This window comes from Heterodontus francisci, chromosome 15, assembly GCF_036365525.1.
Source record: "Heterodontus francisci isolate sHetFra1 chromosome 15, sHetFra1.hap1, whole genome shotgun sequence".
Lineage (NCBI taxonomy): Eukaryota > Metazoa > Chordata > Chondrichthyes > Heterodontiformes > Heterodontidae > Heterodontus > Heterodontus francisci.
The window spans coordinates 721,360-793,039 of NC_090385.1; the positions used below are offsets into that span (position 1 = coordinate 721,360).

Genomic DNA, 71,680 nt, shown 5'->3' on the forward strand with positions numbered 1-71,680 from the left:
TGGATCCCATGGGCTCTTACATTCTTAACCAATCTCCCATGCGGGACTTTATCAAAAGCCTTACTGAAGTCCATGTAGACTACATCAACTGCTTTACCCTCATCTACGCATCTAGTCACTGCCTTGAAAAATTCAATCAAGTTAGTTAGACACGATCTCCCTCTGACAAAGCCATGCTGACTATCCCTGATTAACCCCTGCCTCTCCAAGTGGAGATTAATCCTGTCCCTCAGAATTTTTTTCCAATAGTTTCCCAATCATTGATGTTAGCCTCACTGGCCCGTAATTACATGGTTTATCCCTACTACCCTTCTTGAATAATGGTATCACATTCGCTGTCCTCCAGTCCTCTGGTATCTCTCCTGTGACCAGAGAGGACTTTAAAATTTGTGTCAGAGCCCCTGCTATCTCCTCCCTTGCCTCACATAACAGCCTGGGATACATCTCATCTGGGCCTGGGGATTTATCCACTTTTAAGCCCACTAAAACAGCTAATACCTCCTCCCTTTCAATGCTAATATGTTCATGTGTATCACAATCCCCCTCCCTGATCTCTACACCTACATCGTCCTTCTCCATAGTGAACACAGATGAAAAGTAATCATTTAAAACCTTGCCTATGTCCTCCGGCTCCACACACAGATTACCACTTTGGTCCCTAATGGGCCCTACTCTTTCCCTTGTTATCCTCTTGCCCTTAATATACTTATAAAACGCCATAGGATTTTCCTTTATCTTGCCCGCCAGTGTTTTTTCATGTCTCCTCTTCGCTCTCCTAATTATTTTTTTTTTTTTTTTAAGTACCCCCCCTGCACTTTCTATACTCCTCTATTGCCTCCACTATTTTCAGCGCTCTGAATCTGCCGTAAGCCACCATTTTTTTCCTGATCCAATCCTCTATATCCCTTGACATCAAGGGTTCCCTAGACTTGTTGGTTCAACCTTTCACCTTAACGGGAACATGTTGGCTTTGAACTCTCACTATTTCCGCTGCCGAACTGCCCTGCCATGACTTACCCTTAATTTTTCCCCTTAAATTACCCAACAATTAGGTGGTTTACACTAGGGACCTTGATTCCCTAAAAAAACACTACCTACTATATTAAAAAAAACTATAGACCTTTCTCTTTACTTTTAGTTACTGACGCAGCTATTTAGAGTTATTCCCTAACAGCAGTTACTCATCAACCAATCACCTTGGAGCTTTCCTGTGATGTCACTGCTCACTTTGTTTGCAAACTCTGGCGCATCTGGACTGCTCTCTGCTCCTCACTCAGTGTTCTTCCCGTGGGCCCACTCCTCTCCCAGAAGGTTTCAGGTCAGTGACCTTTCATCAGAACTGGCAGAGCCAGAAATGTAATAGGTTTTAAGCAATTAAAGCGAGGTTGGGGCAAGAGATAACAAAAGAGGTGTAGATGGGACAAGGTCACAGAGAATAACTGACCAGAAGGTCATGGAGCAAAGGCAAACGTTATGTTAATGGTGCGCTGAAAAACAAAGCGTTAGTACAGAGAGGGTGTGACAGAAAACTGAACAACCTGGCCCCAAGCACAAACATGAAAAAAAACAGTGGGTAAGCACAGTAGAAACATACTAAACTAAAATAAAATAAACACATAGAAAATAAAAAAGAAAAAATAACTAAAAATAAAAAGGGGGCTCGTCATGCTCTGAAATTATTGAACTCAATGTTCAGTCCGGTAGGCTGTAGCATGCCTAATCAGTAAGTGAGATGCTGTTCCTCGAGCTTGCGTTGATGTTCACTGGAACACTGCAGCAATCCCAGGCATGAGAGCAGGGAGCAGTGTTGAAATGGCCAGCAACCGGAAGCTCGGGGTCCTGCTTTCAGTCTGAGCGGAGATGTTCCGCAAAGCGGTCACCCAGTCTGCGTTTGGTCTCCCCAATGTAGAGGAGACCACATTGTGAGCAGCGAATACAGTATACTACATTGAAAGTACAACAAGTAAATCACTACTTCACCTGAAATGAGTGTTTGGGGCCTTGGATAGTGAGGAGAGAGGAGGTGAATGGGCAGGTATTACACCTCCTGCGATTGCAGGGGAAGGTTCCATGGGAAAGGGACGAGGTGTTGTGGGTAATGGAGGAATGGACCAGGGTGTCGCGGAAGGAACGATCCCTTCGGAATGCTGACGGGGAGGGGAGAGGAAGATGCATTTGGTAGTGGCATCACGCTGGAGGTGGCAGAAATGGCGGAGGATGATACTTTGGATGTGGAGGCTGATAGGGTGGAAAGTGAGGACAAGGGGAACCCTGTCATGGTTCTGGGAGGGAGGGGAAGGGGTGAGGGTAGAGGTACGGGAAATGCGCCGGACACGGTTGAGGGCCCTGTCAACCACAGTGGGGGGGAAATCCTAAAGGAAGACATATCGGAAGCGCTGTCATGGAAGGTAGCATCATCAGAGCAGATGCATCAGAGACGGAGAAACTGGGAAAATGGAATGGAGTCCTTACAGGAGGCAGGGTGTGAAAAAGTGTAGTTGAGGTGGCTGTGGGAGTCGGTGGGCTTATAATGAATATTAGTAGACAGCCTATCCCCAGATAGGAGAAGGAGAAATCGAGGAAGGGAAGTGTCAGAGATGGACCATGTAAAGGTGAGAGAAGGGTGGAAATTAGAAGCAAAGTTGATCAAGTTTTCCAGTTCCGAGAGGGAGCAGGGAACAGCACCGATACAGTCATCAATGTACCGGAAAAAGAGTTGGGGGGGGGGGTGCCTGAGTAGGACTGGAACAAGGAATGTTCGACATATCCCACAAATAGACAGGCATAACTAGGACCCATGCGGGTACCCAGAGCAACACCTTTTACGAAGGAAGTGAGTGGAGTTGAAGGAGAAGTTGTGCAATGTGAGAACAAGTTCAGCCAGGCGGAGCAGGGTGGTGGTGGATGGGGACTGGTTGAGCCTCTGTTCAAGGAAGAAGCGGAGAGACCTCAAACCATCCTGGTGGGGGATGGGGAACCGTTTGCCTTTGTTCCATGACCTTCTGGTCAGTTATTCTCTGTGACCTTGTCCTATCAACACTTTCTCCTTTGTTATCTTTTGCCCCACCCCCGCTTTACTTGCTTAAAACCTATTACATTTCTGGCTCTGCCAGTTCTGATGAAGAGTCACTGACCTGAAACGTTAACTCTGCCTCTCTATCCACAGATGCTGCCAGACCTGCTGAGTATTTCCTGCATTTCTTGTATATATTATATATGGGATACTTGCCTTTATTAGCCAAGGCATAGAATATAAGAGCAGGGAGGTTATGATGGAGCTGTGGATGTGGTGTATATGGATTTCAGTAAGGCGTTTGATAAGGTTCCCCACGGTAGGCTATTGCAGAAAATACGCAAGTATGGGGTTGAAGGTGATTTAGAGCTTTGGATCAGAAATTGGCTAGCTGAAAGAAGACAGAGGGTGGTGGTTGATGGCAAATGTTCATCCTGGAGTTTAGTTACTAGTGGTGCACCGCAAGGTTCTGTTTTGGGGCCACTGCTGTTTGTCATTTTTATAAACGACCTGGATGAGGGTGTAGAAGGGTGGGTTAGTAAATTTGCGGATGACACGAAGGTCGGTGGAGTTGTGGATAGTGTCGAAGGGTGTTGTAGGGTACAGAGGGACATAGATAGGCTGCAGAGCTGGGCTGAGAGATGGCAAATGGAGTTTAATGCGGAGAAGTGTGAGGTGATTCACTTTGGAAGGAGTAACTGCAATGCAGAGTACTGGGCTAATGGGAAGATTCTTGGTAGTGTAGATGAGCAGAGAGATCTTGGTATCCAGGTACATAAATCCCTGAAAGTTGCTACCCAGGTTAATAGGGCTGTTAAGAAGGCATATGGTGTGTTAGCCTTTATTAGTAGGGGGATCGAGTTTCGGAGCCACGAGGTCATGATGCAGCTGTACAAAACTCTGGTGAGGCCGCACCTTGAGTATTGCGTGCAGTTCTGGTCACCGCATTATAGGAAGGATGTGGAAGCTTTGGAAAGGGTGCAGAGGAGATTTACTAGGATGTTGCCTGGTATGGAAGGAAGGTCTTACGAGGAAAGGCTGAGGGACTTGGGGTTGTTTTCGTTAGAGAGAAGGAGGAGGAGAGGTGACTTAATAGAGACATACAAGATAATCAGAGGGTTAGATAGGGTGGATAGTGAGAGTCTTTTTCCTCGGATGAGGATGGCAAACACGAGGGGACATAGCTTTAAGTTGAGGGGTGAAAGATATAGGACAGATGTCAGAGGTAGTTTCTTTACGCAGAGAGTAGTAGGGGCGTGGAACGCCCTGCCTGCAACAGTAGTAGACTCGCCAACTTTAAGGGCATTTAAGTGGTCATTGGATAGACATATGGATGTAAATGGAATAGTGTAGGTCAGATGATCGGCGCAACATCGAGGGCCGAAGGGCCTGTACTGCGCTGTAATATTCTAATTCTAATTCTGTATAAAACGCTAGTTAGGCCACAGCTGGAGTACTGTGTACAGTTCTGGTCACTACACTATAGGAAGGATGTGATTGCACTGGAGAGGATGCAGAGGAGATTCACCAGGATGTTGCCTGGGCTGGAGCATTTCAGCTATGAAAAGAGACTGGGTAGGCTAGGGTTGTTTTCCTTAGAGCAGAGAGGCTGAGGGGGGACATGATTGAGGTATTCAAAATTATGAGGGGCATTGATAGGGTCGATAGGAAGAAACTTTTTCCCTTAGCGAAGGGGTCAATACCCAGGGGGCATAGATTTAAGGTAAGGGGCAGGACGTTTAGAGGGGATTTGAGGAAAAAAAATTTCACTTAGAGGGTGGTTGGAATCTGGAACACACTTCCTGAAGAGGTGGTAGAGACAGGAACCCTCACAATATTTAAGTAGTATTTAGATGAGCACTTGAAACGCCAGAGCATACAAGACTACGGGCCAAGTGCTGGAAAATGGGATTAGAATAGGTAACAGCTTGATGGCCAGCATGGACACGATGGGACAAAGGGTCTGTTTCTGTGTTGTATAACTATGACTCTATATCTTACCCTTTTTTCCTTCAAGAATTAACAAGTATTTGGCCAAAGTTTTTTTTTTGTCTTTTTGTAAAGAGATCTCTGCAGAGAAAACCTCTTTATTTTTTCTTTAACTAGTGTGCGTGTGTATGTTGTGGGCTAATTAAGAAGGAAACTTTCATATTTCAACCTGTGCGTTAATAAGCTTTGCATCTTTATTGAATAAGTCTTGTTTAATAATAAATTAATAATGTTGTTGTGTATTGAGGAAACCTGGTTGGTGGATTTTATTCTGAAACTAAAATAAAGTATATAATTGGCAGTTCCGAAGAAGGGTCACTGACCCGAAACGTTAACTCTGCTTCTCTTTTCACAGATGCTGCCAGACCTGCTGAGTGGTTCCAGTATTTCTTGTTTTTATTATATATAATTGGCTGCACTGGTAACTGGGCAAACATTTAAAGATATGTTGTGACCCATGAGGAAGTGGAACTAGAGAAAGACAGTGCACTCCTCCAGTCTCGGTCGTAACAAGAGTGTAAGTAGAACATTTATTGAAATAATACAAATTCTGTGATTCTGTGAAGAATACAAGTACAGGCAGGACATTAATTAAAATTTAATCAGTAAAATAATTAATTAATTAAACACTAAAGATGGTAGGGCAGGTGATGTGTGGCAGCTGCAGAATGTGGGAGCTCGTGGAGACCTGTGTGATCCAAGGCAAACACATATGCAGCAAGTGTCCATGGCTGGAGGAACTTCAGCTCAGAGTCACTGAGCTGGAGGCTGAGCTGCAAACACTGCAACACATCAGGGAGATCATAGGACTTAGGAACATAGAACTTAGGAGCAGGAGTAAGTCATTCTGCTCTTCGAGCCTGCCCTGCCATTTGATAAAATCATGGCTGATCCGATTGTAATTTCAACTCCACTTTCCTGTCTGCCCCCCATAACCCTGGACTCCCTTGTCTATCAAAAATCTGTCTAACTCAGCTTTGAATATATTCTATGATCCTGCCTCCACTGCTTTCTGGGAAGAGAATTACACAAACTAACAACCCTTTGAGAGAAAAAAATCTCCTCATCTCTGTCTTAAAAGGGAGGCCTCTTATTCTTAAACTGTGTCCCCAAGTTCTAGTCTCCCCCAGAAGAGGAAACATCCTCCCGGTATGCACTCTATCAAGTCCCTTCAGGATCTTATATGTTTCAATAAGATTACTTCTCATTCTTCTAAACGGCAACAGGTATAGGCCCAACCTGTTGAACCTTTCTTCATAAGACAAGCCCTTCATCCCCAGAATTAGTCGTGTGAACCTTCTCTGAACTGCTTCTAATGCAATTATATCCAAATTATTTGGGAAAGTTACCTGGACACTTTGTTCCAAGAGGCTGTCACACCCCTAAGGATAGGGTCATTTGATTTGGTCCACGGTCAGGGACAGGAGGCTGTGACTGCCAGTGAAGCAGGTATGGGGATCGTGAAGGTAGAAATGAAGGAGCCTCAGCCTTTGCAATTGTCCAACAGGTTCAAGGTTCTGAAATAAAAACAAGAAATGCTGGATTCACTCAGCAGGTCTGGCAGCATCTGTGGAAAGAGAAGCAGAGTTAACGTTTCAGGTCAGTGACCCTTCTTCAGAACTGACAAATATTGGAAATGTAGAAGATTTTAAGCAAGTAAAGCGGGGGTTGGGACAAGAGATAACAAAAGAGGTGTTGATAGGACAAGGTCACAGAATAAAACTGACCAGAAGATCATGGAACAAAGGCAAACGGTATGTTAATGGTGTGCTGAAAGACAAAGCGTTAGTACAGAGAGGGTGTGAATTGACTGTAAAGCACAAAGCACTCCAAGCACTAACATTAAATTTTTTTTTTTTTTTAAAACAAACACTGGGTAGGTACAGTAGAAACAAACGAAACACATTAAAAAACCTAAAATAAAATAAGCAAATAAAAACGAAAACATAACTAAACATAAAAAGTGGGGCCCGTCATGCTCTGAAATGATTGAATTCAATGTTCAGTCCGGCAGGCTGTAGTGTGCCTAATCGGAAAATGAGATGCTATTCCTCGAGCTTGCATTGTTGTTCACTGGAACACTGCAGCAATCCCAGGACAGAGATGTGGGCATGGGTGCAGGGGGGTGTTGAAATGGCAAGTAACTGGAAGCTCGGGGTTATGCTTTCAGACTGAGTGGATGTGTTCCGCAAAGCGGTCACCCAGTCTGCATTTGGTCTCCCCAGTAGAGGAGACCACATTGTGAGCAGCGAATACAGTATACTACATTGAAAGAAGTACAAGTAAATTGCTGCTTCACCTGAAAGGAGTGTTTGGGGCCTGGGATAGTGAGGAGAGAGGAGGTAAATGGGCAAGTATTACACCTCCTGCGATTGCAGGGGAAAGTTCCGTGGGAAGGGGACGAGGTGGTGGGGGTAATGGAGGAGTCAACGAGGTGTCACGGAAGGAAAGATTCCTTCGGAATGCTAACAGGGGAAGGGAGGGGAAGATGCATTTGGCAGTGGCATCACGCTGGACGTGGCGGAAGTGGTGGAGGATGATCCTTTGGATCTGGAGGCTGGTGTGGTGGAAAGTGAGGACTAGGGGAATCCTGTCGCAATTCTGGGAGGGAGAGGAAGGGATGAGAGTAGAGGTGCAGGAAATGGATCGGACACAGTTGAGGGCCCTGTCAACCACAGTGGGGAGGAATCTTCAGTTGAGGGAAAAGGAAGACATATCCGAAGCACTGTCATGGAAGGCAGCATCATCAGAGCAGATGCATTGTAGACGGAGAAACTGGGAGAATAGAATGGAGTCCTTACAGGAGACAGGGTGTGAAGTGTAGTCGAGGTAGCTGTGGGAGTCAGTGGGCTTATAATGAATATTAGTAGACTGCCCATCACCAGAGATAGAGAAGTCGAGGAAGGGAAGGAAAGTGTCGGAGATGGACCATGTAAAGGTGAGAGAAGGGTGGAAATTAGAAGCAAAGTTGATAAAGTTTTGCAGTTCGGGGCAGGAGCAGGAAACAGCACCGATACAGTCATCAATGTACTGGAAAAAGAGTTGGGGAAGGGGGCCTGAGTAGAACATAGAACAGTACAGGCCCTTCGGCCCACGATGTTGTGCCGACCCTTTAACCTACTCTAAGATCAAACTACCTACATAACCTTCATTCTACTATCACCCATGTACCTATCCAAGAGTCACTTAAATGTCCCCAATGTATCTGCTTCTACTACCACTGCTGGCAGTGCATTCCTCGCACCCACCACTCTCTGTGTAAAGAACCTACCTCTGACATCTCCCCTAAACCTTCCTCCAATCACCTTAAAATTATGCCCCCTGGTGATAGCCCTTTCCGCCCTGGGAAAAAGTCTCTGGCTATCCACTCTATCTATGCCTCTCATCATCTTGTACACCTCTATCAAGTCACTTCTCATCCTTCTTCGCTCCAATGAGAAAAGCCCTTATCAAACGCCTTGCTAAAATCCATATACACCACATCCCTGCTCTTCCTTCATCAATGTGTTTTGTCACATCCTCAAAGAATTCAATAAGGCTTGTGAGGCATGACCTGCCCCTCACAAAGCCATGCTGACTATCTCTAATCAAACTATGCTTTTCCAAATAATCAAATCCTGTCTCTCAGAATCCTCTCCAATAATTTGCCCACCACCGACGTAAGACTGACTGGTCTGTAATTCCCAGGGTTATCCCTATTCCCTTTCTTGAACAAGGGAATAACATTTGCCACCCTCCAATCATCTGGTACTACTCCAGTGGACAGTGAGGACGCAAAGATCATCGCCAAAGGCGTGGCAATCTGTTCCCTCGCTTCCCGTAATAACCTTGGGTATATCCCGTCTGGCCCCGGGGACTTATCTATCCTCATGTCTTTCAAAATTTCCAGCACATCCTCCTTCTTAACATCAACCTGTTCGAGCATATCAGCCTGTTTCACGCTGTCCTCACAAACGACAAGGTCCCTCTCACTAGTGAATACTGAAGCAAAGTATTTATTAAGGACCTCCCCTACCTCCTCCGACTCCAAGCACAAGTTCCCTCCACTATCCCTGATCGGCCCTACCCTCACTCTGGCCATCCTCTTGTTCCTCACATAAGTGTAGAACGCCTTGGGATTTTCCTTAATCCTACCCGCCAAGACTTTTTCATGTCCCCTTCCAGCTCTCCTAAGTCCATTCTTCAGTTCCTTCCTGGCTATCTTGTAACCCTCTAGAGGCCTGTCTGATCCTTGCTTCCTCAACCTTAAGTAAGCTTCCTTCTTCCTCTTGACTAGCTGTTCCACATCTCTTGTCATCCAAGGTTCCTTCACCCTATCATCCCTTCCTTGCCTCATCGGGACAAACCTATCCAGCAGTCGCAGCAAGTGCTCCCTAAACAACCTCCACATTTCTGTCGTGCATTTCCCTGAGAACATCTGTTCCCAATTTAAGCTCCCCAGTTCCTGCCTAATAGCTTTGTAATTCCCCCTCCCCCAATTAAATATTTTCCCATCCCGTCTGCTCCTATCCCTCTCCATGACTATAGTAAAGGTCAGGGCGTTGTGATCACTATCACCGAAATGCTCTCCCACCGAGAGATCTGCCACCTGGCCTGGTTCGTTGCCAAGCACCAAATCCAACATAGCCTCCCCTCTAGTCGGCCTATCTACATATTGAATCAGGAAACCTTCCTGGACACACCTGACAAAAACTGCTCCATCCAAACTATTTGCACTAAGGAGGTTCCAATCAATATTAGGGAAGTTGAAGTCACCCATGACAACAACCCTGTTACTTCTGCACCTTTCCAAAATCTGCGTCCCAATCTGTTCCTCCGTGTCTCTGTTGCTATTGGGGGTCTATAGAAAACTCCCAATAAAGTGACTGCTCCTTTCCTGTTTCTGACTTACACCCATAATGACTCAGTAGACAAACCCTCCTCGACGACCTCCCTTTCTGCAGCTGTGATACTATCCCTGATTAACAATGCCACTCCCCCACCTCTTTTACCTCCCTCCCTCTTCCTTTTGAAACATCTAAACCCCGGAACATCCAACATCCATTCCTGCCCCTGTGATATCCAAGTCTCCGTAATGGCCACAACATCGTAGCTCCAAGTACTGATCCATGCTCTAAGTTCATCACCCTTATTCCTGACACTTCTTGAGTTAAAATAGACACACTTCAACCCATCATACTAGCTGCAACTTTGCCCTGTCAACTGTTTAACCTTCCTCGCAGACTCTCTGCACTCTGTATCTGCCTGTTCAACAGCTACCCCATCCACTGTTCCGTAGCTCCGGTTCCCATCCCCCTGCCAAACTAGTTTAAACCCTCCCGAAGAGCTCTAGCAAACCTCCCGCCCAGGATGTTGGTGCCCCTCCAGTTCAGATGCGACCCGTCCTTCTTGTACAGGTCCCACCTTCCCCAGAAGGTATCCCAATGATCCACATATCTGAAGCCCTCCCTCCTACACCAGCTCTTTAGCCACGTGTTCAGCTGCACTCGCTCTCTGTTTCTAGCCTCACTAGCACGTGGCACCGGTATCAATCCTGAGATTACTACTCTGCTCGTCCTGCCTTTTAGCTTCCAACCTAACTCCCTATATTCACTTTTCAGGTCCTCATCCCTTTTCCTAGCTATGTCATTGGTACCGATGTGTAACACGACTTCTGGCTGCTCCCACTCCCCCTGAAGAATCCTGCAGACTCGATCCGAGACATCCGTGACCCTGGCACCCGGGAGGCAACATACCATCCGGGAGTCCCGTTCGTGACCACAATCTCCTGTCTGTTCCTCTAACCATTGAATCTCCTATCACTATCGCTCTCCTATTCTCTCCCCTTCCCTTCTGAGCCACAGAGCCAGGCTCAGTGCCAGAGACAAGGCCGCTGTGGCTTTCCCCTGGTAGGTCGTCCCCCCCAACCGTATCCAAAACGGTATACTTATTATTGAGGGGAACGGCCACAGGGGATCCCTGCACTGTGCGCCTATTCCCTTTCCCTCCCCTGACGGTCACCCAGCTACCTTTATCCTATAACTGCTATCACCCCCTCAGCCTCCCGCATGATCCGAAGTTCCTCCAGCTCCAGTTCCCTAACGCGGTCTGTGAGGAGCTGGATGTTGAGTGCACTTCTCACAGGTGAAGTCAGCAGGGACACAAGTGGTGACCCTCACCTCCCACATCCTGCAAGAGGAGCATGCAACTGCCCTAGCTTCCATCCCCTCTGCTCGAAATTGACAACAGAGAATAAAAACAAATAAAGGAAAACCTTACCTTACCAAACGCTCCACACAAGAGTCCTTTTTTTTTGGTCAGAAGAGGATGGGTGGGAAACACTACACGTGTAGTGTTTCAGGTTTAGCCACTGCCCGAATATATAAGTTCACTTACCCAGCAGTCCCCATGTGGTACCCAGCAGTCCCCATATAGCTCAACTTACCTTCCCGTTTCTGGCGCGTTTTTTGAAACCTCCAGTCCTGTTGCTCCTCGGGCTGCTCTGGTCACTTACACTCTCACTCACGGGTTTTGGCCCGTTTTTTTTGAAGCCTCCGGTCCTGCTGCTCCTCGGGCTGTTCTGGCTCCTCTCACTCTCTCCCTCACAGGTTTTGGCACGCTTTTTGAAACCTCCGGTCCTGTTGTTGCTCGGGCTGTTCTGGCAGGACTGGAACAAGGAATGTTCGACATATCCCACAAAAAGACAGGCATAACTAGGACCCATGCGGGTACCCATCGCAACACCTTTTACTTGATGGAAGTGAGTAGAGTTGAAGGAGAAGTTATTCAATGTGAGAACAAATTTAGCCAGGCGGAGGAGGGTGGTGGTGGATGGGGACTGGTTGGGCCTCTGTTCAAAGAAGAAGCGGAGAGCCCTCAAACCGTCCTGGTGGGGGATGGAGGTGTAGAGGGATTGGACGTCCATAGTGAAGAGGAGGCGGATTGGGCCAGGAAACTGGAAATTGTCAAAATGACGTAGGGCATCAGAAGAGTCACGGATGTAGGTGGGAAGAGACTGGACCAGGGAGAAAAGATGAGTCAAGATAGAAAGAAATATTTTCAGTGGGGCAGGAACAGGCTGAAACAATGGGTCTGGTTCGAGGTTCTTGCAGTCTGTAAAGACAAAAGTGAGGGCTACAGGGTGGATGAGCGAACTGACCATGGCACTGTGGTACAGGAAGCCATTCAAGCAGGGGGAGTTAATAGGAATGTTGTGGTGGTAGGGGACAGTATAGTCAGGGGATAGACACTGTTCCCTGAAGCCAAAAGCGAGAGTCCATGATGCTGTGTTGCTTGCCCGGTGCCAGGGTTTGGGACATTTGCTCATGGCTGGAAAGGAACTTGCAGTGGTAAGGGGAGGATCCAGTTATCATGGTCCACATAGGTACCAATAACATAGGCAGGACTAGGAAAGAAGTTCTGCTTACAGAGTATGAGCAGCTAGGGGTTAAATTAAAAAGCAGAACCTCAAAGGTAATAATCTCTGGATTATTACCTGAGCCACAAGCAAATTGGAGTAGGGTAAATAAAATTAGAGAGTTAAATGCATGGCCCAAAGATTGGTGTGGGAGAAAAGGGTTTTGATTCTTGGGGCACTGGCACCAGTACTGGGAAAAGTGGGAGCTGTACCATTGGGACGGTCTTCACTCGAACCATGTTGGGACCAGTGTTCTGGCGAGTCATATAACTAGGGCAGTGGAGAAGGCTCTAAACTAAATAGTGGGGGCAAGGGATCAAGTGAGGGAAGATGTGATAAATTAAAGAGAGAGGACAAGGCAAGAGAGCACAGTAGCAAGAAGGGAATTGATAATCTGAGTGTGGCAGAGAGGGACAGAGCGTAAAAACTTAACAGTGCACCAACAGATAAGGCGAGAGGTTGTGAAAATAATAATAAGATAGAATTAAAGGCGCTCTATCTGAATGCACACAACACAGAATTAGATGAATTGACAGCACAATTGGGAGGAAACAGATATGATCTAACTGCCATTACGGAGACATGGCCACAGGGTGACCAAGGCTGGGAACTGAATGTCCAAGGGTATTCAGCATTTAGGAAGGATAAGCAAAAAGGAAAAGGATCTGGGGTCGCAGTCTTAATAAGAGACAAGAACAGTATATTAATGAGAGGGGATCTTGGATCGAAGGATCAAGATGTAGAATCAGTTTGGGTGGAGCTAAGAAACAGCAAGGGGCAGCAAACATTGGTGGCAGTTATTTACAGGCCACCAGTTATATTAATGTTGGGCACTGTACCAATCAGGAAATTACAGTTGTATGTAACAAGGGTAATACAGTAATCAAGAAGGAATGAAATCTACATATAGACTGGGTAAACCTAATTAGCACTAATGCTGTGGAGGATGAATTCCTGGAATGTATAAGAGAACCAACTATAGAATGGGCTATTATAGATCTAGTATTGTGCATTGAGAAAGGGCTAATTAATAATCTTGTTGCAACAGAGCCTTTAAGGAAGAGTGACCATGATATGGGCGGCACAGTGGCGCAGTGGTTAGCACCGCAGCCTCACAGCTCCAGGGACCCAGGTTCGATTCTGGGTACTGCCTGTGTGGAGTTTGCAAGTTCTCCCTGTGTCTGCGTGGGTTTTCTCCGGGTGCTCTGGTTTCCTCCCACAAGCCAAAAGACTTGCAGGTTGGTAGGTAAATTGGCCATTATAAATTGTCACTAGTATAGATAGGTGGTAGGGAAATATAGGGACAGGTGGGGATGTTTGGTAGGAATATGGGATTAGTGTAGGATTAGTATAAATGGGTGGTTGATGGTCGGCACAGACTCAGTGGGCCGAAGGGCCTGTTTCAGTGCTGTATCTCTAATCTAATCTAATCTAATCATATCACAGAATCACAGGATTGTCACAGCTCAGAATGTGGCCATTCAGCCCATCATGTCTGCACCGGCTCTTCGAATGAGCAATTCACCTAGTGCCACTCTTCCGCCTTCTACCCATAATCCTGAACATTCTTCCTTTTCATATAACTGTCTAATTCCCTTTTGAATGCTTCAATTGAACCTGCCTCCACCACACTCTCAGGCAGTGCATTCCAGACCTCAAACACTTGCAGCATGAAAAAGTTTTTCCTCATGTCGCTTTTGTTTCTTTTAACAATTACTTTAAATCTGTGCCGTCTCGTTCTCAATCCTTTCACGAGTGTGAAAGTTTCTCCATATCTACTCTGTCTAGACCCCTCATGATTTTGAATCAACTCTCCTCTCAGCCTTCTCTTCTCCAAGGAAAACAATCCCAACTTCTCCAATCTATCTTCATGACTGAAGTTCCTCATCCCTGAAATCATTCTCATGAATCTTTTCTCTCTAAAGCCTTCACATCTTTCCTGAAGTGCAGCACCCAGAACTGGATGCAATACTCCATCTGTGCCCACTCATTATCGATCCTTTCATGAGCGGTAACAGTTTCTCTCTATCTACTCTGTCCAGATCCCTCATGATTTTGAATACCTCTATCAGATCACCACTCAGCCTTCTCTTCTCCAATCTGTCTTCATCATTTGAACCATTCTCCCAAATCTTTTCTGCACCCTCTCGAATGCCTTCTTTCCTAAAGCGCGGCACCCAGAAATGGATGTAATACTCCAGCTGAGGCTGAACTAGTGTCTTATACAAGTTCAACATAACTTCCTTTCTCTTGTACTCTGCCCCGATTAATAAAGCCCAGGATACTGTATGTCTTATTAACTGCTCTCTCAACTTGTCCTGCCACCTTCAATGACCTCTGCACATATACACCCAATTCCCTCTGCTCCTGGACCAGCTTTAGAATTGTATCCTTTATCTTATATTGTCTCGCCATGTTCTTCCTACCAAAATAAATCACTTCACATTTTTCTGCATTGAATTTCATCTGCCACCTGTCTGCCCATTCTCTATATCCTGTTGCAAGCAGTTCGTATTTTCACTGTTTGCTGCACCTCCAAATTTGGTATCATCGGCAAATGTTGAAATTCTACTCATATTCCAAGATTCAAGTTATTTATATATAGCAAAAAAAGCAGCGGTCCTAGCACTGACCCTCGGGAACATCACTGTCTACCAACCCTCAGTCTGAAAAACAACCATTTACCACAACTCGCTGTTTTCTGTCCTTAAACCAAATTTTTATACAATTGGATACTGACCCTCCACTTACCTAGAGGGAGTCTGGAGCAGTGGTGGCGGGAGTGGCAGACCCTGCGTGGAACCTACTACTGGGAGCGGATAAAGAGAGACCCAGGCTCAGGGCCTTCCATTTACCTGGAGGGAGTTGAGAACAGCAGACCCTGTGTGGAACCTACTACTGGGAGCGGATAAAGAGAGACCCAGGCTCAGGGCCTTCCATTTACCTGGAGGGAGTTGAGAACAGCAGACCCTGTGTGGAACCTACTACTGGGAGCGGATAAAGAGAGACCCAGGCTCAGGGCCTTCCATTTACCTGGAGGGAGTTGAGAACAGCAGACCCTGTGTGGAACCTACTACTGGGAGCGGATAAAGAGAGACCCAGGCTCAGGGCCTTCCATTTACCTGGAGGGAGTTGAGAACAGCAGACCCTGTGTGGAACCTACTACTGGGAGCGGATAAAGAGAGACCCAGGCTCAGGGCCTTCCATTTACCTGGAGGGAGTTGAGAACAGCAGACCCTGTGTGGAACCTACTACTGGGAGCGGATAAAGAGAGACCCAGGCTCAGGGCCTTCCATTTACCTGGAGGGAGTTGAGAACAGCAGACCCTGTGTGGAACCTACTACTGGGAGCGGATAAAGAGAGACCCAGGCTCAGGGCCTTCCATTTACCTGGAGGGAGTTGAGAACAGCAGACCCTGTGTGGAACCTACTACTGGGAGCGGATAAAGAGAGACCCAGGCTCAGGGCCTTCCATTTACCTGGAGGGAGTTGAGAACAGCAGACCCTGTGTGGAACCTACTACTGGGAGTGGATAAAGAGAGACCCAGGCTCAGGGCCTTCCATTTACCTGGAGGGAGTTGAGAACAGCAGACCCTGTGTGGAACCTACTACTGGGAGTGGATAAAGAGAGACCCAGGCTCAGGGCCTTCCATTTACCTGGAGGGAGTTGAGAACAGCAGACCCTGTGTGGAACCTACTACTGGGAGTGGATAAAGAGAGACCCAGGCTCAGGGCCTTCCATTTACCTGGAGGGAGTTGAGAACAGCAGACCCTGTGTGGAACCTACTACTGGGAGTGGATAAAGAGAGACCCAGGCTCAGGGCCTTCCATTTACCTGGAGGGAGTTGAGAACAGCAGACCCTGTGTGGAACCTACTACTGGGAGTGGATAAAGAGAGACCCAGGCTCAGGGCCTTCCATTTACCTGGAGGGAGTTGAGAACAGCAGACCCTGTGTGGAACCTACTACTGGGAGTGGATAAAGAGAGACCCAGGCTCAGGGCCTTCCATTTACCTGGAGGGAGTTGAGAACAGCAGACCCTGTGTGGAACCTACTACTGGGAGTGGATAAAGAGAGACCCAGGCTCAGGGCCTTCCATTTACCTGGAGGGAGTTGAGAACAGCAGACCCTGTGTGGAACCTACTACTGGGAGTGGATAAAGAGAGACCCAGGCTCAGGGCCTTCCATTTACCTGGAGGGAGTTGAGAACAGCAGACCCTGTGTGGAACCTACTACTGGGAGTGGATAAAGAGAGACCCAGGCTCAGGGCCTTCCATTTACCTGGAGGGAGTTGAGAACAGCAGACCCTGTGTGGAACCTACTACTGGGAGTGGATAAAGAGAGACCCAGGCTCAGGGCCTTCCATTTACCTGGAGGGAGTTGAGAACAGCAGACCCTGTGTGGAACCTACTACCCTGACATGCCAGAGTTAAAAAAAAAAATCAAACTGTGACATCACAGGAAAGCAGTGAGTTGATTGGCTGGTGAGTATTGCTGCTTTGGAAGTTTGGCGAGTGAGGGAATCTTAAGGGTCAATCACTTTCTAAAAATCTAGTCTTGTCTGCAGAAAGCATTTAACTAAAATTTACAGCTTAAATAAAGTTTAAGTGCTTGCAGCTGCACCTTGTTAATTGGAGAATTGGCTTAAGCCACTTTTCAGGGGGCTAGAGTCAGTCAGTATAAAAGTGAGCCATCTCACAATGCTGACTTTGTTTGCACTAGAGTGCGACAGTGGAAGTTTGGTAACTGAGGAAGTTCGGTAAGGAGGGAGTGAGGAGCTCCTTTCATTTCCTACCTGTCCTCAGTGAGGGGAGCTGAGAGCTTCCAAAGAGCACAGCTGACTTGGAAAAGACTCGGAAGGCGGAGTTCCAGACCGGTAAGTATAAAAAACTTACCTCTGGTAAAAAACTGAAAGTGAGTCACAGGAAAGCTGTGACCTGATTGGCTGGTAGGGAATTTTTTTTACTGAATTTGAAAATAAAACATTGATAAAAATTGATTAAAACCCTAATTAACTAATTAATAAGTAGAGTAACTAAACCAGAGGGAGGAGATTACTGTATTTAGTTAGCATTTAATATTTATAGTAGGAATCTAGCACTAGGGACCATATAGTTATTATAACAATTTAGTAAGGATTTAATAAATATTTATTTATCTTAAATTAATTTATTAATTAGTGCTCGAAATGTCAGTTAGAGGGGTGAAGTGCTTCACCTGTGAGATGTGGGAGGTCTGTGACTCTTCCAGCGTTCCAGACGACTACATCTGCAGGAAGTGTACCCAGTTGCAGCTCCTCACAGACCGCATGGATCGGTTGGAGCGGCAACTGGATGCACTTAGGAGCATGCAGGTGGCAGAAAGTGTCATAGACAGGAGTTTTAGAGAAGTGGTTACATCCAAGGTGCAGGCAGATAGATGGGTGACCGCTAGAAGGGGCAGGCAGTCAGTGCAGGAATCCCCTGTGGCTATCCCCCTCTCTAACAAGTATACCGTTTTTGGATAGTGTTGGGGGGGATGGCCTATCAGAGGAAAACAGCAGCAGCCAGAGCAGTGGCACCACGGCTGGCACTGTTGTTCAGCAGGGAGGGACAAAGTGCAGAACAGCAATAGTTATAGGGGACTCTATGGTCAGGGACACAGATAGGCGCTTCTGTGGACGTGAAAGAGACTCCAGGATGATATGTTGTCTCCCTGGTGCCAGGGTCAAGGATGTCTCTGAACGGACAGGGGGCATTCTGAAGGGGGAGGGTGAACAGCCAGAGGTTGTGATACACATCAGTACCAATGACATAGGCAGGAAGAGTGACGCGGTCCTGCAGGGGGAGTTTAGGGAGTTAGGTAGAAAGTTAAAAGACAACACCACTAGGGTTGTAATCTCTGGATTACTCCCTGTGCCACGTGCCAGTGAGGCTAGAAATAGGAAGATAGTGCAGCTCAACACGTGGCTGAGCAGCTGGTGTAGAAGGGAGGGTTTCAGATATCTGGACCATTGGGATCTCTTCAGGGACAGATGGGACCTGGACAAGAAGGACGGGTTGCATCTAAACTGGAGGGGCACTAATATCCTGGCTGCAAGGTTTGCTAGCGTCACTCGGGAGGGTTTAAACTAGTGTGGCAACGGGGTGGGAACCAGAGCAGTAGGACAGCTAGTGAAGTAAATGAGGAGGACATAGTAAATAAGGCCAGTAGGACTAAGAGGAAGAGCAGGCAGGGAGATGTTGCTGAGCACAGCGGGACTGGTGGTCTGAAGTGCATTTGTTTCAATGCGAGAAGTATAACAGGTAAGGCAGATTAACTTAGAGTTTGGATTAGTACTTGGAACTATGATGTTGTTGCTATTACAGAGACTTGGTTGATGGAAGGACAGGATTGGCAGCTAAACGTTCCAGAATTTATAAGCTTCAGGCGGGATAGAGGGGGATGGAAAAGGGGTGGGGGAGTTGCATTACTTGTTAAGGAGAATATCACAGCTGTACTGCGGGAGGTCACCTCTGAGGGGTCGTGCAGCAAGGCAATATGGGTGGAGCTCAGGAATAGGAAGGGTGCAGTCACACTGTTGGGGGTATTCTACAGGCCTCCCAACAGCCAGTGGGAGGTAGAGGAGCAGATATGTAGACAGATTTTGGAAAGATGTAAAGATAACAGGGTTGTAGTGGTGGGTGATTTTAACTTCCCCAATATTGACTGGGACTCACTTAGTGCTAGGGGCTTCGATGGGGCAGAATTTGTAAGGAGCATCCAGGAGGGCTTCTTGAAACAATATGCAGATAGTCCAACTAGGGATGGGGCCGTACTGGACCTGGTATTGGGGAATGAGCCCGGCCAGGTGGTCGAAGTTTCAGTGGGGGAGCATTTCGGGAACAGTGACCATAATTCCATAAGTTTTAAGGTACTTGTGGATAAGGATAAGAGTAGTCCTCGGATGAAGGTGCTAAATTGGGGGAAGGCTAATTATAACAATATTAGGCAAGAACTGAAGAATTTAGATTGGGGGCGGCTGTTTGAGGGTAAATCAACATCTGACATGTGGGAGTCTTTCAAATGTCAGTTGATTAGAATCCAGGACCAGTGTGTTCCGGTGAGGAAGAAGGATAAGTTTGGCAAGTTTCGGGAACCTTGGATAACATGGGATATTGTGAGCCTAGTCAAAAAGAAAAAGGAAGCATTCGTAAGGGCTGGAAGGCTAGGAACAGACTAATCCCTTGAGGAATATAAAGACAGTGGGAAGGAACTTAAGCAAGGAGTCAGGAGGGCTAAAAGGGGTCATGAAAAGTCATTGGCAAACAGGATTAAGGAAAATCCCAAGGCCTTTTATACGTATATAAAGAGCAAGAGGGTAACTAGGGAAAGGGTTGGCCCACTCAAGGACAGAGATGGGAATCTATGTGTGGAGCCAGAGGAAATGGGCGAGGTGATAAATGAGTACTTTGCATCAGTATTCACCAAAGAGAAGGACTTGGTGGATGATGAGCCTAGGGAAGGGAGTGCAGATAGTCTCAGTCATCTCATTATCAAAAAGGAGGAGGTGTTGGGTGTCTTGCAAAGCATTGAGGTAGATAAGTCCCCAGGGCCTGATGTGATCCCAGAATACTGAGGGAGGCAAGGGAAGAAATTGCTGGGGCCTTGACAGAAAACTTTGCATCCTCATTGGCCACAAGTGAGGTCCCAGAGGACTAGAGAATAGCCAATGTTGTTCCTTTGTTTAAGAAGGGTGGTAAGGATAATCCAGGAAATTATAGGCCGGTGAGCCTTACGTCAGTGGTAGGGAAATTATTGGAGAGGATTCTTCGGGACAGGATTTACTCCCATTTGAAAACAAACAAACTTATTAGCGAGAGGCAGCATGGTTTTGTGAAGGGGAGGTCATGTCTCACTAGTTTGATTGAGTTTTTTGAGGAAGTGACAAAGATGATTGATGAAGGAAGGGCAGTGGATGTTATCTATATGGACTTCAGTAAAACCTTTGAAAAGGTCCCTCATGGCATACTGGTACAAAAGGTGAAGTCACACGGGATCAGAGGTGAGCTGGCAAGATGGATACAGAACTGGCTTGGTCATAGACAGAGGGTAGCAGTGGATGGGTGTTTTTCTGAATGGAGGGATGTGACTAGTGGTGTTCCGCAGGGATCAGTGCTGGGACCTTTGCTGTTTGTAGTATATATAAATGATTTGGAGGAAAATGTAGCTGGTCTGATTAGTAAGTTTGCGGACGACACAAAGGTTGGTGGAGTTGCGGATAATGATGAGGATTGTCAGAGGAGACAGTAGGATGTAGATCGGTTGGAGACTTGGGTGGAGAAATGGCAGATGGAGTTTAATCCGGACAAATGTGAGGGTATGCATTTTGGAAGATCTAATGCAGGTGGGAAGTATACAGTAAATGGCAGAACCCTTAGGAGTATTGACAGGCAGAGAGATCTGGGCGTACAGGTCCACAGGTCACTGAAAGTGGCAACGCAGGTGGATAAGGTAGTCAAGAAGGCATACGGCATGCTTGCCTTCATCGGTCGGGAGATAGAGTATAAAAATTGGCAAGTCATGATGCAGCTGTACAGAACCTTAGTTCGGCCACACTTAGAATATTGCGTGCAATTCTGGTCGCCACACTACCAGAAGGATGGTGGAGGCTTTGGAAAGGGTACAGAAGAGGTTTACCAGGATGTTGCCTGGTCTGGAGGGCATTAGCTATGAGGAGAGGTTGGATAATCTCGGATTGTTTTCAGCGGAATGACGGAGGTGGAGGGGCGACATGATAGAGATTTACAAAGTTATGAGTGGCATGGACAGAGTGGATCGTCAGAAGCTTTTTCCTAGGGTGGAAGAGTCAGTTACTAGGGGACATAGGTTTAAGGTGAGAGGGGAAAAGTTTAGAGGGGATGTGCAAGGCAAGTTCTTTACACAGAGGGTGGTGAGTGCCTGGAACATGTTGTCGGGGAAGGTGGTGGAAGCAGGTACGATAGTGACGTTTAAGAGGCATCTTGACAAATACATGAATAGGATGGGAATAGAGGGATACGGTCCCCGGAAGTGCAGAAGATTTTAGTTTAGGCAGGCATCAAGATCGGCGCACGTTTGGAGGGCCGAATGGCCTGTTCCTGTGCTGTACTGTTCTTTGTCCTTTGCCTTCCAGCCTTAGAGCGGGAAAAACTGGACAGCAGCTGTAAGTAGGAGCAGAGAAGGCTGAGGGGGGACATGATTGAAGTATACAAAATTATGAGGGGCATTGATAGGTTAGATAGGAAGAGATTTTTTCCCTTAGTGGAGGGTTCAATAACCAGGGGGCATAGATTTAAGCTAAGGGGAAGGAGGTTTAGAGGGGATTTGAGAATTTTTTTTTTTTTAGGTATGGCAGGACAACTCGGTCGAATGGAATGTCATCCTGTGACATGTGGAAGTCATGGACACACCATTTGTCCTTGACAAAGACATCTGCAGGAAGTGTCACCAGGTGCAGAAGCTTGTGCTCAGAACTCGAGCAGCAGCTGGAATCACTGTGGTGCATCCACAAGGCAGAGAATTATACGGATAGCAAATTTAGGGCAGTGGTCACACCGCAGGTTGAGTGTGCAGACAGAGGGAATGGGTGACCGCCAGCAGTCTAAGAGAATCAGGCAAGTATTGCAGGAGTCCCCTGAGTCGATCTCGCTCACTATCCAGTTATCCATTTTGGATACTGGTGAGGGCAATGTTCCTCAGAGCAGTTCAGCCAGTTCAAGGTCTGTGGCACCACGGGTGGCTCAGCTGCAGAGGAGGGGAGGAAGAAGAGTGGAAGAGCAATAATGATAGGGGATTCAATAGGGAACAGACAGGCGTTTCTGCGAACGTAGACCTGACTCCAGGATGGTGTGTTGCTGCCCTGGTGCCAAGGTCAAGGATATCACAGAGCGGCTGCAGGACATTCTTTTGGGGGAGGGTGAATAGCCAGAGGTCGTGGTCCACACTGGTACCAACAACATAGGTAGGAAGAGGGATGAGGACCTGAAAGCAGATTTTAGGGAGCTAGGAAAGAGATTAAAAAGCAGGACCTCCAAAGCACTAATCTCAAGATTACTCCCAGTGCCACGTGCTCGTGAGCAGAGGAATAGGAGGATTGAACAATTGAATATATGGCTGGAGAATTGGTATAGGAGGGAGGGCATCAGTTGGCTGAGCATTGGGACCGGTTCTGGGACAGGTGGGACCTGTACAAGATGGACGGGTTGCACCTTAGCAGCACAGGGACTAACATTCTTGCAGGGAGATTTGCTAGTGCTGTTGGGGAGGGTTTAAACTTTATTGGCAGGGCGATGAGAACCTGAGAGAGAGCTCAGATTGGAGGGAAACAAAACAGGTAAGAGGAAGTAGAAAAATAGTCAGCAAAAGTAGAAGACAGATGAAGCAAAGGCAGGCATCAAATAGGATCAGAATGTGGAATAATGTTAAAAAGAACGAGTTAAGGGCACTCTATCTGAATGCACACAGCATTTGCAACAAGGTAGATGATTTGAAGGCACAAATAGAGGTAAATGGGTATGATTTAATTGCCATTACAGAGATGTGATTGCAGGGTGACCAAGGCTGGGAACTGAATATTCAAGGATATTTGTCATTTAGGAAGGATAAGCAAAAAGGAAAAGGATCTGGGGTCGCAGTCTTAATAAGGGACAAGATCAGTATATTAATGAGAGGGGATCTTGGATCAAAGGATCAAGATGTAGAAACAGTTTGGGTGGAGCTAAGAAACAGCAAGGGGCAGCAAACATTGGTGGCAGTTATTTACAGGCCACCAGTTATATTAATGTTGGGCACTGTATCAATCAGGAAATTAGAGGTGCATGTAACAGCTGGGATTTTTACTGAGCTCCCAATGTCGGGCTCCATGGCAGGGGGAGTCCGGAAGATTGTTCCATTAGCGGCCCACCACGGAGCCACTGGTAGTGCCGTGCCCAATCTTCCTGGCAGCGGCGAGGCTACGGGGCAGCCCCCCCGCCACTGGCTGATGGTACCCGGATTAACATATTTCAATTAATGAAATGAATACATTTAAATAAAATCAGCAGCAATCTTACCTTCGGGTTGTGATCATCCGAGCGGCGGCCAGCACTCGGGCACCTTCACTTTCCCGTCCAAGGAAAACAGGCGCCACCATGGTGCGGAAGAGGGGAACTTATGATTTTTAGTGCAGTTGCGGCCGGGGTGGGGGGAAACGGGCTCGAATGCAAATTACAAGTGTAGGGGAGGGTGGGAAGGGGAGGTCTCTGCTCTTTGATCGGAATGGAGGGGAAAGGGCAAATGTTGAATTTAATTGTTATTGGGGGTGGGAAGGGGTGATAGATTCATCGGTGGTACATTGGGGGGGTAGCCCTTTAAAAAATTTAAATGACCCAGTAGGGCTGGCTGTCCTGTAAAAATGGGCCTATCACCTGCACATAGGCAGCTAACGTCATTGCCGGTGTCTGAGAGGCCGCCCCCTCCACATAATTGGTGGGGAGTGGGGTGGCCCAACCGGCTCATTATCCTTGGCCACCGGGAGGAAGATCATGGCGGCAGGCAGCCCGCACACGCGGGCCAGTATTTTTTTTGCCTGCTGCGTCCCCCGAAGTTCATAAACTTTTAACTTCACCCCTTCCACCATCCCCTACACCAATCAGATCAGTTTGACCCCGCGACCTCAGATTACCCTGGAAGGGGAGAGGGCAAATGTTGAATTTAATTGTTATTGGGGGTGGGAAGGGGTGATAGATTCAGCGGTGGTACAAAAACATTTGAGCAACAGGTGAAGCTAGCTGTTTCATGCTGCTACTATGCAGTAGCAACACGTGTGGTGTTCACCACTAACAGGATGCTGCTGTCAAGCCAAAAAGACGTTCTGCCTATCACACAAATGAGTAATGTGATATATGAATTTCAATGTCAGTCTTCTTTGGCCTCCTTATCTCGAGACACAATGGGTAAGTGCCTGGAGGTGGTCAGTGGTGTGTGAAGCAGCGCCTGGAGTGGCTATAAAGGCCAATTCTAGAGTGACAGGCTCTTCCACAGGTGCTGCAGAAAAGTTTGTTTGTCGGGGCTGTTACACAGTTGGCTCTTCCCTTGCACCTCTGTCTTTTTTCCTGCCAACTGCTAAGTCTCTTCGACTCGCCACACTTTAGCCCCGCCTTTATGGCTGTCCGCCAGCTCTGGTGAACGCTGGCAACTGACTCCCGCGACTTGTGATCAATGTCACAGGACTTCATGTCGCGTTTGCAGACATCTTTAAAGCGGAGACATGGACGGCCAGTGGGTCTGATACCAGTGACGAGCTCGCTGTACAATGTGTCTTTGGGGATCCTGCCATCTTCCATGCGGCTCACATGGCCAAGACATCTCAAGCGCCGCTGACTCAGTAGTGTGTATAACCTGGGGATGTTGGCCACCTCGAGGACTTCTGTGTTGGAGATATGGTCCTGCCACCTAATGCCAAGGATTCTCCGGAGGCAGCGAAGATGGAATGAATTGAGACGTCGCTCTTGGCTGACATACGTTGTCCGGGCCTCGCTGCCATAGAGCAAGGTACTGAGGACACAGGCTTGATACACTCTGACTTTTGTGTTCCATGTCAGTTCGCCATTTTCCCACACTCTCTTGGCCAGTCTGGACATAGCAGTAGAAGCCTTTCCCATGCGCTTGTTGATTTCTGCATCTAGAGACAGGTTACTGGTGATAGTTGAGCCCAGGTAGGTGAACTCTTGAACCACTTCCAGAGCGTGGTTGCCGATATTGATGGATGGAGCATTTCTGACATCCTGTCCCATGATGTTCGTTTTCTTGAGGCTGATGGTTAGGCCAAATTCATTGCAGGCAGCCGCAAACCTGTCGATGAGACTCTGCAGGCACTCTTCAGTGTGAGATGTTAAAGCAGCATCGTCAGCAAAGAGGAGTTTCCTGATGAGGACTTTCCGTACTTTGGACTTCGCTCTTAGACGGGCAAGGTTGAACAACCTGCCACCTGATCTTGCGTCGAGGAAAATTCCTTCTTCAGAGGACTTGAACACATGTGAAAGCAGCAGGGAGAAGAAAAACCCAAAAAGTGTGGGTGCCCTGTTTCTCACCACTCAGGATAGGAAAGGGGTCAGATGAGGAGCCACCATGTTGAATTGTGCCTTTCATATTGTTATGGAATGAGGTGATGATACTTAGTAGCTTTGGTGGACATCCAATCTTTTCTAGTAGTCTGAAGAGACCACGTCTGCTGACGAGGTCAAAGGCTTTGGTGAGATCAATGAAAGCAATGTAGAGGGGCATCTGTTGTTCACGGCATTTCTCCTGTATCTGACGAAGGGAGAACAGCATGCCAATGGTCGATCTCTCTGCACGAAAGCCACACTGTGCCTCAGGGTAGACGCGCTCGGCCAGCTTCTGGAGCCTGTTTAGAGCGAATCGAGCAAAGACTTTCCCCACTATGCTGAGCAGGGAGATTCCACGGTAGTTGTTGCAGTCACCGCGGTCACCTTTGTTTTTATCGAGGGTGATGATATTGGCATCGCGCATGTCCTGAGGTACTGCTCCATCGTCCCAGCACAGGCATAGCAGTTCATGTAGTACATGCCAATGTCAGTGTGATATTAGGTATACAGGCCGTATGTCCCAAAGACTGGCGGATCGCATCAAACAGCATGTCCCTTCCACTGTTGGCAATAGGCAAGGTACAGACTGTACCCAACCAGCCCATGCTTGCAAAACTCAATACAGTGTCCAACATTAGATGTGATTCCATGATTGGACAACATTTGCTAAATAATCCTCAGTGTACTAAGAATTATGCTGACAACCAATTTAAGATTGTCAGTCAGGCTCGCAGTGTGGCGCATTTGCATTTACTGGAAGCTACATATATTAATACACAGGGCCCTATTCTTCACACTTTGTGCCTGTTTCAGCTAAACAAAATAAGTGACAACCATTTGCTGGCTCATTCCTCGGGGAAATGCCTTGACCAATCAGTCAAACTGCCTGGTTTAAATTTCAAACAAAGCTTGGCAGTCAACTGTCAGTCACCATAAACTGGTATATTCCTCATGGCAACACCTCTACCAATCAGAGTCCACCTGCCAACCAATCAGCACTCTCTTCTCATGCATCATAAATTTGTTGCTTCCCCTTTCATTGGTTATTCTTGCATATTGTCCTGATGAATGCAAGATGAAAAGCTTCAACAAAATGTCTCTGTTTTCAACAATACTCAAGTTCTGTACTACCAAACGAATATCTGATTTTTATTGAACATAGGAATAGGAGGAGGCCATTCACAGAATCACAGAATTGATACGACACAGAAGGAGGCCATTTGGCCCATTGTGTCCACACTGGCTCTCTGAAAGAGCAACTCCCTCATTTCCATTTCCCCACCTTCTCCCTGTAGCCCTACACATTCTTCCTTTTCATATAACTGTCTAATTCCCTATTGAATGCTTCATTTGAACCTGCCTCCACCACATTCTCAGGCAGTGCATTCCAGACCTTAACCACTCGCTGTGTGAAAAAGTTTTTCCTTATGTCACTTTTGCTTCTCTTAAGAAATAGTTTAAATCTGTGCCCTCACGTTTTCGATCCTTTCAGGAGTGGGAACCGTTTCTCTCCATCTACTCTGTCCAGACCTCTCATGATTTTGAATGCCTCTATCAAATCACCTCTCAGCCTTCTCTTTTCCAAGGCAAACAGTCCTAACTTCTCCAATCTATCTTCATAACTGAAATTCCTCATCCCTGGAACCATTCTCGTGAATCTTTTCTGTACTCTCTCCAATGTCCTCATGTCTTTCCTCAAGTGCAGCGTCCAGAATTGGATGCAATGTTCCAGCTGAGGCCGAACTACTGTCTTATACTAGTTCAACATCGCTACATTGCTCTTGTACTCTATGCCCCTATTAATAAAGCCCAGGATACTGTATGCTTTATTAACTGCTCTCTCAACCTATCCTGCCACCTGCAATGAGTTATGCACATATACACCTACGTCCCTCTGCTCCTGCACCCCCTTTAGAATTGTACCTTTTATTCTATATTGTCTCTTCATATTCTTCCTACCAAAATGAATCACTTCACATTTCTCTGCATTGAATTTCATCTGCCACCTGTCTGCCCATTCCACCAAGTTGGCTATGGCCTTTTGAAGTTCTGCACTATCCTCCTCACAGTTCATAATGCTTCCAAGTTTTGTATCGCCTGCAAATTTTGAAATTGTGCTGTGTAGAGTCAAAGTTATACAGCACAGAAACAGGCCCTTCGGCCCATCGTATCCATGCAGGCCATCAAGCAGCCATCTATTCTAATCCCATTTTCCAGCACTTGGCCCGTAGCCTTGTATGCTCTGGCGTTTCAAGTGCTCATCTAGATACTTAAATGTTGTCAGAGTTCCTGCCTCTACCACCCTTTCAGGCAGTGTGTTCCAGATTCCAACCACCCACTGGATGAAAAAAGTTTTCCTCACATCCCCTCTAAACCTCCTGCCTCTTACCTTAAATCTATGCCGCCTAGTTATTGACACCTCCGTGAAGGGAAAAATTTTATTCCTATCTACCCTATGCCCCTCATAATTTTGTATACCTCAATCAGGTCTCCCTTCAGCCTTCTCTGCTCTAAGGAAAATAACCCTAGACTATCCAGTCTCTCTTCATAGCTGAAATGCTCCAGTCCAGGCAACATCCTGGTGAATCTCCTCTGTACCCTCTCCAGTGCAATCACATCCTTCCTATAGTGTGGTGACCAGAACTGTACACAGTACTCCAGCTGTGGCCTAACTAGCGTTTTATACAGCTCCATCATAACCTCCCTGCTCTTATATTCTATGCCTTGGCTAATAAAGGCAAGTATCCCATATGCTTTCCTAACCACCTTATCTACCTTCCTTCAGTGATCTATGGACAAGTACACCAAGGTCCCTCTGACCCTCTGTACTTCCTAGGGTCCTACCATCCATTGTATATTCCCTTGCCTTGTTAGTCCTCCCAAAATGCATCACCTCACACTTCTCAGGATTAAATTTCATTTGCCACTGCTCCGCCCATCTTACCAGCCCATCTATATCGTCCTGTAATCTAAGGCTGTCCTTCTCACTATTTACGACACCACCAATTTTCGTGTCATGAATCCATGCTGGCTGTCCCTGATTAACTGAAATTTTTCTAGGTGTTCAGTCACCCTATCCTTGATTATAGACTCCAGCAACTTGCCCACCACAGATGTCAGGCTAACTGGTCTGTAATTTCCTTTGTTCCCCCTTTCACCCTTCTTACAAAGTGGAGTGACATGTGCAACTTTCCAATCCAGAGGGACCACTCCTGAATCGAGGGAACTCTGAAAGACTATAGGTAGGGCATCTACAATGTGCTCCCCTACTTCCTTTAACACCCTCGGATGGAAACTGTCAGGTCCTGGGGATTTCTCACTCTTTAGTTCCATTAATTTCCTTGTTACTGATGATTTACTTACGTTAATTGTATTAAGTCCCTGTCCCCTATCGGCTATTAATTTTTGGGACTTCCGGCAAGTTATCCTCCTTTTCACCTGTAAATACTGAGGCAAAGTAATTGTTCAACATGTCTGCCATTTCCCCATTATCAATGACAATATCTCCAGTTTCAGCTTTTAGTGGGCCTACATTGCTCTTGACCACCCACTTTCCCTTTATGTAACTATAAAATTTCTTCTTATTGATTTTGATGTCCCTTGCAAGTTTCCTTTCATAATCTCTTTTAGTAGCTCTTATAAGCTGCTTTGTGACCCTTTGCTGGTCTTTGTATCGATCCCATTCAGCCGGATCCGTGCTGCGTTTTGCATTTTTGTAAGCCCTTTCTTTTTGTTTTATGCTATCCCTAATCTTTTTAGTTGTCCATGGCTGTTTTTTTCTGTGAAGTGGAGCTTTTTCCTCTCAGGGGTTTATACTCGCTCTGTATTTCGTTAAATGTTTCTTTAAATATTCTCCACTGTTCTTCAGTCATTTGACCCATTAACAGATCTACCCAGTTTACCATGGACAGTCTCTGTCTCATCCTGGTAAAGTCAGTCTTACCCAAGTCTAAAATTTTAGTTGCTGATTCGTGCTTTTCACTTTCAAACGCTACCTTGAATTCGATCATGTTGTGATCACTATTTGATAAATGTTCACGCACAGTTAGGCTACTAATTAAATTTGGCTCATTACTCATAACTAAATCAAATATTGCCTGTCCCCTTGTTACATCTAGGACATATTGCTGTAGGAAACTATCCCGGACACATTCCAGAAATTCACTACCTTTCTGACAGGTGCTAGTCTGCCTCTCCCAATCTATGTGTAAGTTAAAACCCCCCATTAATACTACTCTGCCTTTGTTACACACTTGCCTAATTTGTGCATTTATACAATCTAACACCTCAGAACTGCTACCAGGTGGTCTATACACAACAACTATTACAGTTTTAGATCCTTTTCTGTTACTCAATTCCACCCATAAGGTCTCCACTGGATGCTTTCCCCTCATTATATCCTCCCTCACCAATGAGGTGATATTATTTCTAATCAGTAAGGCTACTCCATCCCCTCTGCCATTTTCCCTGTCCCTCCTGTAAACTTTATAACCAGGTATATTTAGTTCCCAGTCCCGACCATTCTGTAGCCACGTCTCCGCAATGGCCACCACATCATAATCTTCCACTTGAATTTACTTCTGCAGTTCATCTGGTTTATTCCTTACACTCCGTGCATTTGTATATATTGGGCTATACCCCCTAACCTGTTCCTCAGCACTGATGCTTTATTCGCCTGTTTATTATTTCTCTCTTCTGGTTTAGTTTAGTTTAGAGATACAGCACTGAAACAGGCCCTTCGGCCCACCGAGTCTGTGCTGACCATCAACCACCCATTTATACTAATCCTGCACTAATCCCATATTCCTACCACATCTCCACCTGTCCCTATATTTCCCAACCACCTACCTATACTAGTGGCAATTTATAATGGCCAATTTACCTACCAACCTGCAAGTCTTTTGGCTTGTGGGAGGAAACCGGAGCACCCGGAAAAAACCCACGCAGACACAGGGAGAACTTGCAAACTCCACACAGGCAGTACCCAGAATTGAATCCGGGTTGCTGGAGCTGTGAGGCTGCGGTGCTAACCACTGCGCCACTTCTTGCAGTTTGGTAACAAATCAGCCTCACCACTAACCTGCACTCCTACCTTCTCCTTTAACTTCCTGTTTTTCCATGCAACTGAATCCTCCCCCCCCCCCCCCCCATTATTTAGTTTAAAGCCCTATCTAGAGCCCTAGTTATGCGATTCGCCAGGACTCTGGTCCCAGCATGATTCAGGTGGAGCCTGTCCCTTCGGAACAGCTCCCTCCTTCCCCAGTACTGGTGCCAATGTCCCATGAATTCGAACCCATTTCTCCCACACCAATCTTTGAGCCACGCATTTACCTCTTTAATCTGATTGACCCTTTGCTAATTTGCTCGTGGCTCAGGTAGTAATCCGGAGATTATTACCTTTTTGGTTCTGCTTTTTAATTTAGCCCCTAGCTGCTCATATTCCCTCAGCAGAACCTCTAACCTCGTTCTACCTTTTTCATTGGTACCTATGTGGACCACGACAACTGGATTTTTCCCCTCCCACTCCAAGTTTCTCTGCAGCCCAGATGAGATATCCTGAACCCTGGCACCAGGTAGGCAACACAGCCTTCAGGACTCTCGATCCTGGCCACAGAGAACAGTGTCTATGCCCCTAACTATACTATCCCTGATCATGACTACATTTCTCTTTTCTCCTCCCACTTGAATGGCTCCCTGTACCATGGTGCTGTGGTCAGTTTGCTCCCTACAGTCCCTGCTCTCGTCCACACAGGGAGCAAGAATCTCAAACCTGTTGGACAAGGACAATGGTTGAGGCTCCTGCAACACTACCTCCTGAATCCCTCTACCTACCTCATTCATAATCACACCCTCCTGTCCTTGACCACTGGCCGAATCGAAAGTAGTTAATCTAAGGGGTGTGACTGTCTCCTGAAACACAGCGTCCAGGTAACTCTCCCCCTCCCTGATGTATCGCAGTGTCTGAAGTTCAGACTCCAGATCATCAACTCTGAGCCGGAGTTCCTCGAGCAGATAACCCTTGCTACAGATGTGGTCACCAGGAACCACTATGGGATCCACCAGCTCCCACATCATACAGGTACGACACATCACCTGCCCCTGCATCTCTATTTTATTTAATTAGATTTTAATTTGTTTTTGAAATTTCTGACTGGTCTTTAGTTTTTAATCTGTAAAATATTTCTCCTATTCACCTTTAATCTAAAATCAACTTGGAATAGGTAATTCAAATTAGCTGTTACTTACCAACCAATGAATTTACGTTTTTCCTGTGATGTCACTCTTTGTTTCTTTTCACTCTATTTTTACTCTCTTAAATTACCCAAAAATTAGTTTATTTACACCAGGAGCCTTGATTTTCCCCCCCAAAAAAACACGACCTCCTATATTAAAAAAGAACTGTAGACCTTTCTCTTTTCTTTAGTTATGAACCCAGCTATTTAGAGTTGTTCCCTAACAGCAGTTACTCACCAAACAATCACCTTGCAGCTTTCCTGTCACTGTTGACTACTTTTCAAACCTCCGGCGCTATCTGAGTGAACTCTCTCTCTCTCTCTCTCTCCCCCGGTCTCTTTATTCTCCGGCTCTGCTCTCCCTGTTTCCCGCTGTCTGAGTCAGGGAGCTCTGGATTTGTTTGCCCTACTTTTCCCCATGGGGAACATACCTTGACTGTGCCCAAAAAATCGCTTCTTTGAAAGTAGCCCATTGTTCATCTACCAGTTTTCCTGCCAGCTTTTGACTCCAATTTATTCGCCCCAGCTCCATTCTTACCCCATTGAAGTTGGCCTTCCGCCAGTTAATTATTCTTACCCTGGATTGCTCTTTGTCCTTTTCCATTGTCAGCATAAACCGTATGCTACAATGATTACTATCGCCTAAATGCTCTCAAAGAAAAAAGAACAGGACAGCACAGGAACAGGCCATTCGGCCCTCCAAGCCTGCGCCGATGTTGATGCCTGCCGAAACTAAAACCTTCTGCACTTCCGGGGCCCTTATCCCTCTATTCCCTTCCTATTCATATATTTGTCAAGATGTCTCTTAAACGTCGTTATCGTATCTGCTTCCACCACCTCCCCTGGCAGCAAGTTCCAGGCACTCACCACCCTCTGTGTAAAAAAAACTTGCCTCGCACATCCCCTCTAAACTTTGCCCCTCGCACCTTAAACCTATGTCCCCTAGTAACTGACTCTTCCACCCTGGGAAAAAGCTTCTGACTATCCACTCTGTCCATGCTGCTCATAACTTTGTAAACCTCCATCATTTCGCCCCTCCACCTCCGTCGTTCCAGTGAAAACAATCCGAGTTTTTCCAACCTCTCCTCATAGCTAATGCCCTCCAGACCAGGCAACATCCTGGTAAACCTCCTCTGTACCCTTTCCAAAGCCTCCACGTCCTTCTGGTAGTGTGGCGACCAGAATTGCATGCAATATTCTAAGTGTGGCCTAACTAAGGTTCTGTACAGCTGCAACATGACTTGCCAATTTTTATACTCTATGCCCCGACCGATGAAGGCAAGCATGCCGTATGCCTTCTTGACTACCTTATCCACCTGCGTTGCCACTTTCAGTGACCTGTGGACCTGTACGCCCAGATCTCTCTGCCTGTCAATACTCCTAAGGGTTCTGCCATTTACTGTATACTTCCCACCTGCATTAGACCTTCCAAAATGCATTACCTCACATTTGTCCGGATTAAACTCCATCTGCCATTTCTCCGCCCAAGTCTCCACCGATCTGTATCCTCTGACAATCCTCATCATTATCCGCAACTCCACCAACCTTTGTCGTCCGCAAACTTACTAATCAGACCAGCTACATTTTCCTCCAAATCATTTATATATACTACAAACAGCAAAGGTCCCAGCACTGATCCCTGCGGAACACCACTAGTCACATCCCTCCATTCAGAAAAGCACCCTTCCACTGCTACCCTCTGTCTTCGATGACAGAGCCAGTTCTGTATCCATCTTGCCAGCTCACCTCTGATCCCGTGTGACTTCACCTTTTGCCCCAGTCTACCATGCGGGACCTTGTCAAAGGCTTTACTAAAGTCCATATAACATCCACTGCCCCTCCTTCATCAATCATCTTCGTCACTTCCTCAAAAAACTCAATCAAATTAGTAAGACACGACCTCCCCTTCACAAAACCATGCTGTCTCTCGCTAATAAGTTCGTTTGTTTCCAAATGGGAGTAAATCCTGTCCCGAAGAATCCTCTCTAATAATTTCCCTACCACTGACGTAAGGCTCACCGGCCTATAATTTCCTGGATTATCCTTGCCACCCTTCTTCAACAAAGGAACAACATTGGCTATTCTCCAGTCCTCTGGGACCTCACCTGTAGCCAATGAGGATGCAAAGATTTCAGTCAAGACCCCAGCAATTTCTTCCCTTGTCTCCCTCAGTATTCTAGGGTAGATCCCATCAGGCCCTGGGGACTTATCTACCTTAATGCTTTGCAAGACACCCAACACCTCCTCCTTTTTGATAATGAGATGTCTGAGACTATCTGCACTCCCTTCCCTAGGCTCATCATCCACCAAGTCCTTCTCTTTGGTGAATACTGATGCAAAGTACTCATTTATCACCTCGCCCATTTCCTCTGGCTCCACACATAGATTCCCTTCTCTGTCCTTGAGTGGGCCAACCCTTTCCCTAGTTACCCTCTTGCTCTTTATATACGTATAAAAGGCCTTGGGATTTTCCTTAATCCTGTTTGCCAATGACTTTTCATGACCCCTTTTAGCCCTCCTGACTCCTTGCTTAAGTTCCTTCCTACTGTCTTTATATTCCTCAAGGGATTCGTCTGTTCCTAGCCTTCCAGCCCTTACAAGTGCTTCCTTTTTCTTTTTGACTAGGCTCACAATATCCTGTGTTATCCAAGCTTCCTGAAACTTGCCAAACTTGTCTTTCTTCCTCACAGGAACATGCTGGTCCTGGATTCTAATCAGCTGACGTTTGAAAGACTCCCACATGTCAGATCTTGATTTACCCTCAAACAGCCGCCCCCAATCTAAATTCTTCAGTTCCTGCCTAATATTGTTATAATTAGCCTTCCCCCAATTTAGCACCTTCACCCGAGGACTACTCTTATCCTTATCCACAAGTACCTTAAAACTTATGGAATTATGGTCACTGCTCCCGAAATGCTCCCCCACTGAAACTTCGACCACCTGGCCGGGCTCATTCCCCAATACCAGGTCCAGAATGGCCCCATCCCTCTGGACTATCTACAAAGAACAAAGAAAATTACAGCACAGGAACAGGCCCTTCGGCCTTCCAAGCCTGTGCCGATCCAGATCCTTTAACTAAACATGTCGCCTATTTTCTAAGGGTCTGTATCTGTTTGCTTCCTGCCCATTCATGTATCTGTCTAGATACATCTTAAAAGACGCTATCGTGCCCACGTCTACCACCTCCGCTGGCAACGCGTTCCAGGCACCCACCACCCTCTGCGTAAAGAACTTTCCACGCATATCCCCCCTAAACTTTTCCCCTCTCACTTTGAACTCGTGACCCCTTGTAATTGAATCCCCCACTCTGGGGGAAAAAGCTTCTTGCTATCCAGCCTGTCTATACCTCTCATGATTTTGTACACCTCAATCAGGTCCCCCCTCAACCTCCGTCTTTCTAATGAAAATAATCCTAATCTACTCAACCTCGCTTCATAGCTAGCGCCCTCCATACCAGGCAACATCCTGGTGAACTTCCTCTGCACCCTCTCCAAAGCATCTACATCCTTTTGGTAATGTGGCGACCAGAACTGCACGCAGTATTCCAAATGTGGCCGAACCAAAGTCTTATACAACTGTAACATGACCTGCCAACTCTTGTACTCAATACCCCGTCCGATGAAGGAAAGCATGCCGTATGCCTTCTTGACCACTCTATTGACCTGCATTGCCACCTTCAGGGAACAATGGACCTGAACACCCAAATCTCTCTGTACATCAATTTTCCCCAGGACTTTTCCATTTACTGTATAATTCACTCTTGAATTGGATCTTCCAAAATGCATCACCTCGCATTTGCCCTGATTGAACTCCATCTGCCATTTCTCTGCCCAACTCTCCAATCTATTTATATTCTGCTGTATTCTCTGACAGTCCCCTTCACTATCTGCTACTCCACCAATCTTAGTGTCGTCTGAAAACTTGCTAATCAGACCAACTACACTTTCCTCCAAATCATTTATGTATATCAAAAACAACAGTGGTCCCAGCACGGATCCCTGTGGAACACCACTGGTCACACGTCTCCATTTTGAGAAACTCCCTTCCACTGCTACTCTCTGTCTCCTGCTGCCCAGCCAGTTCTTTATCCATCTAGCTAGTACACCCTGGACCCCATGCGACTTCACTTCACTACATACTGTTTCAAGAAGCCTTCCTGGATTCTCCTCACAAATTCTGCCCCATCCAAGCTCCTAGCACCAATCAATATTGGGGAAGTTAAAATCACCCACCACCACAACCCTGTTACCTTTACATCTTTCCAAAATCTGTCTACATATCTGCTCCTCTACCTCCCACTGGCTGTTGGGAGGTCTGTAGTAAACCCCCAACATCGTGGCTGCACCCTTCCTATTCCTGAGCTCCACCCATATTGCCCCGCTGCACGACCCCTCCGAGGTGTCCTCCCGCAATACAGCTGTGATATTCTCCTTAACCAGTAATTCAACTCCCCCACCCCTTTTACATCCCCCTCTATCCCGCCTGAAGCTTCTAAAGCCTGGAACATTTAGCTGCCAATCCTGCCCTTCCCTCAACCAAGTCTCTGTAATAGCAACAACATCATATTTCCAAGTACTAATCCAAGCTCTAAGTTCATCTGCCTTACCTGTTATACTTCTCGCATTGAAACAAATGCACTTCAGACCACCAGTTCCGCTGTGCTCCGCAACATCTCCCTGCCTGCTCTTCCTCTTAGTCTTACTGGCCTTATTTACTATGTCCTCCTCATTTACTTCACTAGCTGTCCTACTGCTCTGGTTCCCACCCCCCTGCCACACTAGTTTAAACCCTCCCGAGTGACGCGAGCAAACCTTGCAGCCAGGATATTAGTGCCCCTCCAGTGTAGATGCAACCCGTCCTTCTTGTACAGGTCCCATCTGTCCCTGAAGTGAGCCCAATGATCCAGATATCTGAAACCCTCCCTTCTACACCAGCTGCTCAGCCACGTGTTTAGCTGCACTATCTTCCTATTTCTAGCCTCACTGGCACGTGGCACAGGGAGTAATCCAGAGATTACAACCCTAGAGGTCCTGTTTTTTTAGCTTACTACCTAACTCCCTAAACTCCCCCTGCAGGACCTCATCACTCTTCCTGCCTATGTAGTTGCTACCGATGTGTACCACAACCTCTGGCTGTTCACCCTCCCCCTTCAGAATGCCCCCTGTCCGTTCAGAGACATCCTTGACACTGGCACCAGGGAGGCAACATACCATCCTGGAGTCTCTTTCATGTCCACAGAAGCACCTATCTGTGCCCCTGACTATAGAGTCCCCTACAACTATTGCAGTTCTGCACTTTGTCCCTCCCTGCTGAACAATAGTGCCAGCCGTGGTGCCACTGCTCTGGCTGCTGCCGTTTTCCCCTGATAGGCCATCCCCCCCCCCCCCCCCAACAGTATCCAAAACGGTATACTTGTTAGATAGGGGGATAGCCACAGGGGATTCCTGCACTGACTGCCTGCCCCTTCTAGCGGTCACCCATCTATCTGCCTGCACCTTGGGTGTAACCACTTCTCTAAAACTCCCGTCTATGACGCTTTCTGCCACCTGCATACTCCTAAGTGCATCCAGTTGCCGCTCCAACCGATCCATGCGGTCTGTGAGGAGCTGCAACTGGGTACACTTCCTGCAGATGTAGTCACCCGGAACGCTGGAAGCGTCACGGACCTCCCACATCTCACAGGTGAAGCACTTCACCCCTCTAACTGACATTTCTAGCACTAATTAGTTAATTAATATAAAATAAATAAATACTTATTAAATCCTTACTAAATTATGATACACTTAACTATGTGGTCCCTCGTGCTAGATTTCTACAATAAATACTATTCTTTTTCTTCTTTTTTCTTTTGGGCCTCCTTATCTCGAGAGACAATGGATACGCGCCTGGAGGTGGTCAGTGGTTTGTGAAGCAGCGCCTGGTTAGTAATAAATACTAAATGCTAACTAAATACAGTAATCTCCTCCCTCTGGTTTAGTTACTCTACTTATTAATTAGTTAATTAGTGTTTTAATCAATTTTTATCAGTTTTATTTTCAAATTCGGTACAGATTCCCTACCAGCCAATCAGGTCACAGCTTTCCTGTGACGTCACTTTTTCAGTTTTTTCTCCCTACCCGAGGTAACTTACCGGTCCGGAACTCCGCCCTCCGAGTCTGCTCCGAGAATCCCCGAGGTAAGTTTTTTTTTATACTTACCGCTCTGGAACTCCACCCTCCGAGTCTGCTCCGAGAATCTCCGAGCTAAGTTTTTTATACTTACCGCTCTGGAACTCCGCCCTCCGAGTGTGCTCCGAGAATCTCCGAGCTAAGTTTTTTATACTTACCGCTCTGGAACTCCACCCTCCGAGTCTGCTCCGAGAATCTCCGAGGTAAGTTTTTTATACTTTCCGCTCTGGAACTCCGCCCTCCGGGTTTTCTCTCTCCCTCCGAGTCAGATTGGAAGTTCGCAATTGTTGCACCGCTTTTCAAGAAAGGAAGGAGAGAAAACCGGGAACTACAGGCCAGTTAGCCTCACGTCAGTCATTGGAAAATGCTAGAATCTGTTCTTAAGGAAGTCTTAACAATGCACTTAGAAAAGCGAAGTATAATTAGAACAAGCCAAAAAGGTTTTACTGAAGGGAAATCCCTATTTATCAAATTTCTTAGAGTTTTTTGAGGATGTAACTAGTAGGGTAGATAAAGGGGAACCAGTAGATGTAGTCTACCTGGATTCCAAAAGGCATTCGATAAGGTGCTACACAAAAGGTTAATTGGCAAGATTAGGGCTCATGGAGTTGGAGATAATATAATAGCATGGATAGAGGATTGATTAACAGACAGGAAGCAATGAGTGGGCATAAACAGGGCATTTTCAAGTTGGCAGGCAGTAAATAGTGAAGTGCTGTAAGGATCAGTGCTGGGGCCTCAGCTATTTACACTCTATCAATGACTTAGATGAAGAGACAGAGAGTAATGTCTCTAAGTTTGCTGATGATACAAAGGTAGGTGGAAAGATAAACTGTGGGGAGGACGTGGAGAGGCTGCAAAGAGATATAGACAGGTTAAGTGAGTGGACAACAAGATGGCAGATGAAGTATAATGTAGGGAAGTGTGGAGTTATTCACTTTGGTCATGATAGAAAAGCAGAATTTTTTTTTTTTAAAAGGTGTGAAACGTGTAAGTGTCGATGTTCAAAGAGACTTGGGTATGATTGTACAAGGAACGTAGACGTTTGCATGCAAGGTACAGTAAGCAATCAGGAAGGCAAATGACATGTTGGCCTTTATTGCAAGGGGATTGGAGTACAGGAATAAGGAAGTATTGCTACAATTGTACAGGGTTTTGATGAGACCACATCTGGAATACTGTCTGCAGTTTTGTTCTCCACATTTAAGAAAGGATATACTTGCATTGGAGGCAGTGCAGAGAAGATTTACTAACTTGGTCCCTGGGATGAGAGGGTTGTCCTATGATGAGAGATTAAGTAAATTGGGCCTGTATTCTCTGGAGTTTAGAAGAATGAGAGGTGATCTCATTGAAACATAGACAATTCGAAAGGGGCTGGATAGGGTAGACACTGAGAGATTATTTCCGCTGGTCAGGGAATCTAAAATACGGGGGCCCAGTCTCAGGATAAGGGGCCGATCATTTAGGACTGAGATGAGGAGAAACTACTTCACTCAAAGGGTTGTGAATCTTTGGAATTCTCTACCCCAGCAGGTTGTGAATGCTCCATCATTGAATACATTTAAGGCTGGGATAGACAGATCTTTGGACTCTCAGAGAATCAAGGGATATGGCGAGTGGGCGGGAAAGTCGAGTTGAATCCTAAGATCTGCCATGATCATTTTGAATAGTGGAGCAGGCTCGATGGGCCGTATGGTTTACTCCTGCTCCCACTTGTGTTCTTATGATTTTGTGTTCTAATCTTGCAAAGTTCTCTTGATTCGGGAACTGTTCATTTAGATTGGGAAATTACACATGTCACTCCACTCTGCAAGAGAGATGATAGAGGGAAATAAGGGAATTATACACCAGTTTGGCTCACATCTATTGTCGTGAAATTACTAGAGTATATAATTAGGGGTAGGGTGACTGAACAACTTGAAAATTTTCAGCTGATCAAAGAGAGCTGGAATAGATTTGTAAATCTAAATTTGTAATGTCTGACGAACCTGATTGAATTATTTGAAGAGGTCACTAAAGCTGTGGCCTAACTAGTGTCTTACACAGTTCTAGCATAACCTGTTAAAGGACCTGTGGGAGATAAATATCATGAATCAGAACTGACAAGGAGAAAGGGTTCAAAGTCATCATTCTGCTGATGATCATATTTCAGTTATAGGTAACAGATGTCAACATGAGTGATTGTTATGTGCCATGTGGCAGTATGATATTTAATTCTGTCACCAGGTATCTGGGAGACCCCCCATCTGTCCATCTCCATCGGAGAGGCACTCTGAAACGTGGGTGCTTTCCAACGCGTCTCCTCTGCAACAGTCAGGGTGGCTATGAGGAGGGCCACGCCCCCAGTTCACTCCATCTCCCTGGTGTTCTATGATCTCTTCTTCAAGGCAAGAATGCAGAGAGTTATGAGTGTGGGAAATGGAATGTGTTGAAAGGATGGAAGGGCAACATTTTTGGAGTGTGACTGTTGGGGATGGTATTAGGACATTGAGACCACATCTCGAATACTGTGCGCAGTTTTGGTCTCCTTATTAAAGGAAGGATGTAAATGCTTTGGAGGCGGTTCAGAGGAGGTTTACTAGATTGATACCTGGAATGAGTGGGCTGTCTTATGAGGAAAGGTTGGACAGACAGGGCTTGTTTTCACTGGAGTTTAGAAGAGTGAGGGGAGACTTGATTTAAGTTTATAAGATCCTGAATGGTCTTGACAAGGTGGATGTGGAAAGGATGTTTCCTCTTGTGTGGGAGTCCAGAACTAGGGGTCACTGTTTTAAAATTAGGGGTCGCCCTTTTAGGACAGAGATGAAGAGAAATTTTTTCTCTGAGCTGTACGACTTTGGAACTCTCTGCCTCAGAAGGTGGTGGAGGCGGGGTCACTGAATATTTTTAAGGCGGAGGTAGATAGATTCTTGTTAGGCAAGGGAATCAAAGGTTATCGGGGGTAGATGGGAGTATGGAATTCGAGACACAAACAGATCAGCCATGATCTTATTGAATGGTGGAGCAGGCTCAAGGGGCGGAATGGCTGACTTCTGCTCCTAATTCGTATGCGTGAGATGTCAGTAAGATGAGGGTGAATGTGAGTGTTGGTTGTTCAGATGGGGATGTAAGGATGTGCCTTGAGAGAGGAATGAGTGGAGCTGAAAGGTGTGTTTGTATGAAGACAGTGCTGTGCAGGAGAAGGCTGGGGATATCAGAGTGAGGGGGGTTTGCTCCTGAGAACATGTCACTCACCTTTCCTGCCCTGATGAGGTCATTGAATCTCTTTTGACAGTGTATCCAGGACTGCTGCTCATCTCCTCTGACTTCCAACCATGCTTGTTTGCTTATAGCTGTTGGCCTCTTCCTCCTATCTGCTGGGAATAAAAAGCCCCTGGGTGCTTATTGCTTGAAGCATTGTGAGATGTCATTGCGCCTGCCCACACTGGTTGGGAGACCTGGAAAGGGGGTGGTTATGCCGTGACTGAATTAAAAAGGCATGGCAAAGCCCACTACTAGACTGTTCAGGTTTCCGACCCACTGCCAGCCTCCTCCACTGCAAGCGTCTCAATGTTAAAATTCAGCTCCTAGTCTCCATACTATAAAAAGTGCATAGAAGCACTGGAGAAAGTTCAAAAAATATTCACAAATATGGTACTAGAACTGAGAATTTACAGCTTTAAGGAAAGGTTGGGGCATTTTTCTTTAGAAAAGAGAAGATTTAAAGGTGACCTAACAGACATTTTTAAAATTCTGAACGGGTTGGACAGGGTATATGTATATGTGTTTCCACTTGTGGAAGAATCCAAAACTAAGGGCCATAAATACATAAATAGTTACTAATAATTCCAATAATAAGGAGATTTTTTTTCCACAGAGAAGGTGTTCTATAAATACAAGTTGTTGATGTTGTTCAGAGTGGTTAGAATGTGGAACTCACTACCACAGGGAGAGGTGGAGGCAAAAGCTGAGATACTTAAAGAAAATTAAGACAAATTCATGAGAGAAAAGGGAATAGAAAGATATGCTGAAAGGCTGAGATGAGGTAGATGGAATGGAGGAGGCTCAAGCGGAGTGTAAGTTCCAGAAGAGACTAGTACAAAAGCAGAAAAACTGCAGATGCTGGAAATCTGAAATAAAAACAGAAAATGCTGGAAATGTTCAGCAGGTCAGGCAGCAGCTTTGGAGAGAAACGGAGTTAATGGGATGAACTTTGCTGGGTGGGTCACGATCCTGACATTGGCCTGAATTCCAGGTCAGGACCCAGGAGTGGCCATGGCGTGACATCGGTCGCAATCTTCTGGGAGGCAGCCAATTCAGAAGCCACCTCCAGGAGGTCAGTTCAATTAGGGATGGCGACTGCGTTCCAGAGCAGTTCTGATTAAAGGTCACAGACCTGAAACGTTAATTCTGCTTCTCTCTCCACAGATGCTGCCTGACCTGCTGAGTATTTCCAGAACTTTCTGTTATTATGGATATAGTATTGGCTAAGTGACAGGAAACAAAGAGTAGTGGTTAATGGATGTTTTTCGAGCTGGATGAAGGTTTGTAGTGGAGTTCCCCACGGGTCAGTGTTGGGACCCTTGCTTTTCCTGACCTACACCTTAGTGTACAGGGCGCAATTTCAAAGTTTACAGATGATACAAAACTTGAAAGCATTGTGAACTGAGGAGGATAGGTCTAGAACTTCAAAAAGACATTGACAAGTTGGTGGAATGGGTGGATTGGTGGCAGATAAAGTTCAATGCAGAGAAATGCAACGTGATTCATTTTGGTAGGAAGAACATGCAGAGGGACCTGGGTGTATATGTGCATAAGTTATTGAAGGTGGCAGGACCGGTTGAGAGAGTGGTTAATAAAGCATACAGTATCCTGGTATTTATTAATAGGGGCATAGAGTACAAGAGCAAGGAGGTTATGTTAAACTTGTATAAGACACTAGTTCGGCCTCAGCTGAAGTACTGCTTCCAGCTGTGGGTGCCACACTTTAGGAAAGACGTGCGGGCATTGGAGAGAGTACAGAAAAGATTCACGAGAATGGTTCCAGGGATGAGGAACTTCAGTTATGAAGATAGATTGGAGAAGTTAGGACTGTTTTCCTTGGAGAAGAGAAGGCTGAGAGGAGACTTGAAAGAAGTATTCAAAATCATGAAGGGTCTGGACAGAGTAGATAGAGAGAAACTGTTCCCACTTGTGAAATGATCGAGAACGATAGGGCACAAATTTAAAGTATGATGGCATTTGCTGACAATGCAACCACTAGGTGGTGTAGTACTTGCACATGCACAGATGCAGCTTCATCCACTGAAACATCACTGTCTGTGACGCCTCAGGCAGCTGCCAGTAATAAAGTTGGCACAGTTCAATTTATCACAAAAACAAAACCAAATGAAACCCAAATAGCCACAGTGGCTGTGATCGCTGCCTCCATCCCACCCCCAACAGTACCCCACTCCCTCCTGCCATTGCGCTTCTCTTCGCCGCTGCCACCCACGCCCGTCTGCTCACTGCTTGCTCCACGCCAACCACTTCTCCCCCCTCGGCCACTCGCTCCCCGCTTCACCGCCCCCCCACCCCACCCCACTCCACTCCACCCCACCCCCTCCACCTGTGGGCCACTCGCTCCTGGCCTCTTCACTTCATCTCCCCTGCTCTGCCTCTGCTCCCCGCTCCCTCCCACCTCTGCTTCCCGCTCCGTCCTGCTCACAGTCTCCCTCCCCTCCCCTGCCTAGCTTGTCATTCTCTCTCTCTCTCCCCCGCTTCCCTCATACAGGGAAGAAAGGCGGCGATCACAGGAGGTAGTGGGTGAAGTGAAAGGGAGCGGGGAAGCAGAGGCAGAGTAGAGGGAGGAAGTGGCGAGGCCAGGAGCGAGTGGCCCACAGGTAGGTGGGGGGGGGGGGGGGGAGGGTGAAGTGGGGAGCGAGCTGCTGAGGGAGGAGAAGTGGCAAGGCGGGGAGTGAGCGGCGAGCAGACATTGCAGTATGCGATGACGTTTTCGCACGCATGTGCAGCGCCATACTGACAGCAAGAGTCCATTCTTCGTTTGTGCGAAGCTGGGAGCGCTCTGATGATGTCGACGTGTTTTCAGGAGTCACTTTGTTAAAGTAATTGGTAAAAGAAGCAATAGCAACATAAGGAAAAACTTTTTCACAGCCAGTGGTTAAGGTCTGGAATGCACTGCCTGAGAACGTGGTGGAGGCAGGTTCAATTGAAGCTCTCTATGTTATCTGAAAAGGAAGAATGTGCAGGGTTACAGAGAGAAGCTGGGGGGAATAGTACTGAATAAATCTCTCATTTGGAGAGTTGGTGTCAACACGATGGGCTGAATGGCCTCCTTCTGCACTGTAACAATTCTGTGATTCTCTGTGGTACAATTTTAAAGGGATTGCATGAAGAGAGAAACTTGGGTGTGTTTGTGCATAAACCTTTGAAGGTTACAGGACAGTTTAACAAAGCAGTTAATGAAGCATATGGGAATCCTGGGCTTTATAAATAGAGGTAGAGGGCTGAATTTTACTGAGCCCCGATGTCGGGGGTCATGGCAGGGGGGCCTGGAAAATTCTTCCGGGAAAGGCCTGCCACGGGCCTTGACGCTGGAAAGGCCCCGCCCCATGTTACCGCCGACGGCAAGGCCTCGGGACAGCCCTCCCACCACCGCTCAACAAAAAAAAACATAATTTACATATATGAATAAAGCTTAATGAATGCAAATCAACCAACCTTTCAACGACAGCCGTCCCACGCCGATATTTCAGCCGGTTGCTGTAAGTCCCACACCTTTGGCTCTCCATTTGGAGATCCGAGGTGGAACACTGTTGGGGAGGGGAGGAGGAGTGAAGTTTTCGGGGGGGGGTGGGTGGTGTAGGGAAAACTGTTATGATTGGCTGAGGGGATGGTGGGAAGGGGTTGAAGGGCAAAGATAATAAAGTTTGGAGGTGAAAGGTCGGAACGGCAAAAAAGTTTTTCGGGGGGAGAGGGAAATAAATATCTGGTTTGGTCATGGGGGGGGTGGTGGAAGAAGGGCTTTGATCTTTAATTGACTGTTTCAATTTAAATTCGAATTGCAGTACTCATTAAAAATTTAAATTTGTTGTCAGGGCTTAAAGCCCTTTAAAAATGGCGCTGGCGCCTGCATGGTGGCGCCAGACACTATAGCCCGGGACAAAGCGCCTGCCCCCCCTCTATGTTAATGAGCCACCATGTGAAATATCGCAGCAGCTCTGCGGCCAAGAACGGCAGCGAGCTATTAAAATTCAGCCCTTGAGTATAGAGCCAGTAAGTTATACGAAACCTCTATAAAATACTCGTTTGGCCCCAGCTGGAGTATTGTGTCCGATTCTGGGCACCCCATTTTTTAGGAAGCACGTGAAGGCTATGGAGAGGGTGCAGAGGAGATTTACCAGAATGGTTCCAGAGATGAGGGATTACAGTTACATGGATAGACTGGAGAAGCTGGAATTGTTCTCCTTAGAGCAGAGGAAGCGAAAAGGCGATTTGATAGAGGTGTTCAAAATCATGAAGGGTTTATATAGAGTAAATTAAGACAAACTGTTTCTAACGGCTGAAGGGTCAATAAACAGAGGGCACAGATTTAAGGTGATTGGCAAAACCAGAGGCAGCATGAGGAAAAACATTTTTACAACGAGTGGTTAGGTTTTAGAATGCACTGCCTGAAAGGATGATGGACACAGATTCAACAGTAGCCCTCGATTGAGATCTGCTTTAGGTCGGGACAAAAAAAACCCGACCTGAACCCAACCAAACTACAATGGACCCGAGCCTGACCCGGCCCGAGTCCCTCTGATTTTTCGCCGAGCCCGACCCGACCTGACCATCCCTTTACTTACCTTCCTGACATTGAACCTGCCGGAAGCTGCAGCGCATGCGCGATGATGTCATAGTGATGCCAGTTGCTCTGCGCAGATTCAGTTTCAACCCGGACTCCCAGCTCAGGTACGTTTTTAAAAATTCCAGCAGAGCACTTACCGTGTGTGTCCGACCCGACCAGGACTCGGCCTGGCCCGACCCGGACTCGACCTGACCTGAACCCGACCCGACCCGAACTCGACCTGGCCTGGATCCGAACTCGGCCCGACCCGGATTCGGCCCGACCCGGATTCGGCCCGACCCGACCTGACCTGACCCGGACTTGGCCCGACCTGGACCCGAACCCGCCACTACCCGACCTGACCTGAGCCGAGCCTGAAAGCTGGCCCCGGAAGATGAGCCTGATCCGACCCATGTCGCCGGGTCCCGTCGGGTTTGGGTCGGGTAGCAGGCTTCTAGTCCTCGAAAGTGAATTGGATAAATACTTGAAGAGAAACAAATAGCAGGAATAAAAACTGGAAATACTCAGCAGGTCTGGCAGCATCTGTGGAAAGAGAAACAGAGTTAATGTTTCAGGTCAGTGACCTTTCAAGGGTCTGATTCTCTCTCCACAGATGCTGCCTGACCTGCTGCTGTTTCTCTCTCCACAGATGCTGCCTGACCTGCTGCTGTTTCTCTCTCCACAGATACTGCCTGACCTGCTGCTGTTTCTCTCTCCACAGATACTGCCTGACCTGCTGCTGTTTCTCTCTCCACAGATACTGCCTGACCTGCTGCTGTTTCTCTCTCCACAGATACTGCCTGACCTGCTGCTGTTTCTCTCTCCACAGATACTGCCTGACCTGCTGCTGTTTCTCTCTCCACAGATACTGCCTGACCTGCTGCTGTTTCTCTCTCCACAGATACTGCCTGACCTGCTGCTGTTTCTCTCTCCACAGATACTGCCTGACCTGCTGCTGTTTCTCTCTCCACAGATACTGCCTGACCTGCTGCTGTTTCTCTCTCCACAGATACTGCCTGACCTGCTGCTGTTTCTCTCTCCACAGATACTGCCTGACCTGCTGCTGTTTCTCTCTCCACAGATACTGCCTGACCTGCTGCTGTTTCTCTCTCCACAGATACTGCCTGACCTGCTGCTGTTTCTCTCTCCACAGATACTGCCTGACCTGCTGCTGTTTCTCTCTCCACAGATACTGCCTGACCTGCTGCTGTTTCTCTCTCCACAGATACTGCCTGACCTGCTGCTGTTTCTCTCTCCACAGATACTGCCTGACCTGCTGCTGTTTCTCTCTCCACAGATACTGCCTGACCTGCTGCTGTTTCTCTCTCCACAGATACTGCCTGACCTGCTGCTGTTTCTCTCTCCACAGATACTGCCTGACCTGCTGCTGTTTCTCTCTCCACAGATACTGCCTGACCTGCTGCTGTTTCTCTCTCCACAGATACTGCCTGACCTGCTGCTGTTTCTCTCTCCACAGATACTGCCTGACCTGCTGCTGTTTCTCTCTCCACAGATACTGCCTGACCTGCTGCTGTTTCTCTCTCCACAGATACTGCCTGACCTGCTGCTGTTTCTCTCTCCACAGATACTGCCTGACCTGCTGCTGTTTCTCTCTCCACAGATACTGCCTGACCTGCTGCTGTTTCTCTCTCCACAGATACTGCCTGACCTGCTGCTGTTTCTCTCTCCACAGATACTGCCTGACCTGCTGCTGTTTCTCTCTCCACAGATACTGCCTGACCTGCTGCTGTTTCTCTCTCCACAGATACTGCCTGACCTGCTGCTGTTTCTCTCTCCACAGATACTGCCTGACCTGCTGCTGTTTCTCTCTCCACAGATACTGCCTGACTTGCTGCTGTTTCTCTCTCCACAGATGCTGCCTGACCTGCTGAGTATTTCCAACATTGTAATTTGCTTTTATAACAAACAGGAGATGAGAAAGAGCAGAATCACAGAACTGGCAGTGAGAGCAACAGCATTACTCTTTGACAGAGCCGGCGCACACTTGATGGGCCGAAATGCTTCCTTTTGTGTCCACGATACCATTTATTAACTTTAATTTCCCCCATTGTCTGTGCAGAAAGTTCAAGCGATTAATTTAGGAAGTTCTTATAAATGACCTGGATGAGGGTGTAGAAGGGTGGGTTAGTAAATTTGCGGATGACACGAAGGTCGGTGGAGTTGTGCATAGTGCTGAAGGATATTGTAGGTTACAGAGGGACATAGGTAGGCTGCAGAGCTGGGCTGAGAGATGGCAAATGGAGTTTAATGTGAAAAAGTGTGAGGTGATTCACTTTGGAAGGAGTAACAGGAATGCAGAGTACTGGGCTAATGGGAAGATTCTTGGTAGTGTAGATGAGCAGAGAGATCTTGGTGTCCAGGTACATAAATCCCTGAAAGTTGCTACCCAGGTTAATAGGGCTGTTAAGAAGGCATATGGTGTGTTAGCTTTTATTAGTAGGGGGATCGAGTTTCGGAGCCACGAGGTCATGATGCAGCTGTACAAAACTCTGGTGAGGCCGCACCTGGAGTATTGCGTGCAGTTCTGGTCACCGCATTATAGGAAGGATGTCGAAGCTTTGGAAAGGGTGCAGAGGAGATTTACTAGGATGTTGCCTGGTATGGAGGGAAGGTCTTACGAGGAAAGGCTGAGGGACTTGAGGTTGTTTTCGTTGGAGAGAAGGAGGAGGAGAGGTGACTTAATAGAGACATATAAGATAATCAGAGGGTTAGATAGGGTGGATAGTGAGAGTCTTTTTCCTCGGATGGTGATGGCAAACACGAGGGGACATAGCTTTAAGTTGAGGGGTGATAGATATAGGACAGATGTGAGAGGTAGTTTCTTTACTCAGATAGTGGTAGGGGCGTGGAACGCCCTGCCTGCAACAGTAGTAGACTCGCCAACTTTAAGGGCATTTAAGTGGTCATTGGATAGACATATGGATGAAAATGGAATAGTGTAGGTCAGATGGTTTCACAGGTCAGCGCAACATCGAGGGCCGAAGGGCCTGTACTGCGCTGTAATGTTCTAATGTTCTCGTCCAGCAGCTTAACCAGTAAAGCGTCACTGGCAATGACATCACAAAACCTGTGTAGGTGAGAACACACTCTATGAAACGTCACCAATAGTTCAGCTGACGTCTGACTTTGCAGCAGTGACGTTTTCCGAGGCAGGACTTCCAGAGCAACGCGGCCTGGAGCAGAGTGAGTGAGCGGCCCGGCCTTGTGGAAGAGAAGCCAAGGGAAAGGAGGGGGAGGGGGCAGCCGAGGGAAAGGAGGGGCGGGGGGGAAAGAGAAGCCGAGGAAAAGGAGGGAGGGGGGGGGTGGGGAGAGGAGCCGAGGAAAAGGAGGGAGGGGGGGGGTGGGGAGAGGAGCCGAGGAAAAGGAGGGAGGGGGGGGGGGGGGGGGAGAGGAGCCGAGGAAAAGGAGGGAGGGGTGGAGAGGAGCCGAGGAAAAGGAGGGAGGGGGGGGGGGGGGGGAGAGGAGCCGAGGAAAAGGAGGGAGGGAGGAGGGGGGGGGGGAATCCGAGGAAAAGGAGGGAGGGAGGGGGGGGGGGGAAATCCGAGGGGGGGGGTGGGGGGGAGAGGAGCCGAGGAAAAGGAGGGAGGGGGGGGGTGGAAGCCGAGGAAAAGGAGGGAGGGGGGGGAGAGGAGCCGAGGAAAAGGAGGGAGGGGGGGGGGAAGCCGAGCGAAAGGGGGGGAGAGGAGCCGAGGGAAAGGAGGAAGGGGGGGAGAGGAGCCGAGGCAAAGGAGGGAGGGGGGGGGGGGGAGAGGAGCCGAGGAAAAGGAGGGAGGGGGGGTGGGGGGAGAGAGAGAGGAGCCGAGGAAAAGGAGGGAGGGGGGGGGTGGGGGGAGAGAGAGAGGAGCCGAGGAAAAGGAGGGAGTGGGGGGGGAGAGAGAGGAGCCGAGGAAAAGGCGGGGGGGGGGGAAGCCGAGGAAAAGGAGGAAGGGGGGGGAAGCCGAGGAAAAGGAGGAAGGGGGGGGGGAGAGGAGCCGAGGAAAAGGAGGGAGGGGGTGGGGGAAGCCGAGGAAAAGGAGGGAGGGGGTGGGGGAAGCCGAGGAAAAGGAGGGGGGGGGGAGAGGAGCCGAGGGAAAGGAGGGAGGGGGAAGCCGAGAGAAAGGCGGGAGGGGGTGAGAGAAGCCGAGGGAAAGGAGGGAGGGGGTGGGGGGGAAGAGAAGCCGAGGGAAAGGAGGGAGGGGGGGGGAGGGGAGGGGGTGGAGAGAAGCCGAGGGAAAGGAGGGGAGAAGCTGAGGGAAAGGAGGGGGGGGGAGAAGCCGAGGGAAAGGGGGGGGAGAAGCCGAGGGAAAGGAGGGAGGGGGGGGGGGAGAGGAGCTGAGGGAAAGGAGGGAGGGGGAAGCTGAGGGGAGGGGGGGAAGAGAAGCCGAGGGAAAGGAGGGGGGGAGAGGAGCCGAGGGAAAGGCGGGAGGTGGGGAGAGAAGCTGAGGGAAAGGAGGGAGGGGGGGGAAGAGAAGCCGAGGGAAAGGAGGGAGGGGGGGGGGGGGGGGGGGGGAAGAGAAGCCGAGGGGAGGGTGGGGAGAGAAGCCGAGGGAAAGGAGGGGGGAAGCCGAGGGAAAGGAGGGGGGAGGAGAAGCCGAGGGAAAGGCGGGTGGGGGAAGCCGAGGGAAAGGCGGGTGGGGGAAGCCGAGGGAAAGGAGTGGGGGGGGGGGAGAAGCCGAGGGGGGGGGGGGGGGGGAGAAGCCGAGGGAAAGGAGGGGGGGGGGGGGGGAGAAGCCGAGGGAAAGGAGGGGGGGGGGGAGAAGCCGAGGGAAAGGGGGGGGGGGGGGGGAGAAGCCGAGGGAAAGGAGGGGGGGGGGGGAAGAAGCCGAGGGAAAGGGGGGGGGGGGGGGGAGAAGCCGAGGGAAAGGATGGGGGGAGAGAAGCCGAGGGAAAGGAGGGGGAGGGGGGGGGGGGAGAGAAGCCGAGGGAAGGGAGGGTGTGGAGAGAAGCCGAGGGAAAGGAGGGGGGAGGAGAAGCCGAGGGAAAGGCGGGGGGGAGAAGCCGAGGGAAAGGCGGGGGGGAGAAGCCGAGGGAAAGGAGAGGGGGGTGGAAGCCGAGGGAAAGGAGGGGGGAGGAGAATCCGAGGGAAAGGCGGGTGGGGGAAGCCAAGGGAAAGGAGGGGGGGGGGGTGGGGGGGAGAAGCCGAGGGAAAGGAGTAGGGTGGGGGGGGGGGGAGAAGCCGAGGGAAAGGAGTGGGTGGGGGGGGGGGGGGGGAGAAGCCGAGGGAAAGGAGTGGGGGGGGGGGGGGGAGAAGCCGAGGGAAAGGAGTAGGGGGGGGGGGGAGAAGCCGAGGGAAAGGAGTAGGGGGGGGGGGGAGAAGCCGAGGGAAAGGAGTGGGGGGGGGGGGGAGAAGCCGAGGGAAAGGAGTAGGGGGGGGGGGGGAGAAGCCGAGGGAAAGGAGTGGGGGGGGGGGGAGAAGCCGAGGGAAAGGAGTAGGGGGGGGGGGGAGAAGCCGAGGGAAAGGAGTGGGGGGGGGGGGGAGAAGCCGAGGGAAAGGAGTAGGGGGGGGGGGGGGAGAAGCCGAGGGAAAGGAGTAGGGGGGGGGGGGGGAGAAGCTGAGGGAAAGGAGTGGGGGGGGGGGGGAAGCCGAGGGAAAGGAGTGGGGGGGGGGGGGAAGCCGAGGGAAAGGAGTGGGGGGGGTGGGGGGGGGAAGCCGAGGGAAAGGAGTGGGGGGGGTGGGGGGGGGAAGCCGAGGGAAAGGAGTGGGGGGGGTGGGGGGGGGAAGCCGAGGGAAAGGAGTGGGGGGGGGGAAGCCGAGGGAAAGGAGTGGGGGGGGGGGGGGGGGAAGCCGAGGGAAAGGAGTGGGGGGGGGGGGGGGAAGCCGAGGGAAAGGAGTGGGGGGGGGGGGGGGGGAAGCTGAGGGAAAGGAGTGGGGGGGGGGGGGGAAGCCGAGGGAAAGGAGTGGGGGGGGGGGGGGGAAGCCGAGGGAAAGGAGTGGGGGGGGGGGGGGGGGAAGCCGAGGGAAAGGAGTGGGGGGGGGGGGGGGGGAAGCCGAGGGAAAGGAGTGGGGGGGGGGGGGGGGAAGCCGAGGGAAGCCGAGGGAAAGGAGTGGGGGGGGGAAGCCGAGGGAAAGGAGTGGGGGGGGGAAGCCGAGGGAAAGGAGTGGGGGGGGGGGGGGAAGCCGAGGGAAAGGAGTGGGGGGGGGGGGGGGGATGCCGAGGGAAAGGAGTGGGGGGGGGGGGGGGGAAGCCGAGGGAAAGGAGTGGGGGGGGGGGGAAGCCGAGGGAAAGGAGTGGGGGGGGGGGAAGCCGAGGGAAAGGAGTGGGGGGGGGAAGCCGAGGGAAAGGAGTGGGGGGGGGAAGCCGAGGGAAAGGAGAGGGGGGGGGAAGCCGAGGGAAAGGAGTGGGGGGGGGGGGAGGGGAAGCCGAGGGAAAGGAGTGGGGGGGGGGGGGAGGGGAAGCCGAGGGAAAGGAGTGGGGGGGGGGGGGGGAGGGGAAGCCGAGGGAAAGGAGTGGGGGGGGGGGGGAGGGGAAGCCGAGGGAAAGGAGTGGGGGGGGGGGGGGGGGGAGGGGAAGCCGAGGAAAAGGAGTGGGGGGGGGGGGGAGAAGCCGAGGGAAAGGAGTGGGGGGGGGGGGAGAAGCCGAGGGAAAGGAGTGGGGGGGGGGGAGAAGCCGAGGGAAAGGAGTGGGGGGGGGGGGGGAAGCCGAGGGAAAGGAGTGGGGGGGGGGGGGGAAGCCGAGGGAAAGGAGTGGGGGGGGGGAAGCCGAGGGCAAGGAGTGGGGGGGGGGGGGGAAGCCGAGGGAAAGGAGTGGGGAGTGGGGGGGGGGGGGGAAGCCGAGGGAAAGGAGTGGGGGGGGGGAAGCCGAGGGAAAGGAGTGGGGGGGGGAAGCCGAGGGAAGCCGAGGGAAAGGAGTGGGGGGGGCAAGCCGAGGGAAAGGAGTGGGGGGGGGGGGGAGAAGCCGAGGGAAAGGAGGGGGGGGGGGGGGGGGGGGAGAAGCCGAGGGAAAGGAGGGGGGGGGGGGGGGGGGAGAAGCCGAGGGAAAGGAGGGGGGGGGGGGGGGGGGAGAAGCCGAGGGAAAGGAGGGGGGGGGGGGGGAGAAGCCGAGGGAAAGGAGTGGGGGGGGGGGGGGGGAGAAGCCGAGGGAAAGGAGGGGGGGGGGGGGAAGCCGAGGGAAAGGAGGGGGGGGGGGGGAGAAGCCGAGGGAAAGGAGGGGGGGGGGTGGGGAGAAGCCGAGGGAAAGGAGTGGGGGGGGGGGGGTGGGGAGAAGCCGAGGGAAAGGAGTGGGGGGGGGGGGGGAGAAGCCGAGGTAAAGGAGTGGGGGGGGAGAAGCCGAGGGAAAGGAGGGGGAAGCCGAGGGAAAGGAGGGGGTGAGGGGGGGTGGGGAAGCCGAGGGAAAAGAGGGGGGGAAGCAGAGGGAAAGGAGGGAGGGGGGGGGTGGAGAAGCCGAGGGAAAGGTTGGGGGGAGTGAAGGCGGGGGAGAAGCCGAGGGAAAGGCTGACCCCTCCCCGCCCCCTCCGCCTGCCTTCTCATAATAAAGGATAGCATTCTTTATTAATATAAAAGCAAAATACTGCAGATGCTGGAAATCTGAAATAAAAACAAGAAATGCTGGAATCACTCAGCAGGTCTGGCAGCATCTGTGGAAAGAGAAGCAGAGTTAACGTTTTGGGTCAGTGACCCTTCTTTGGAAAGCATTCTTTATTATTTGCTGTACCTCCATACTAACTTGTTGTGACTCATGCACTAGAACACCTAGATCTCTCTGCAGCTTGGAGTTCTGCAGTCATTTTCCGTTTAAGTAATACTCTTGCTTTTTTTATTCTTCCTGCCAAAGTGAACGACTTCACATTTTCCCACATTATACTTCATCTGCCAGATTTTTGCCCACTCGATCAACCTATCTATATTGGTCTTCAACCACCTTTATGTCCTCTTCACCACATACTTTCCTATCTGTCTTTGTGTCATCTGCAAATTTAGCTACTGTACCAGCGTCCTCTCATCTAAGTCATTGATATAAACTGTAAAAAGTTGAGGCCCCAGCACAGACCCCTGCGGGACTCCACTCGTCACATCCTGCCAATCAGAAATGGTCCGTATGCGTAGCCAGCCAATGTTCTATCCATGTGTTATTACTATCCCTGTCAATATAGTATAATTAAGGTCCCCCTTATAACTACTCCATAGTTTTTGCACTTCTCTTAAATTTCCTTGTAAATTTGTTCCTCCATCTTTCCCACTTGGTGGCCTATAGAATGCACCCAGTAGTACAATGGTGCCTCTGTTGTTTCTTGGATGTAACTAAGTATATTCTGTCCTTGACCCCTCTTGGATATCATCTCTCCTGCACTGTAATATTCTCCTCAATCAATATTACCACCCCTCTTCCTTGCTTTCCTTTCCTATCTTTCCTGAATACCTTGTCTCCAGGAATATTTAGTCCTTTTTTTAAGCCAGGTCTCTCTTATTGCTGCGACATCATATTCCCATGTGGGTATCTGTGCCTGCAGATCAACAACCTTGCAAAATCTGCATTTGTCATTTCAAGGTACTGAAGGTTAACTTTTGGGTGTTTTTGTTGAATAGAAATTCTGAGCGATGGAAGAGCAACATTGGGTTGAGGCATTATTTCCTTCACACTTTAGCATGCAGGACCTTGTTGGTGGTATTGCCTCTGAGCCAGTGCTGGTTTCTGAACACTTTGCAGCCAGGAGAGCCAAAAGAATTGAAAATATTTACCAGCGGGAAATGAAGAATTTTCAACAAGAACAGAAACTGAAAAGAAAAGCCTACATTTCAGGCCTGATTATATCAGAATTAGCACCTCCAGCTCCTGTTAAAGAGCCGAAATCACAGGGCTATAGTCACTGTCACACTGGGGTGTGTAAATCAGACAATTCAAATAAAAGTGCTGAGAACAGCATTGGAAAAATGGAAGTGCAGTGTATGTGGAACGCTGAGGAACTAACAGTTTTACATGAAACAAAGTATAGAAAAGACATTGAGCAACACAATTTAAAAGCACAACAGGCACTTGCACATTTCCAAGCAAAAGAATTGAAGGCAAATAGCAAGAAACTGGTAGTGTTTTTGGAAATGAAAGAGGCTGAACTTCATAAGGTCAAACTAGAACTACAGAACAGAACCTTGTACCTCAGACACATCATGCAAGAGAGCACCAAAAAAGACTCGGAGATTCAAGGACTGAAAGAAGATTTACAGGAAGAGAAGGCGACTACGTGTAAATTGAACTGCCAGCTGCAGCAAAGCAGGCTGGAAACCCAGGATCTGCACCTGGGAAAGGAGAAGCTAGTCTCCAATTGGAAGCAGCTGTCAATGCAGCACCAGTTGGAAAAGGTCTGTTTGGTGGAGAATTTGAAAGCGCAATCAGGCCTGGAGCTGAAGAAATTACAAACAGAACTGGATGCAGTGAAGACTGAACTGAGAATGGAGAAATGTCAACAGGCTGAAAACAAGGAAGCTCTGGAGTTGTTGTGCAAACATTTCTCCAGTTTACCATCCTCGGGTCCAGCTGAAGATTTTAAAATTGAATTTCTGACTAAGTGACATGAATGCATTACTTTGTTCGAGTATAGATTCCATCTATCAGCAAGAATTGATTCGTGTCAGTTATATGGCATCAAAGTTCAATTTCCTTTTTTTTTTAACACTTTCAGTTACCAAGTACGGACCAGAATCTCCTTTTCTGGAGTGATTCTCCAGCTATTTCTGGTGTTAAATAGTTGCTACCATAGAATTGTAGAATATTACATCACCAAAGGCATTTCAGCCCATCAGGTCTGCACCGGGTGCAAATCTTCTTCTTCTTCTTTGGGCCTCCTTATCTCGAGAGACAATGGATACGCGCCTGGAGGTGGTCAGTGGTTTGTGAAGCAGCGCCTGGAGTGGCTATACAGGCCAATTCTGGAGTGACCGGGTGCAAATACCATATTACAAACCTGCAGTGGAAGTTGCTGTAAAACATTTAATTTAACTAGATATTCACAAATGAGGCTTTGTGAAACCAAATGTGAAGAGGTATTCAGAGTTATGCCACATTAAAATTAAAAATGTTGCTTTTACTGTACTTTTAAGATCACTTCTATGATTTAGCTGCATAATTATAGCAAGTAATCTCAATTTCAAAACTCCAATGCCATTTTTCTGAGTCTCTTCTGCCTCTAATTCTTTAATCTTTTCTCCCCCTCTTTCTGTCTCCTCTTTTGCTTAACCCCTCCCTCCCCTTCCTCTCTCTTTGCCCCATTTTTTCTCTTCTCTGTCTCAAACCTTTTTGGAATTTAAAACAAACATACATTTATATTTTGCAAATTAATTAGAATTTATGATAACTATATATATTATTTTTAAGTCTTGCATATAACTTGGACTTTCTGTAATTGTTACATTTACTTCCAGTCACACTTTACTATATTCTCAGATCACTGTGAGGAACTCTTTGGGAGCCTGCTGTGCACAAATTGGCTGCTGCATTTCCTGTGTTACAATAGTGACTACACTTAAAGTATTTCATTGCCTGTAAAGATCTTTGTGACGTCCTGAGATTGTGATAGGTGCTGTAGAACTACAAGTTTTTCCTTATTTCCTTGGGTCAGATGTTAATATACAAAGATATAGACTTGTGAACCAGTGTTCCGCAAACTAATTATGGGGTGGAAGAAGTGTGATTTGAAAGAATTGGGGAGTGGAACATTCAATGAACTTGCTTCCAGGCCCCTGCCTTTAGCTCTGTACCAATTACTAGCTTTATTAAAATCAGTGTAGTGATGACATGCTCTCCTTCCTTTGCAGCGAGAGCTCAACTTTGATTCCTGGGCTTCCCGTACAGCCCTTTCTATTTAAATTGCATCTTTAATGTAATGAAACATCCTGGAGGCCTAATGGGAACCACGGAGTTAGAATTCAGCGAGCAAACCAAAAACGTGGAAGCATTTTTTTTTTAAGGAGAAGTTTGAAGGTGGGAGAGTTACAGCAAGACAGAGGGAAAAGGATTCTGGAGTGACAGGGCTGATGGACGAGAGTTCTACCAATGGCAGAGTGAAGAGAAGAGTGTGGTGATGGGACGCAGGGCTTCGGCAAGTAGGTTCCTGAACCAACTAATAAGAATGCACAAAGGCCTCATGCTCAGTCTGCAGGAGGATGGGGCAATTTTGGTCAGGGGTGGGAGGTGTGACAGCCAGTGGGATCTGAGCACCCAAAGGTGCAACATAATACATGATGCAGGCAGCAGTTGGAATTTGCAGAAGTGGGGGTGGGGGGAGATGGTGAGGGTTATTATTGGGCAGAGGAAGATGTGGAGAATTATTATCGGGAAGGGGAAGAGGTGGAGGGTTATTATCGGGAAGGGGAAGATGTGGAGGGTTATTATCGGGGAGGGGAAGACGGTGAGGGTTATCGGGGAGGGAAAGATGTGGAGGGTTATTACCGGGATGGGGAAGACGGTGAGGGTTATCGGGGAGGGAAAGATGTGGAGGGTTATTACCGGGAAGGGGAAGACGGTGAGGGTTATTATGGGGGAGGGGAAAGACGGTGAGGGTTATTATCGGGGAGGGGAAGATGTGGAGGGTTATCGGGGAGGGGGAGACGGTGAGGGTTATTATCGGGGAGGGGAAGACGGTGAGGGTTATCGGGGAGGGGAAGACGGTGAGGGTTATTATCGGGGAGAGGAAGACGGTGAGGGTTATCGGGGAGGGAAAGATGTGGAGGATTATTATCGGGAAGGGGAAGACGGCGAGGGTTATTATCGAGGAGGAGAAGACGGTGAGGGTTATCTGGGAGGGGAAAGACGGTGAGGGTTATTATCGGGGAGGGGAAAGACGGTGAAGGTTATCGGGGAGGGAAAGATGTGGAGGATTATTATCGAGGAGGAGAAGACGGTGAGGGTTATCTGGGAGGGGAAAGACGGTGAGGGTTATTATCGGGGAGGGGAAAGACGGTGAGGGTTATTATCGGGGAGGGGAAAGACGGTGAGGGTTATCGGGGAGGGGAAAGACGGTGAGGGTTATCTGGGTGGGGAAAGACGGTGAGGGTTATTATCGGGGAGGGGAAAGACGGTGAGGGTTATTATCGGGGAGGGGAAGACGGTGAGGGTTATTATCGGGGAGGGGAAGAGGGTGAGGGTTATTATCGGGGAGGGGAAGAGGGTGAGGGTTATTATCGGGGAGGGGAAGAGGGTGAGGGTTATTATCGGGGAGGGGAAAGACGGTGAGGGTTATTATCGGGGAGGGGAAAGACGGTGAGGGTTATTATCGGGGAGGGGAAAGACGGTGAGGGTTATTAGCGGGGAGGGGAAAGACGGTGAGGGTTATTATCGGGGAGGGGAAAGACGGTGAGGGTTATTATCGGGGAGGGGAAAGACGGTGAGGGTTATTATCGGGGAGGGGAAAGACGGTGAGGGTTATTAGCGGGGAGGGGAAAGACGGTGAGGGTTATTATCGGGGAGGGGAAAGACAGTGAGGGTTATTATCGGGGAGGGGAAGACGGTGAGGGTTATTATTGGGGAGGGCAAAGACGGTGAGGGTTATTATCGGGGAGGGGAAAGACGGTGAGGGTTATTATCGGGGAGGGGAAGACGTGGAGGATTACTATCGGGGAGGGGAAGACGTGGAGGATTATTATCGGGGAGGGGAAGACGTGGAGGGTTATTATCGGGGAGGGGGAAGACGTGGAGAATTATTATCGAGAAGGGAAGACGGTGAGGATTATTATCGGGGAGGCGATGATGTGGAGGGTTATTATCGGGAAGGGGAGGATGTGGAGAATTATTATCGGGAAGGGGAGGATGTGGAGAATTATTATCGGGGAGGGGAAGATGTGGAGGATTATTATCGGGGAGGGGAAGATGTGGAGGGTTATTATCGGGGAGGGGTAGACGGTGAGGGTTATTATAGAACAGAGAATAGTACAGGCCCTTTGGCCCACGATGTTGTGCCGACCCTTTAACCTACTCTAAGATCAGACTACCTATCTACCCTTCATTCTACTATCATCCATGTACCTATCCAAGAGTCACTTAAATGTCCCTAATGTATCTGCTTCTACTACCACCGCTGGCAGTGCACCCACCACTTTCTCTGTAAAGAACCTACCTCTGACATCTCCCCTAAACCTTTCTCCAATCACCTTAAAATTATGCCCCCTGGTGATAGCCCTTTCCGCCCTGGGGAAAAAGTCTCTGGCTATCCACTCTATCGATGCCTCTCATCATCTTGTACACCTCTATCAAGTCACCTCTCATCCTTCTTTGCTCCAATGAGAAAAGCCCTAGCTCCCTCAACCTTTCTTCATAAGATATGCCCTCCAGTCCAGGCAGCATCCTGGTAAATCTCCTCTGCACCCTCTCTAAAGCTTCCACATCCTTCCTATAATGAGGCGATCAGAACTGAACACAATATTCCAAGTGTGGTCTAACCAGGGCTTTATAGAGCTGCAGCATAACCTTGCGGCTCTTAAACTCAATCCCCCGTTAATGAAAGCCAACACACCATCCGCCTTCTTAACAACCCTATCAACTTGGGTGGCAACTTTGAGGGATCTATGGACGTGGACCCCAAGATCCCTCTGTTCCTCCACACTGCCAAGAATCCTGTCTTTAAGCCTGTATTCTGCACTCAAATTCGACCTTCCAAAATGAATCACTTCACACTTTTCCAGGTTGAAATCCATCTGCCACTTCTCAGCCCAGCTCTGCATCCTGTCAATGTCCCGTTGCAACTTACAACAGCCTTCCACACTTTCCACAACTCCAGCAACCTTTGTGTCATCAGCAAACTTACTAACCCAGCCTTCCACTTCCTCATCCAAGTCATTTATAAAAATCACAAAGAGCAGAAGTCCCAGAACAGATTCCTGCGGAACACCACTGGTCACCGAGCTCCAGGCTGAATACTTTCCATCTACTACCACCCTCGGTCTTCTATGGGCCAGCCAATTCTGTATCCAGACAGCCAAATTTCCCTGTATCCCATGCCTCCTTACTTTCTGAATGAGCCTGCCATGGGGAACCTTATCAAACGCCTTGTTAAAATCCATATACACCACATCCACTGCTCTTCCTTCATCAATGTGTTTTGTCACATCCTCAAAGAATTGAATAAGGCTTGTGAGGCATGACCTGCCCCTCACAAAGCCATGCTGACTATCTCTAATCAAACTATGCTTTTCCAAATAATCATAAATCCTGTCTCTCAGAATCCTCTCCAATAATTTGCTCACCACCGACGTAAGACTGACTGGTCTGTAATTCCCAGGGTTATCCCTATTCCCTTTCTTGAACAAGGGAATAACATTTGCCACCCTCCAATCATCTGGTATTACTCCAGTGGACAGTGAGGACGCAAAGATCATCGCCAAAGGCGTGGCAATCTGTTCCCTCGCTTCCCGTAATAACCTTGGGTATATCCCGTCTGGCCCCGGGGACTTATCTATCCTCATGTCTTTCAAAATTTCCAGCACATCCTCCTTCTTAACATCAACCTGTTCGAGCATATCAGCCTGTTTCATGCTGTCCTCACAAACGACAAGGTCCCTCTCACAAGTGAATACTGAAGCAAAGTATTTATTAAGGACCTCCCCTACCTCCTCTGACTCCAGGCACAAATTTCCTCCACTAACCATGATCGGCCCTACCCTCACTCTGGCCATCCTCTTGTTCCTCACATAAGTGTAGAACGCCTTGGGATTTTCCTTAATCGTACCCGCCAAGACTTTTTCATGTCCCCTTCCAGCTCTCCTAAGTCCATTCTTCAGTTCCTTCCTGCCTACCTTGTAACCCTCTAGAGCCCTGTCTGATCCTTGCTTCCTCAACCTTAAGTAAGCTTCCTTCTTCCTCTTGACTAGCTGTTCCACATCTCTTGTCATCCAAGGTTCCTTCACCCTATCATCCCTTCCTTGCCTCATCGGGACAAACCTATCCAGCAGTCGCAGCAAGTGCTCCCTAAACAACTTCCACATTTCTGTCGTGCATTTCCCTGAGAACATCTGTTCCCAATTTAAGCTCCCCAGTTCCTGCCGAATAGCATTGTAATTCCCCCTCCCCCAATTAAATATTTTCCAATCCCGTCTGCTACTATCCCTCTCCATGACTATAGTAAAGGTCAGGGCGTTGTCATCACTATCACCGAAATGCTCTCCCACCGAGAGATCTGCCACCTGGCCTGGTTCGTTGCCAAGCACCAAATCCAATTATCGGGGAGGGGAAGATGTGGAGGATTATTATCGGGGAGGGGAAGACGGTGAGGGTTATTATCGGGAAGGGGAAGACGGTGAGGGTTATTATCAGGGAGGGGAAGACGGTGACGGTTATTATGGGGAGGGGAAGACGGTGAGGGTTATTATCAGGAAGGGGAAGACGGTGAGGGTTATTATCGGGGAGGGGAAAATGTGGAGGGTTATCGGGGAGGGGTAGACGGTGATGGTTATTATCTGGGAGGGGAAGACGGTGAGAGTTATTATCGGGGAGGGGGAGATGGTGAGGGTTATTATCGGGGAGGGGAAGATGAGGAGGGTTATTAACGGGGAGGGGAAGATGGTGAGGGTTATTATCGGGAAGGGGAAGATGGTGAGGGTTATTATCGGGGAGGGGAAAATGTGGAGGATTATTTTCGGGGAGGGGGAGATGGTGAGGGTTATTATGGGGGAGGGGGAGACGGTGAGGGTTATTATCGGGGGGGAAGACGGTGAGGGTTATTATCGGGGAGGGGAAGACGGTGAGGGTTATTATCGGGGAGAAAGACGGTGAGGGTTATAATCAGGGAGGGGAAGACGGTGAGCGTTATTATCACGGAGGGGAAGACGGTGAGGGTTATTATCGGGGAGGGGAAGACGGTGACGGTTATTATCGGGGAGGGGAAGACGGTGAGGGTTATTATCAGGGAGGGGAAGATGAGGAGGGTTATTAACGGGGAGGGGAAGATGGTGAGGGTTATTATCGGGAAGGGGAAGATGGTGAGGGTTATTATCGGGAAGGGGGAGACGGTGACGGTTATTATCGGGGAGGGGAAAGACGGTGAGGGTTATCTGGGAGGGGAAAGACGGTGAGGGTTATTATCGGGGAGGGGAAAGACGGTGAGGGTTATCTGGGAGGGGAAAGACGGTGAGGGTTATTATCGGGGAGGGGAAAGACGGTGAGGGTTATCTGGGTGGGGAAAGACGGTGAGGGTTATTATCGGGGAGGGGAAAGACGGTGAGGGTTATTATCGGGGAGGGGAAGACGGTGAGGGTTATTATCGGGGAGGGGAAGACGGTGAGGGTTATTATCGGGGAGGGAAAGACGGTGAGGGTTACTATCGGGGAGGGGAAAGACGGTGAGGGTTATTATCGGGGAGGGGAAAGACGGTGAGGGTTATTATCGGGGAGGGGAAAGACGGTGAGGGTTATTATCGGGGAGGGGAAGACGGTGAGGGTTATTATCGGGGAGGGAAAGACGGTGAGGGTTACTATCGGGGAGGGGAAAGAAGGTGAGGGTTATTATCGGGGAGGGGAAAGACGGTGAGGGTTATTATCGGGGAGGGGAAGACGGTGAGGGTTACTATCGGGGAGGGGAAGACGGTGAGGGTTATTATCGGGGAGGGAAAGACGGTGAGGGTTACTATCGGGGAGGGGAAAGACGGTGAGGGTTATTATCGGGGAGGGGAAAGACGGTGAGGGTTATTATCGGGGAGGGGAAAGACGGTGAGGGTTATTATCGGGGAGGGGAAGACGGTGAGGGTTATTATCGGGGAGGGAAAGACGGTGAGGGTTACTATCGGGGAGGGGAAAGAAGGTGAGGGTTATTATCGGGGAGGGGAAAGACGGTGAGGGTTATTATCGGGGAGGGGAAGACGGTGAGGGTTACTATCGGGGAGGGGAAGACGGTGAGGGTTACTATCGGGGAGGGGAAGACGTGGAGGATTATTATCGGGGAGGGGAAGACGGTGAGGGTTATTATCGGGGAGGGGAAGATGTGGAGGGTTATTATCGGGAAGGGGAAGATGTGGAGAATTATTATCGGGGAGGGAAAGACGGTGAGGGTTACTATCGGGGAGGGGAAAGAAGGTGAGGGTTATTATCGGGGAGGGGAAAGACGGTGAGGGTTATTATCGGGGAGGGGAAGACGGTGAGGGTTACTATCGGGGAGGGGAAGACGGTGAGGGTTACTATCGGGGAGGGGAAGACGTGGAGGATTATTATCGGGGAGGGGAAGACGGTGAGGGTTATTATCGGGGAGGGGAAGACGTGGAGGATTATTATCGGGGAGGGGAAGACGGTGAGGGTTATTATCGGGGAGGGGAAGATGTGGAGGGTTATTATCGGGGAGGGGAAGATGTGGAGGGTTATTATCGGGGAGGGGAAGATGTGGAGGGTTATCGGGGAGGGGGAGACGGTGAGGGTTATTATCAGGGAGGGGAAGACGGTGACGGTTATTATCGGGGAGGGGAAGACGGTGAGGGTTATTATCAGGGAGGGGAAGATGAGGAGGGTTATTATCGGGGAGGGGAAGATGAGGAGGGTTATTATCGGGGAGGGGGAGATGGTGAGGGTTATAATCAGGGAGGGGAAGACGGTGAGGGTTATTAACGGGGAGGGGAAGATGAGGAGGGTTATTATCGGGGAGGGGGAGATGGTGAGGGTTATAATCAGGGAGGGGAAGACGGTGAGGGTTATTAACGGGGAGGGGAAGATGAGGAGGGTTATTAACGGGGAGGGGAAGATGAGGAGGGTTATTATCGGGGAGGGGAAGATGGTGAGGGTTATTATCGGGGAGGGGAAGATGGTGAGGGTTATTATTGGGAAGGGGAAGACGGTGAGGGTTATTATCGGGGAGGGGAAAACGGTGAGCGTTATTATCACGGAGGGGAAGACGGTGAGGGTTATTATCGGGGAGGGGGAGACGGTGACGGTTATTATCAGGGAGGGAGAAGATGGTGAGGGTTATTATCGGGGAGGGGAAGATGAGGAGGGTTATTATCGGGGAGGGGAAGACGGTGAGGGTTATTATCACGGAGGGGAAGACGGTGAGGGTTATTATCGGGGAGGGGAAGATGAGGAGGGTTATTATCAGGGAGGGAGAAGATGGTGAGGGATATTATTGGGGAGGGAAGACGGTGAGCGTTATTATCACGGAGGGGAAGACGGTGAGGGTTATTATCGGGGAGGGGAAGACGGTGAGCGTTATTATCACGGAGGGGAAGACGGTGAGGGTTATTATCGGGGAGGGGGAGACGGTGACGGTTATTATCAGGGAGGGAGAAGATGGTGAGGGATATTATTGGGGAGGGAAGACGGTGAGCGTTATTATCACGGAGGGGAAGACGGTGAGGGTTATTATCGGGGAGGGGAAGATGAGGAGGGTTATTATCGGGGAGGGGAAGACGGTGAGGGTTATTATCGGGGAGGGGAAGACGGTGAGGGTTATTATCGGGGAGGGGAAGATGGTGAGGGTTATTATCGGGGAGGGGAAAATGTGGAGGGTTATCGGGGAGGGGGAGACGGTGAGGGTTATTATCGGGGAGGGGAAGACGGTGAGGGTTATTATCGGGGAGGGGAAGATGGTGAGGGTTATTATCGGGGAGGGGAAGACGGTGAGCGTTATTATCACGGAGGGGAAGACGGTGAGGGTTATTATCGGGGAGGGGAAGATGAGGAGGGTTATTATCGGGGAGGGGAAGACGAGGAGGGTTATTATCGGGGAGGGGAAGACGGTGAGGGTTATTATCGGGGAGGGGAAGATGGTGAGGGTTATTATCGGGGAGGGGAAAATGTGGAGGGTTATCGGGGAGGGGGAGACGGTGAGGGTTATTATCGGGGAGGGGAAGACGGTGAGGGTTATTATCGGGGAGGGGAAGATGGTGAGGGTTATTATCGGGGAGGGGAAGATGAGGAGGGTTATTAACGGGGAGGGGAAGATGGTGAGGGTTATTATCGGGAAGGGGAAGACGGTGAGGGTTATTATCGGGGAGGGGAAAATGTGGAGGATTATTTTCGGGGAGGGGGAGATGGTGAGGGTTATTATCGGGGAGGGGGAGACGGTGACGGTTATTATCAGGGAGGGAGAAGATGGTGAGGGATATTATTGGGGAGGGGAAGACGGTGAGGGTTATTATTGGGGAGAAAGACGGTGAGGGTTATTGTCACGGAGGGGAAGATGAGGAGGGTTATTATCGGGGAGGGGAAGATGAGGAGGGTTATTATCAGGGAGGGAGAAGATGGTGAGGGATATTATTGGGGAGGGGAAGACGGTGAGGGTTATTATTGGGGAGAAAGACGGTGAGGGTTATAATCAGGGAGGGGAAGACGGTGACGGTTATTATCAGGGAGGGAGAAGATTGTGAGGGATATTATTGGGGAGGGAAGACGGTGAGGGTTATAATCAGGGAGGGAAAGACGGTGAGGGTTATTATCGGGGAGGGGAAGGTGTGGAGGGTTATCGGGGAGGGGGAGACGGTGAGGGTTATTATCAGGGAGGGGAAGATGAGGAGGGTTATTATCGGGGAGGGGGAGTAGGTGAGGGTTATAATCAGGGAGGGGAAGACGGTGAGGGTTATTAACGGGGAGGGGGAAGATGAGGAGTGTTATTAACGGGGAGGGGAAGATGAGGAGGGCTATTATCGGGAAGGGGAAGATGGTGAGGGTTATTATTGGGAAGGGAAAGATGAGGAGGGTTATTATCGGGGAGGGGGAGACGGTGAGGGTTATTATCGGGGGGGAACACGGTGAGGGTTATTATCAGGGAGGGGAAGACGGTGAGGGTTATTATCGGGGAGGGGAAAATGTGGAGGGTTATCGGGGAGGCGGAGACGGTGATGATTATTATCTGGGAGGGGAAGACGGTGAGGGTTATTATCACGGAGGGGAAGACGGTGAGGGTTATTATCGGGGAGGGGAAGCTGAGGAGGGTTATTATCGGGGAGGGGAAGACACTGAGCGTTATTATCACGGAGGGGAAGACGGTGAGGGTTATTATCGGGGAGGGGAAGCTGAGGAGGGTTATTATCGGGGAGGGGAAGATGGTGAGGGTTATTATCGGGGAGGGGAAGACAGTGAGCGTTATTATCACGGAGGGGAAGACGGTGAGGGTTATTATCGGGGAGGGGAAGATGAGGAGGGTTATTATCAGGGAGGGGAACACGGTGAGGGTTATTATCGGGGAGGGGAAAATGTGGAGGGTTATTGGGGAGGGGGAAACGGTGATGGTTATTATCTGGGAGGGGAAGACGGTGATGGTTATTATCGGGGAGGGGGAGACGGTGAGGGTTATTATCAGGGAGGGGAAGACGGTGAGGGTTATTATCGGGGAGGGGAAAATGTGGAGGGTTATCGGGGAGGGGGAGACGGTGATGGTTATTATCTGGGAGGGGAAGACGGTGATGGTTATTATCTGGGAGGGGAAGACGGTGATGGTTATTATCGGGGAGGGGAAGACGGTGATGGTTATTATCGGGGAGGGGAAGACAGTGAGGGTTATTATTGGGGAGGGGAAAACGGTGAGGGTTATTATTGGGGAGAGGAAGACGGTGAGGGTTATTATCGGGGAGGGGGAGATGGTGAGGGTTATTATCGGGGAGGGGGTGACGGTGAGGGTTATTATCGGGGGGGAAGATGAGGAGGATTATTATCAGGGAGGGGAAGATGAGGAGGGTTGTTATCAGGGAGGGGAAGACGGTGACGGTTATTATCGTGGAGGGTTATCGGGGAGGGGGAGACGGGGAGGGTTATTATCGGGGAGGGGAAGACGGTGAGGGTTATTATCGGGGAGGGGAAAATGTGGAGGGTTATCGGGGAGGCGGGGACGGTGAGGGTTATTATCGGGGAGGCGAAGACAGTGAGGGTTATTATCGGGGAGGGGGAGACGGTGAGGGTTATTATCGGGGAGGGGGAGACGGTGAGGGTTATTATCGGGGAGGGGAGACGGTGAGGGTTATTATCGGGAGGGGAAGACGGAGAGGGTTATTCTCAGGGAGGGAGAAGATGGTGAGGGTTATAATCGGGGAGGGGAAGACGGTGAGGGTTATAATCGGGGAGGGGAAGACGGTGAGGGTTATTATCGGGGAGGGGAAGATTTGGAGGGATATTATCGGGGAGGGGAAGATGTGGAGGGTTATTATCGGGGAGGGGGAGATGGTGAGGGTTATTATCGGGGAGGGGGAGACGGTGAGGGTTATTATCGGGGAGGGGAAGATTTGGAGGGATATTATCGGGGAGGGGAAGATGTGGAGGGTTATTATCGGGGAAGGGGAGATGGTGAGGGTTATTATCTGGGAGGGGAAGACGGTGAGGGTTATTATCGGGGTGGGGAAGACGATGACGGTTATTATCGGGGAGGGGAAGATGTGGAGGGTTATTATCGGGGAGGGGAAGACGGTGAGGGTTATTATCGGGGAGGGGAAGACAGTGAGGGTTATTATCAGGGAGGGGAAAACGGTGAGGGTTATTATCGGGGAGGGGAAGACGGTCAGGGTTATTATTGGGGAGGGGAAAACGGTGAGGGTTATTGTCGGGGAGGGGAAGATGTGGAGGATTATTATCAGGGAGGGGGAGATGGTGAGGGTTATTATCGGGGAGGGGGAGACGGTGAGGGTTATTATCGGGGGGGAAGACGGTGAGGGTTATTATCGGGGAGGGGGAGACGGTGACGGTTATTATCAGGGAGGGAGAAGATGGTGAGGGATATTATTGGGGAGGGAAGACGGTGAGGGTTATAATCAGGGAGGGGAAGACGGTGAGCGTTATTATCACGGAGGGGAAGATGAGGAGGGTTATTATCGGGGAGGGGAAGATGAGGAGGGTTATTATCGGGGAGGGGAAGATGTGGAGGGTTATCGGGGAGGGGGAGACGGTGAGGGTTATTATCGGGGAGGGGAAGACGGTGACGGTTATTATCGGGGAGGGGAAGACGGTGAGGGTTATTATCAGGGAGGGGAAGATGAGGAGGGTTATTATCGGGGAGGGGGAGATGGTGAGGGTTATAATCAGGGAGGGGAAGACGGTGAGGGTTATTATCAGGGAGGGGAAGATGAGGAGGGTTATTAACGGGGAGGGGAAGATGAGGAGGGTTATTATCGGGGAGGGGAAGATGGTGAGGGTTATTATCGGGAAGGGGAAGATGGTGAGGGTTATTATCGGGGAGGGGAAAATGTGGAGGATTATTATCGGGGAGGGGGAGTTGGTGAGAGTTATTATGGGGGAGGGGGAGACGGTGAGGGTTATTATCGGGGGGGAAGACGGTGAGGGTTATTATCGGGGAGGGGGAGACGGTGATGGTTATTATCAGGGAGGGAGAAGATGGTGAGGGATATTATTGGGGAGGGAAGACGGTAAGGGTTATAATCGGGGAGGGGAAGACGGTGAGGGTTATTATCGGGGAGGGGAAGACGGTGAGGGTTATTATCGGGGAGAAAGACGGTGAGGGTTATAATCACGGAGGGGAAGACGGTGAGCGTTATTATCACGGAGGGGAAGACGGTGAGCGTTATTATCACGGAGGGGAAGACGGTGAGCGTTATTATCACGGAGGGGAAGATGAGGAGGGTTATTATCGGGGAGGGGAAGATGTGGAGGGTTATCGGGGAGGGGGAGACGGTGAGGGTTATTATCGGGGAGGGGAAGACTGTGACGGTTATTATCGGGGAGGGGAAGATGTGGAGGGTTATTATCGGGGAGCGGAAGACGGTGAGGGTTATTATCGGGGAGGGGAAGACGGTGAGGGTTATTATAGAACAGAGAACAGTACAGGCCCTTTGGCCCACGATGTTGTGCCGACCCTTTAACCTACTCTAAGATCAGACTACCTATCTACCCTTCATTCTACTATCATCCATGTACCTATCCAAGAGTCACTTAAATGTCCCTAATGTATCTGCTTCTACTACCACCGCTGGCAGTGCACCCACCACTTTCTCTGCAAAGAACCTACCTCTGACAACTCCCCTAAACCTTCCTCCAATCACCTTAAAATTATGCCCCCTGGTGATAGCCCTTTCCGCCCTGGGGAAAAAGTCTCTGGCTATCCACTCTATCGATGCCTCTCATCATCTTGTACACCTCTATCAAGTCACCTCTCATCCTTCTTTGCTCCAATGAGAAAAGCCCTAGCTCCCTCAACCTTTCTTCATAAGACATGCCCTCCAGTCCAGGCAGCATCCTGGTAAATCTCCTCTGCACCCTCTCTAAAGCTTCCACATCCTTCCTATAATGAGGCGACCAGAACTGAACACAATATTCCAAGTGTGGTCTAACCAGGGCTTTATAGAGCTGCAGCATAACCTTGCGGCTCTTAAACTCAATCCCCCTGTTAATGAAAGCCAACACACCATACGCCTTCTTAACAACCCTATCAACTTGGGTGGCAACTTTGAGGGATCTATGGACGTGGACCCCAAGATCCCTCTGTTCCTCCACACTGCCAAGAATCCTGTCTTTAAGCCTGTATTCTGCACTCAAATTCGACCTTCCAAAATGAATCACTTCACACTTTTCCAGGTTGAAATCCATCTGCCACTTCTCAGCCCAGCTCTGCATCCTGTCAATGTCCCGTTGCAACTTACAACAGCCTTCCACACTTTCCACAACTCCAGCAACCTTTGTGTCATCAGCAAACTTACTAACCCAGCCTTCCACTTCCTCATCCAAGTCATTTATAAAAATCACAAAGAGCAGAAGTCCCAGAACAGATTCCTGCGGAACACCACTGGTCACCGAGCTCCAGGCTGAATACTTTCCATCTACTACCACCCTCGGTCTTCTATGGGCCAGCCAATTCTGTATCCAGACAGCCAAATTTCCCTGTATCCCATGCCTCCTTACTTTCTGAATGAGCCTGCCATGGGGAACCTTATCAAACGCCTTGTTAAAATCCATATACACCACATCCACTGCTCTTCCTTCATCAATGTGTTTTGTCACATCCTCAAAGAATTGAATAAGGCTTGTGAGGCATGACCTGCCCCTCACAAAGCCATGCTGACTATCTCTAATCAAACTATGCTTTTCCAAATAATCATAAATCCTGTCTCTCAGAATCCTCTCCAATAATTTGCTCACCACCGACGTAAGACTGACTGGTCTGTAATTCCCAGGGTTATCCCTATTCCCTTTCTTGAACAAGGGAATAACATTTGCCACCCTCCAATCATCTGGTACTACTCCAGTGGACAGTGAGGACGCAAAGATCATCGCCAAAGGCGTGGCAATCTGTTCCCTCGCTTCCCGTAATAACCTTGGGTATATCCCGTCTGGCCCCGGGGACTTATCTATCCTCATGTCTTTCAAAATTTCCAGCACATCCTCCTTCTTAACATCAACCTGTTCGAGCATATCAGCCTGTTTCATGCTGTCCTCACAAACGACAAGGTCCCTCTCACTAGTGAATACTGAAGCAAAGTATTTATTAAGGACCTCCCCTACCTCCTCTGACTCCAGGCACAAATTCCCTCCACTAACCATGATCGGCCCTACCCTCACTCTGGCCATCCTCTTGTTCCTCACATAAGTGTAGAACGCCTTGGGATTTTCCTTAATCGTACCCGCCAAGACTTTTTCATGTCCCATTCTAGCTCTCCTAAGTCCATTCTTCAGTTCCTTCCTGCCTACCTTGTAACCCTCAAGAGCCCTGTCTGATCCTTGCTTCCTCAACCTTAAGTAAGCTTCCTTCTTCCTCTTGACTAGCTGTTCCACATCTCTTGTCATCCAAGGTTCCTTCACCCTATCATCCCTTCCTTGCCTCATCGGGACAAACCTATCCAGCAGTCGCAGCAAGTGCTCCCTAAACAACTTCCACATTTCTGTCGTGCATTTCCCTGAGAACATCTGTTCCCAATTTAAGCTCCCCAGTTCCTGCCTAATAGCATTGTAATTCCCCCTCCCCCAATTAAATATTTTCCAATCCCGTCTGCTACTATCCCTCTCCATGACTATAGTAAAGGTCAGGGAGTTGTCATCACTATCACCGAAATGCTCTCCCACCGAGAGATCTGCCACCTGGCCTGGTTCGTTGCCAAGCACCAAATCCAATTATCGGGGTGGGAAGATGTGGAGGATTATTATCGGGGAGGGGAAGACGGTGAGGGTTATAATCAGAGAGGGGAAGACGGTGAGCGTTATTATCACGGAGGGGAAGACGGTGAGGGTTATTATCGGGGAGGGGAAGATGGTGAGGGTTATTATCGGGAAGGGGAAGACGGTGAGGGTTATTCTCAGGGAGGGGAAGACGGTGACGGTTATTATGGGGGAGGGGAAGACGGTGAGGGTTATTATCAGGAAGGGGAAGACGGTGAGGGTTATTATCGGGGAGGGGAAAATGTGGAGGGTTATCGGGGAGGGGTAGACGGTGATGGTTATTATCTGGGAGGGGAAGACGGTGAGGGTTATTATCGGGGAGGGGAAGACAGTGAGGGTTATTGGGGAGGGGAAAACGGTGAGAGTTATTATCGGGGAGGGGGAGATGGTGAGGGTTATTATCGGGGAGGGGGAGACGGTGAGGGTTATTTTAGGGGGGGAAGACGGTGAGGGTTATTATCAGGGAGGGGAAGACGGTGAGGGTTATTATCGGGGAGGGGAAAATGTGGAGGGTTATCGGGGAGGGGGAGACGGTGAGGGTTATTATCGGGGAGGGGAAGACAGTGAGGGTTATTATCAGGGAGGGGAAAACGGTGAGGGTTATTATCGGGGAGGGGAAGACGGTCAGGGTTATTATTGGGGAGGGGAAAACGGTGAGGGTTATTGTCGGGGAGGGGAAGATGTGGAGGATTATTATCGGGGAGGGGGAGATGGTGAGGGTTATTATCGGGGAGGGGGAGACGGTGAGGGTTATTATCGGGGGGGAAGACGGTGAGGGTTATTATCGGGGAGGGGGAGACGGTGACGGTTATTATCAGGGAGGGAGAAGATGGTGAGGAATATTATTGGGGAGGGAAGACGGTGAGGATTATAATCGGGGAGGGGAAGACGGTGAGGGTTATAATCGGGGAGGGGAAGACGGTGAGGGTTATAATCAGGGAGGGGAAGACGGTGAGCGTTATTATCACGGAGGGGAAGACGGTGAGGGTTATTATCGGGGAGGG

At 49.1% G+C, this 71,680-nt stretch overlaps 1 protein-coding gene across 2 annotated transcripts; it reads left to right on the top strand.

Moving 5' to 3' along the window:
- The first annotated feature begins 5,441 nt into the window (after positions 1 to 5,441).
- Positions 5,442 to 55,668, top strand: ccdc160 (coiled-coil domain containing 160). Of its 2 annotated transcripts, XM_068047906.1 has the most exons (3): positions 5,477 to 5,519; positions 6,510 to 6,601; positions 54,213 to 55,668. In XM_068047906.1, the coding sequence occupies exon 3, from the start codon at positions 54,225 to 54,227 to the stop codon at positions 55,191 to 55,193; it is 969 nt and encodes a 322-aa protein (XP_067904007.1). In that variant the 5' UTR covers positions 5,477 to 5,519; positions 6,510 to 6,601; positions 54,213 to 54,224; the 3' UTR covers positions 55,194 to 55,668. The 2 variants fall into 2 exon arrangements, with proteins under 2 accessions (XP_067904008.1, XP_067904007.1); XM_068047907.1 differs by lacking the exon at positions 6,510 to 6,601 and having other exon boundaries at positions 5,442 to 5,519.
- The last annotated feature ends 16,012 nt before the right edge of the window (positions 55,669 to 71,680 follow it).

Coding starts and splice junctions, on each gene's coding strand:
- ccdc160 (XM_068047907.1), top strand. CDS start 54,225: ATGGAAGAGCAACATTGGGTTGAGGCATTATTTCCTTCACACTTTAGC.